This window comes from Xiphophorus hellerii, chromosome 1 (assembly GCF_003331165.1).
Source record: "Xiphophorus hellerii strain 12219 chromosome 1, Xiphophorus_hellerii-4.1, whole genome shotgun sequence".
NCBI classification, from domain to species: domain Eukaryota; kingdom Metazoa; phylum Chordata; class Actinopteri; order Cyprinodontiformes; family Poeciliidae; genus Xiphophorus; species Xiphophorus hellerii.
This window is the reverse complement of record NC_045672.1, coordinates 1,781,021-1,835,492: the sequence shown is the minus strand read 5'-3', so window position 1 is coordinate 1,835,492 and position 54,472 is coordinate 1,781,021. Positions and strand designations below refer to the sequence as shown.

The 54,472-nt window shown below is 38.6% G+C and overlaps 1 protein-coding gene across 2 annotated transcripts; it reads left to right on the top strand.

Annotated features, from left to right (window-relative positions):
* Positions 1 to 2,994: 2,994 nt before the first annotated feature.
* vstm2la (V-set and transmembrane domain containing 2 like a) lies at positions 2,995 to 54,086 on the top strand. Of its 2 annotated transcripts, none has more exons than XM_032568515.1 (4): positions 2,995 to 3,348; positions 47,922 to 48,091; positions 50,168 to 50,212; positions 52,233 to 54,086. In XM_032568515.1, the coding sequence occupies exons 1-4, from the start codon at positions 3,231 to 3,233 to the stop codon at positions 52,668 to 52,670; spliced, it is 771 nt and encodes a 256-aa protein (XP_032424406.1). In that variant the 5' UTR covers positions 2,995 to 3,230; the 3' UTR covers positions 52,671 to 54,086. The 2 variants fall into 2 exon arrangements, with proteins under 2 accessions (XP_032424406.1, XP_032424414.1); XM_032568523.1 differs by lacking the exon at positions 2,995 to 3,348 and adding an exon at positions 39,502 to 39,921.
* The last annotated feature ends 386 nt before the right edge of the window (positions 54,087 to 54,472 follow it).

Below are 54,472 nucleotides of genomic sequence, written 5' to 3'. Positions count from 1 at the left end.
CAGTTAAACATGCAGAGAGCGACAGCTTGCAGTTGGAACCAGCGACATTTGGACGACGCCTCGCTTGGAGTTCGACTGACTGCAACATGCTGTCAACATGGAGGAAATGTTTACCTGTTTGTTGAAACCTCCTGGTAGGCAGAAAGCTCTGAACTGCTTCTGATAATTCACCAGGCGTGGATGGAGAGATGGGTCTGCCTGCAGATTTCAGTATTGATCCAATTCCTCTTTGCTTTTTTTGCTTTTTTCTTTTCAACCTCATCATCAATAAAGTGGTGAATCAGAGTGATTGGATGATGTCAGGCTGCCTCCACTTCCCATCGTTCAGCCACAGATTGATCTTTCCTCTGTCTGTACAAAAGCCCTCCATAACCAGAGTCTTTACAGGTTGTTTTAATTAGACAAAGACTCAAGAAGAGTTTGCATATTGTTATCTCAATGCTTTCGCTTTCATTAATCTACACTTGCCTCTTAGCTGTGCAAAGGTTTCCTTCCACATTGATCCTGTTCATTTGCAGCATGAAACAACTACTGAGGGCTTTTTCTGTTATATTTTACACCCGTCATGAGAATTGGGAATGGATCTCATACCGCTGGAAAGTCTGTTTATTCTTTCCTTAAATTGTCCAGATTTGGTTTGGTGCCAAACATCTGCAACCGCTGGTGATCCAGACTAGCTAGCTGATTTACAGGTGTGTGTGTGTGTGTGTGTGTGTGTGCGTGTGCATGTGTGTGTAAACAGGATGTGCCAGACTGGCTGTTGCACCACTGAGACCTAAATGCTAAATTAATAAACTGTGAATATGTCTTGCCTCTTCAATCTTGCATCGTCTGTCAGTAAAGACACGAATCAATATTCAATAGCAGGATATGCAAACCTTATGCTCTGCTGCTCAACACATACAGTAGATGTGTTTTGTAACAAATATGGCATTTAAAGGGAAATAATCTGGAACAGTATAAGGCGTATTGCCAAACAAATGTAATAATTTCCTTTTTACACAAATAATGTTTCTTTCTTATTTGGCCAAGACAGAAAATATATTTGTATTCAATATTTCATTGTGTAGTAATACTGGTTGTGACAGAAGTTGTTTCTTAAATTACATCCTTTGTTTCTCAGTCACCTGGTCTGATTTTCAGCACCATGGACAGAGAAACATCCTGCTGAGTTTACAATTCAGCTCATTTATTTCACTCAGAAAGCTACTTCAAGAACTTAAAGAAGGTCACATTTTATTTCCAATAATGTACAACCCTAGCTTGATACAGCTTAGTTGAGTGTAATAGTGATATTCTTATTGAGTAATACTCAGTTTATTGTATTAAGTTATATTACTACACATACAGACTCAATAGAATTAGCAGAATATACATAAAGTAAACGTAGTAAAAAGCAGTTGATGCAATCCACCGTCCTTAGTAAGCACAGGGCGACAGTAGAGAGTGAAAACTCCCTTCTAGCAGGAGGAAATTTCCAGTTTACATCTTTACTGCTGAAGGCAGCGGGGATGTTCCACTGGGGTTCTGCTACTTTAGCTTAGCTTTGTTTTGGTGCAGACCTAGCTTCTTCTCTGTATTGTAGCTAACATAGTTAATTTCTCATGACTGTTAAAAAAAAATGCTGTTTATAAGTGAACTTTTCACACTGTCACAGCATTCTACTATTACTTTTAAAGCTGCAGTGTAACTTTTAGAAAACTGTTTTTTAATTTTTAGTTAAAACTGTCACCATGTCTTGACAGTAAAGTATGTGACAGATAATCTGAGAAGAAAACAGCTCCTCTGCCTCCTCGTGTGTGGAGAGTCTTAGCGCTGTCAATCATGCTTGTGTAGGCAGCTTACAACCTCCCCTTGTTCTGCACCAGGCTACAGCTTCTTTCCAATGTCAGTGAGCAGGCTAGTTAGCACAGCCACTGATGACGACTGATAAACAGTTTTTCTTTAAGCGTAAATTGTTTCTCAGACGCAGCCATTAGCACAATCAGCATCAGCGTGAACATGAGATTGATTGACAGCGCTAAGACCCTCCTCCTTGCTCTTACTGCCAGGAGGAGGGTTGTTTCTGACTGCATTTCTATGAATTGTAATATTAGCACTGGGAGGAGGTGCTCCATCTTTTCATATTATTTGTCTCGTAGCAAAATGTCACAACATGGTGACAGTTTTAACAAATATAAAAAAATTACATTTTTGTCATAAAAGTTAGATACTGCAAGCTATCTTTTTTAGCCTGCAGTATCTAACTTCCAGGGGGTCTTTTATGGGCTCTAGTGTCCCTTATATTATAGTAGGCTGACAGGAAACGGGGAAGACATGCGACAAATGTCGTCGGGTCCAGGAGTCGAACCCGCGACGGCCGCGTCGAGGACTCAAGGCCTCGCGCTAACTGCTACGCCACCACGGCACGTCCCACTGCAGGCTATCTTTAACAGCAATAAAATAAGCAAGTCTGTTTGTCAACAAACAAATGTATATTTGTCTTTTGGCAACTCTGACCACTCCCAGTTAAGACTTGTAAGGCGGACTTCAATATGGCTGCTCCTGGCATCAAATGACACATGTGAGAGTGACAGTGCGACATGTAGCTCCTGCATCACTAAGCTGAACAAAATAAAAATGGTTTTGGAATAATGCTAATGGATTAATGCCTGAAATGATGTTTGTTAGAGGTACTTACGAACAATGTTTATGGGCTTCACCATGTTGAAACCGCGATTTCCCCGACTATGTTAACTACCACGCCGGTCTGACGTCAAATACTCTCCGAATTACGAGGTACCTGGAACGCAATATTAACTACTTTTTATTAATCAAAACATAATAAAGTAATAATGTGGAACCCTTTCTGTCTCATAAAAGCGCATTCCTAAAATAAAAGATTAAGTTTCAAGCTAAAGAAAGACAGGGGGTTTTAATATCCCTGCTCTCATAATTGATATTCCCCGCTGCAAGCTGCGGCACTTCCCGTAGAGGGAGCGGTCTCCCTCCGCCGCATGTAGAGCCGACAGGACAGAGGCAGTGAGTCAGTTTACTCGGGCAGCTGGCAGAGAACATCACGCAGACTTTTTTCTTTTCTCTTCATTCCCCCAGCACTGCTCAGAAGGAACCGCTCACTTGGAATTAAAAAGATAAATAAACTAAACATAAAAGAAAAAGAAAATCTTCTCCAAGCACTCTACCCAATGTGAAGAGAAAAGAGGCTGAAAAGAAGAGAAAATAGCGGAGAAATGGGAGCGTTCAGGCTGCTGCTGGGGAGTTTACATTACCTGGGACTCTATCTGCAACTTAGTGTCTCCACAAGACAGGCTGGACACCGAGACCTGGAGAACCGCATCTCTGGGAACGGTATGTGTTACATCTCTCTTTTCCTGTGAGGGCAGAGAAGAGGCTGGCACAGGTACTGCCATCTGCTCACCGGCGGAGGCAGACAAAGAGCACAAGCTTCAAAGGTTGCTGCTGCTTACATGCAACTGATGCAAATTAGTGTTTTCCTGTCTCTGTTACTGAAACTAAAAGGAAAATTTTTATATTATACATACAGGAAGTAAGTTTTTATTAATTTTTAATTTTTTTACGGAGGGACTGCAGCAACCTGTAAGTCCCAGCGGATTTCACCCTTCTGAGGTTTGTTCTTGTTGTCCATCCTGATGCAGTTGGCATGGACATGATTTTGTTTTCACCTTCCTGTCCTATCAGCGGCTGATGGAGTGATAATATAATATTCTGTATTAGTGCTTCCACAGAAATCTGTATCCTGTTCCAATCCGCCTCCTTCTCCCCAGCCAGGAGCTTTTCCTAAATGGCCTCTGGTGTTTGTTCTTGGACACAGCGGAGAGGCAGGCAGAGTAAATGTACAAACCCTGTGGCTTCTCTTTGCTTCAGGGTGGCAATGAGGGCAAGTTTCAAACTGACAAAAATTTTAAAAAGGAGATAAGTTTTAGTGTGTAAGTAACAGGAGGGGAGTGAATTTGTGGAATAGGATGAGGATGATGGGAAAAAAACAGTCTTAAAACGAATTATGGAGCAGAGTGTGATACATGGTGATGTATGACTGGGAGCTTTAAGTTGGTTTATATGATTAACTGTAAAAATTATATTGTATATAATGAAAATCATACCCACCAGATGTTATTTTTTCATGTCATTCAAAGAACTTCAAACAGCAGAGGAAGAGATCTGCTGGAACAGCAGGAAGTTGATTTTATTTATTTTTAGGAAAGATTGAAAGTGGAATAAGAGCTCAATAAACTCAAACATTTCAAATCTCCAGTATGAATGTTTCTGCAGAACAATCTTAAGTTTCCTAAAGATGTTTGACTCTACACACACAGCTGCAGTAAACTGTCGTCCTGCTGTTGCTGACCTTTGCTAACACTAGCCTGTTTTCATTTTGATGAGATACGGTAATTGGATAATTCCAGTTTTGTAAATTATTTCAGTTCTGTGTGCAGATAAAGTTAACAGAAAAAATAAACGTAGCGCTTTGCTTTGACGTCATACAATCTGCTGACTGGTGTTTGAGCTGCTTTCTGAAGCCCTAGAATTGCAAACATGTTTCACTACAAGATCCATCTGGTAAAAACATTAAACTAATAAACGAATAGGCCACATGTATCATCTGCTATTGAATTTTAAAGTCTATATTTGTTGCTTGTTGTTCCACGATAAAATACTGTAATTACTTTATTATCCAGCACTACCTGAGCCCACCATTTGTTGTATTAATTTATTATTTTACACTGTACAGCATTCTGCTCAGGTTTATAGTGACTTTTAGTGCTTTATAAATACAGTGTATAGTATCGGCTGTTGGGGCGGCAGCATCAGAACCAGGGATGAAGAAGGCTGGTTCTGTTCTTTATTGATGCAAAGAAGGATTCTTCATAAAATCAATAAAGTTATGGCTGACCCTCTACATGAGACTGTTTTGTAAAACTGTCTTCAGTCAGAAGCTTCTTTAGATTTGCTGCAATACAGACTGCTACAGGAGATCTTTCCTGCCAAAAGTCATCACCATCTACAATAACTCTGAAGAATCTGAATTAAGGACTTAGAACAACATTTAAAGTCTTTTTTTTTATTTGAACTTAATTAAATGTATTATTAATACATTCAGACTATTTCCCAACACTGTTTCCCTTCCTAAAACCAGCTGGGCTCATAAAGTGAACAAGTAAGCTAGTATGTTTCCCAGTTTACTCAGCTGGAGAGGAAATGATCCAGTTGGCCTAAACTGGGAGCCGAAGTGATCTTACAGTTGTCTTCTATTGGACGTCCTGCCTTCGTTCTGATGTTTCCTGTCTGTTCGTCAGGCTTTTCAGCTTATTGCAGCAGACATTAAAAGACTTTGAACATCATTGTTTTCTCCATAAATCTGATGGTCACTGTGTACATTTCAGTGATAGTCTCACAGAACAAAGTGTGGCCGAATCCTTGATGATCCCAGCATTGTTTACATCTTTCCTTCCCAGTGATGAATCGTTTCTTGATTTCTCTTTCTTTCACTTTTAAAAAATGGAGTATTCATAATGCTGCTTGTACGTGGATCCATATGAATAATATCTCGCAGCATGTCGTTGCATCTGTGACATAAAGGATTTGCGTGTGTGGTGGGGTTTTTTTCCTTCAAGCTGAATGATGTGTTTGTCTGTGTGAGGAGATATTTTAGAACCGTGTGGGGGTTTTGTATGGAAATGAGCTTGTGCGTCTACACTTGTTTTTGTATTGTCCTCGGGGCAGAAAGCAAGAAAAGAGGAGGGCAACAAGAGATTTTAAACTCAAGTGCTTTACCAGATTCATGTAGTGTAATTCCCAATTCTTAATTAAAACAGTAAATGGCCTTGTGCTGCATTAATTAACAAAGAATGGAGCATATTAGTGTTGGAAAATCGGATTTTCTGATGGATTCTACTTAAATAACTCGCAGAGCGGAGATGATAAGACAGATGCTCAAGAAATCATGTAACACCTTTATTATTTGCAGAAGAATTGTTCTATTTTTCTTTCTGTTATGAAAAAACCCAACCTGTGGGTGATCTCACTCTGACTCACATCGCCCTCATGAATTTAAGGGCTTTCCTGAGAAATGGGGAAGCTCTCGTCTGCTTTTCTAAAGCTGTGTTACAATTCTGGCCCATCTTGCTTGTTTCCAAGTCCCTGAGGGTCATAATTAATCTTCCTCTTTCTTCACTGTCACTCCACCAGCTGGAGCAGAAATCAGCAAAGGACAAACAAAAAGAAAAGAAGTAAGATAAAAAGGAATATCAATTAGAAATTCTTGGTGTGAGTTTCCAATCTACATCTGCTCTGGCGCTGTTTTACTCATTGATACTTTTCAATTAACTCCTAATTAAGAGCAAGTGAGGCGATTATTCCAGCCAATCAATTGCTTTAAGTATTCAGTGAAGGGTAAATGAGCCATTTTACCAGCAGAAGGCCCAAAGTTTGTAAGAAAAAAACTAAAAACTACAACTACGTCCACTATTATTGGACATTCCTGGTAAAGAACAGAAAAATGTTGAGAAAAATTCAACCTTAAATTTACTTAGTTATTCCATAAAAAACATTAAGAAATCATTGTTTTAAACAGGACCACCTGTGCCAAAAATAAGGGGCAAAACTGGAACATATTTGACATTTTTGCATTGGTTTCAACATTTTTATCTGTCCATGATTTCCTGTTTTTCCCAAAGCATAAGTATGTAATACAAGGCCTGTTTCTATTCTTCAAAAAAGGACAGACCGGGGGCATGATATTCAATTAGGAAATATGCTTGTTGTTCTCCATGACTCAGAAAATGGTTACAATAAAGTATTTCCCCCCAGTTTTCAGTCAAACCATAACATTTAATTCGGATTGTCTCCAGTGGTCAGAGTCTCACTCTGAGACTTTTTTTAAACCCAGTCTCAGAGTGAAACATCTGGGGAGTGTTTCCTGTGCGGGTGTTAACAACTCCACAGATGTGAAAGCGAACATGGCAGCATATTTAGGTTTGTTCTGCGCTGCGCAGGCAGGTAACAGAAACAATGACGGATTGCACTGTGCTGCCTTGTGCTACTTAACATGTTCAGTTTAACACGTCTGTTACAGAATGTATGTTACATTAGCATTTGGTTCAATGGAGCCGAGGTCCTGTTTTCTAAATGAGGTGGAAGTTAAAAGTCAAAATCATATGCACATTTCATACTAAAATTACAGCGCTATCCAGTGGCCTGGCATGACAACTACAGCTGGCTTAGGGTGTCTTCTAAACATGGAGCTTTTCTCCAACTGACATCTAAAAACACCATCAGTTTCCAGACAGCAGTCTTGTGAAAAAGTAGCCTTGACCTGCAGAGATCTGCACTCAGAATGTTATAGCCAATCAAATCCCAACATGCAGAATTAGTGAGATGGTGATGGTGATAAACACGTCTGCAAAGGTCACTGCTGAATACGCAGCAAAAGTAGTTGTAATTTTAAGGAACTTTTATGAGCCACCATATTTATCTAACACTGTGGGCAGTGAGGATGTTTTGTGAAACATAAACATTAAAAAAGTTATTTAAATGCATGTCAGTAGACTGCAGTTCCAGCAGTGATGAGTTATCTATCTTTGCTTTGGAACGACTTCCAATCTGAAAACATAATAATTAAAGAGAATAAATAGATTATGATTTATTTCTGCATGGAGTTTGCATATTCTCCATGTGGATGTGTTGGACTTTGTCTTTCCTTCCACAATCCAAAATCCTGACTGTTGGTTAATTGTGCTCTCCTCCAATGTTGAATATCCAGGACAACACCATGATTAGCAGGTGTTGGGTAGACTTAACAAATCTGAAAAACAAAAACTCACATAATGTTCATAGCAGTTTTCTTAAACACTTTTGTACTTTTGTACACATCTTATTGAAGGTAATGTTAATCGATTTCTATCACAGATTACTCAATCATACGTTTGTATGTTGAAAAAAGACATTACTGGCAAATAAACCGAAGCCTGACTTTTATATCTTCGCCCTCTTTTGACCCCCATCGCCAGAAAAACCAGCAGCGCCCCTGCTCCTGGATTGGATTGGATTTGAACCATTTTTTCTAATTTACTCATTCAGCGAATCCTTACTGGCTGCCTCAGTCGCTTTAAAGGCTTCAAGCATGGCTGCTCCTTCACACTGTAGCGCTATTTGAGAGGGATTGAGTAGATGGATGTCTGAGTTTAAATCTGGCACAGATACAGCTACAGTCTGCTGTGGTTAAGCTCATTCTAAGCCCCATCTCTATCTACTTAAAAACTGGTGTGCAATCTGGAGAAGGCAGGGGACGACAATTAAACGGAACCACGAGGCAGTGGGATCGTCCTCCTATTAGACTATTAAATATTTAACAATGGCCAACGCAGCATTGCTGTCAGACTGGCAGATGAAGCAGCTTGTGGAGTTTACTCGTGTCTTCTGCTGAATTAAACACCAAATGTGGCCGTCTGCTGCTCTTCTCCTCCCACTCGCTTACAGTTCATCGTGTGTGATGGTGGGCGATGTGCTGACATGACAGTGGGCTTCTGTACATTATCACATCAATGCTTCCACCAGGAACAACAGCCATGGAAAACTCAAAAAGGAACACCGTCCGAAACATATTTGATGATGAACAATGATCCAAACAGCATAAGGACATTTTTACAATCAAATCAATCAGATTTATTTATGAAGCAGCATAAAAACAACAGCAATGTATATAGAAAGCAAAGGATTACAGTTGCAGAAATGAACAGAAACAAACACAAAGATTAAAAGTGGGGCTGGATACCAATAAAATGACTTAGTTTAGTAAGAAAGTCAAAGTAGAAATGTGACTTTAAACGAGATTTAAACAGTTAGAAGGCTGCCTGATTTGTAGAGGCAAACTATTCCAGTGTTGGAGCTGCAACTAAAACTCTTTCTCCTCTTGAGTTCCAGCAAATCTTGGCTACTGTAAAAAGTCCCACTAGTTTGGTGACCTCAGTGAAAAATAAACTCCGGCTGCACCGCACCATCTCTCTTCATCACTGTAGATGTAAATACTCATGCTCATCCGGGTGACATCCAACATGGAAGAGCACAGCCATGTTCTTTGATTAAGCTAAACAAAATTACATTAAAATTAACATATGGGCGTGCCGTGGTGGCGTAGGGGTTAGCGCGACCCATATTTGGAGGCCTTGAGTCCTCGGCTCGGCCGTCGCGGGTTCGACTCCTGGACCCGGCGATATTTGCTGCACGTGTTCCCCCCTCTCCTTCTCCGTTTCCTGTCAGCCTACTATCATATAAGGGACACTAGAGCCCACAAAAGACCCCCTGGAGGGGTAAAAAAAAAAAAATAATAATAATTAACATATTACAGTTCCAGAATTACAGCAGCTACAGCCTTCTTTCACATGAATACTTTATTTTTATCAACACTTTCACCACTGATAGATTGTGAAGTACAGTACATGTATTTTCATCCACCCTAGGCTAAGTTAATCAGTGGCTGTTGGTAGCTTTTATTGTGTTTAGCATACCACTGCAAAAAATACACAAATTATATTACATACAGTTTTTAGCTATTTTCTTAAATTAGACTGATTTGTTCAGAAGCTTGTATTTGAAGAGTCTTTGTGATACAGAATTGAAGTAGCTTATTAGCGCATCAGTATGTTGATTTATGATAAGATTTCTAAGAAAGCACCAGTTCTACTGAATAGAAAATATGACTGTGTGGGATTCTATGTAGTAAATCTAAAAGAGCAAATGCCTGAAGCTATGAGGCTGATGTGTTCAATGTTAACCCACATTAGCATGTAGCACTTAAGCTAGAATCAAACTCAGTATTTCTCTGCCTTGTGACGCTACAGTTCAGGGTAAAAAGGTGATTCAGTTCAATTCAAAAATACTTTTATCCCAAAAGGAAATGAATTCCTATCATCCAAGTATCTGAAGATGTGGATTCATTTATTTTATCTTAAGATGAATTTAGACATTTTAGGATGAATGTCTAAAGTAACATCTGTTGTTTTACTTATAACCAAGGAAGGGTTGTTACTTGTAGTTTTGATTAACACAGTTTTCAAACATGAAAGATTTTAACGTATTTTAGCAATTCCATTTTGCCTTTAAAAAGTGCGTTTACTGCATTAAACATTCATTAGTGATTTATTAGGGCAATAACCGTTAGTTGAGTTTGAATAAATGAAGTGAGACAACATGTGTGTTTTGCTTGATTATTGGCCAGCTTCTTATTTTCCACTGGCAAAGAAGTAGCTGCAAAAAAAGTTTCCCCTAATATTATTGTTCACTTTTTAATTCCATTCCTCATAAGAAAATTATCACCGTGTTTGATTACTTGTGGGAAAACTCATTATTTGCCCAAAGAAGAATATAGTTTAAAGTTTTATTCAACCCCCTGAGGTGTTTGTGATAAAAATCTTGTTGCATCCACAATTAGAAGCCGATAGCAATTCCACAGCCACACATTACAAAGTCAATAAAACCGCATTTTCCAAATGGTCTTTCCAATTTGAGCTCCAGTCTAAATGTCTTTCAGTGATTTACTCCACCTGTCCCTCTCTGACTGACTCTTGGCGTCCGTAAATAGAGGAAGAAGGTGACTGTCAGAGCAGACAGGAAGGATGCATTGGGAGAGAGGGACAGGATGACAGGTTTAGAGCTTGTTGGCGCTCAGCGGTAGGTAGAGCCGATGTATTTAGGTCCTGACCTCAGTATATACTCCTCACTGAGAAGACAAGTGCTGGAGGGCAGCTTGTGATAAACGGCGCGAGGGAAGGAAATTATTAAAGTAGCTGCTTCTTTCCTTCTCCATACATAGCCTGATTGTTTCTGGACTTAAGAGTCAAGCTTTTCCATGTCTGCTGCTTTTTGTTTGCATATGCTTCTTTCGATAAGAGTGTACTTAAACCTGGAGTTCTCTGCATCTCAGATTTGAGAGAAATCAAGCAACATTTTTGTTACTATTCTTACATTCTAAGTATTGCAATATACTGTTTTCATTCATGCATATTTTAACAGGATTGTTTCTAATAGGGATGCACCGATCCACTTTTTTCACTTCCAATATCAATACCGATATCTGAAGTTAAATATCGGCCGATACAGAAAATCAGCTGAACTCACTTATAATGTTTCTTAGCGTAGTCAAAAAACAACACACGTTTAATTTGTTGTCAATGCAATTAGGAGCAGAACAGCCGATGTAAAATAAATAGTAAAGAAGCTGAAACTAACAAAACAATAGGTTGACTATGTGTGGTTCAAAAAATATAATGAGGAATTTTAAATATAATATAAAATAAATAATAAAGAGCACAAAGCATCGAACTAGACTGAATAGATCTGGCCTTATGGATTGAGAACACTGTCACCGATATCTGATCCAGAATTGTTTTCAAGATTATCAGATATTAGTATCAGATCTGTACGTCTCTATTTTCTCAGTAAAGAAAGCAGAAAATTATATTCTGTTAGTTGAACATGATAAAAGTGTTCTTTAATTAAGACTCTCTGCTACTATTCTATATCTTATATCTTTTTTATGAGCCAATATATATGAAGCAGTTTAGATTTATATTTATATGAAGCAGTACATTTTACATTATCTGGCTCAGATGAATATATTCTATTTTTATATTATAGAAGTACAATATTCTATGTTATCTTGTAAATTTGCCCTTACTCTATAATCTCACTTCTTTTTATTTTTAATTAGATTTTACATTATGTGAATCGGCATGCTTTTTTCTGTCATTTTGCTGCTGATACCTGAATTTTTGCACTAAAGGATATTTCTGCATAATAAAAATTATGTTGGTAAAATTGAGAACAATATATTGGTTATTACCAGTATAACTGACTCGTAGTGAATGCTTGGATCTACTCAATCATTAATCAAAGTCAGAAGTCTTTCACTGTTAATTTAAGGCTTGGAAGCATAAAAATGTGTAATCAGCAAACCTGAAGGCGCCTGAACATCTGAAGTCCTATAAACTGGTTTCTATAAATGGCTGCTCTTCTAACTTCACTAATAAGATTGGAAAGAAAAAGACTTTTCTTGAAAGAGAAATACAAACATCCTACAAATGTGATTCTACAATCTAAGACATCCAGTGTGTTTTATTCCCCTGGGATTCACATAAATAGATAAAATGATCCTGACTCACTAAACACTGCACTGTCATTTTAATGTTGCACCAACCGTACATGCCAAGACTACAGATTCACTTTCTGCTCTCTAAAACTCAACACTCATCATCTACAATTTGTTGTTTTGTTTTTTTTTTATTATTTTTATTAAAATGTGGAAATGCAACAGCAGTCTTTCACCACTCTGACACTAATAGCGTGCAACATTATATCTATCTGGCTGATTTGCTTGTAAATCACTTGGATTTTCTTGGAAATATGAGTAATTTAGTCTCTTGCAAAACTGTCTTGGTACAAGTAATTATTTAAGCTGTTTGTGCCAGCCAGGAGTGTCCAGCCTTTAAGAGCTGCATGTTTTAATGTGTAAGGGTTCAGCTGAAGCCTGATAGTGAAACGTATCTTTGATTGAGGCAAACATTTGGGACACTGATAGCTTTGTGACAGACAAGTCAAAATAATGCATCATTGTGAAGTAGAGAGGAATCTGACATATGGTTTTCAGTTTTCTTACAAATAAAAATCTGAAAAAAATCTTTCTCTATTTGCAAAATACTATATGGAGTTTGTGGAGAGTTATCCTTTCTCTGTTAGGTTCTTGATGTATGAGGTTGAAGACGAGTCAGTGAGTTGAACTCATGAATTCCATTTATTAATACTAAAATACATCTGATCCATTTGTTCATGCTATCCTTATGTTCTAACAGAGCAAAATGGCATCAAACAACAGTTTGTAATTCCCTTTGTTAGCCTCTATCTAAGCTACACTCTAAAGATGGGGTTCCCTAGTGTGTCATTTCCTTTAGCGTTAGTTTTGCCCGCATGTTCTATGTTTGTGCATGTATACATGAGCATGCTAAAAGAGATAGAGGAAAACACATAATTATTTATTCTCAACAAGTAAAGAAAGGATTGTACCAGCAGGTACACAGAAGCTAGTTAGCAGTACGGCACTGAAATTACCCAATTTTCTTTGGAGTCTTGAGTAAACTTTACGGATTAAAGTAGCTTTCTTGAAACAAAAGCTACACTGAAATGAAAGTTACGACGTATATCATTATTGAATGTGTTACATTTCACACGGAAAAACAAGGATCATATCATCACCTTACTAAAATTTTATCCATTCTCTAATATTTGGCCGTGACACATGTAATGCACCAGTTCGACACTAAGAAGCTCACTAAGTTTTCCTAGCCTAGCCAAACAACATTAACATTAACAAGGCTGTTAATGTTAATTTAATTTTTGGAGGCGTGGCCAACACGGACTGAACTCCGTTCACTTCCTGTGCTGCCATCACTAAAACAACAGGTAGACTACAATTCTAAAACAGCTCAGCTATTCATCGTCATCGTTCAGAATTTCTGCTTTAGCTTGCTGATTGGCTCTGTTAAAAATTTACCAGAACTGCATAGGAAGGCAATGGCCAGGATAAATATGCATATAAAGACATACAGTATAAAGAATGCATTTCCTTCATCTCTGATTGTCCTTCCATCCCTGTTTTTGCAGCCTGTTGGGACATTATATGAGAAGACAATTCACTCTGACTATAAGAAACAACGGCGACCATTTATCAGTCTGCACCTGTACAGAAACATGGCAGCAGGTCGCGTGTTGTACTCATTGCTTGACAATGTGGACTCAGACCTTTTGTATCCTCCATCATTCTTAGCTCTTCCTCCATCTCTCGCCTGTCACCTAATAAAACTGAACCTGTCAGAAAGCCTTTTCAGAACTGGCACAAACAAGCTGCAGGGTCAGCTGGCAGTCAAGGACTCTTCCTCTGTCTTTCTGCACAAGTGCCGTCTGTTGCTTTCGTCCTTCACTTTTTTTTGTTTCAAAGCACTCCAGTGTCGCGCCGGGGTTGGTGTACGTGGATGTGTGTTTTTGTGGGGGAGTTGGACACACGTTAAAGGGAAAAAAATGATTGCTGGTAGCTTTCAGCATATTGGTGCAAAGCTGCACTTTCTCTTAAGTGTCCTTCAAGAGCTGAAACCCATCTCTGGAATTCATCATCAGACTTGGGGATGCGTATGTGCATGGGTAGGCGGGGGTGTGCATGTGTGTGTGAGAGAGAGAGTGCGAAGTGATGCAGGCAGCTTTGTGGCAGAGGATCCAAACTCTTTGTATTCTGTTAGTAAAGTCTATCCTTGCATGGGTGCGCGTTGAGAGTGGTGTGTATGCATGCTTTAAGAAGATAGAAAACAGGATACAGTGTTCCCTCTGTAACACTCAGCCTGATGATTTTGGGGGAAGTGTTTGGCCATGAACACTTGAATGTTGCTTATCTTCTATTAGACACTTACAGCCAATGTTGCCATCAAAGTGGAAGGGCACTCTCGCAAACAGTCACAGACTCAGAAAGAAAGAGAGACACCACACGCTTCTCAGGGGAGACTCTTGGCAGGAATCATCTGTTGGCACCCTCACTGAGGGTGGAAGGAGGAGGAGGTGGAAAGAGATGGGTAAAGAGGGGAATGTGATGCATTCATGGTCCACGATCAGTCACTTCCAGCCTCAAGAGCTCTTCAGCTTCCAGTAGGCTGCTGTATTATTTTGTGAAGTTCCATTGTTCCCCTGAAAGTAGGCATGGGTAGTGTTGCATCTGGAGTGAAAAATAAGATACAGTTTAATGTGGTACATCCTGGACCGGTCGCCATGTTGTAACCAAGAGACCAACCACCATGCACTCACCAACTCACTCTTAACAGGGATTAGTTAACCAATTAAGACCAATTAACCCATCATGCATGTTTTTGGAGACTGGGAGGAAGTATCTAAAGAAACATTAGGCTTGTTTAGGGAGAACATTTAAACTCCATGCAGAAAGCTGTCAGGTTGGGATTCAAACCCAAGAAGTTCCTGGGTACCAGTCCATTTTTCACTCCCATAATGGTTGTATTTTAAATGTTTATTATTTGATTTTTAATCCAATAATATAATGAGATTGAGAGAGAAGTCTGAAACATTATGCTAAAATTCAATCAACGTCTGATAAAACACAACACAGGAAGTTGTTTTTAAAGCCAGTGGTGAAGACTAACCCTGCAGTTCCCCTCCAAAACAGTTGGTGACAACAGTGAAATATGCTTAGACAGTGTATATTTATAAATATAGTCGTAGATTTATTCACTTCAAGAAAACATTTTTGTTTTTTGTGAATTATTTGAAATGTAAGGGTATTCACATTTCAAATAAATGGCTCTGGCACCAATCAGTTGTTGGTCTCCCCTAAGTTAGAAACAGTCCCAGTTTGGCCGGCCCAATGGAAATTCTCTTGCCACTTTACGTTACCTGAACGAAAACATAAAGCAAACACCAAAACATGTAGCTGTAGTTATTAAAAAAGGTTCTTGGCCAATAACCTTTTTATACTGTTTTGCTCCTTGTAAAATAAATGTGGGCAGCCATACAAGCTAATGTTAGCTACTTAATTAGCCAGATTAGTTGTCTTGCTAACGACTTGCAATAGGTTTGCGATAAACTTTAATATTGACAATTACACAGTAAGCTAACAGCTACAATATCCTCCGTAATGTACATAATAGCTTTGAACATGGTAATTTGCTGTTTCTCTGCCTTTTTGGTGAAAACATACCAGTTTAGCTGTGGGGTCCATAACTTAGTCTGTAGCCTGTAGCCTAGCAACAGAGCTGGATAAATTCTGATTGGATGAAAATTGGATTACTGGAACTTCTCCTCTCTACCCAGCATTTTGTTTTAGTGCCTTTATTTATTTTGAAAATACTCAAATAAAAATGTAAGACATACATACAAAGCTTTTGTGTTCATTATTATTAATCAATTTCAAATAATTTGACCATTTGCCCCTGCTTTACAGCCTTGCTACATGAAGTAGATGTTAAGTCATTCTAACATAGCTACACTCCTCGATGACCTCATGCTATCAAAGATGTAAAGCTCATTGTTCTTAAAGAAGTGGCCTTCATCTCAGTTCTTTGAAATCAAAACTTCACGCAATCAGCAGGCATCACAACTTCAGGCATAAGAGAGAAAATGACTCTGCAGATTGCTTTAATGTGTTTGTTTCCTGCTACTCCTTTCATAAGGCACATATCAGAAAAGCATTTACATTTTGATGATTTTCCTCAGAGCTGTTTTAAGTGAAGCTCAGAAAGGTTACATTGTGTATTCAACTCCTAGTTTGTCAGGCTTTTGGTATGTATGCTGTTTCCTCCCAACCCTTCCCTTCAATTTTATTGATGTCATTGGCCTAGTCAAAGTCAAGACCGCAGCATGATTGAAATGCTCTGATGGGGCCTGGGGGAAACTGCATTGCTCAATATTAAAACTCAACAAGCTGAAGCAATGCTGCAAAGAAGATTTTGGTTTTTCAGGATTCCATTTGTTTAAGAACAGGAGTGTTTTATTTTAATGCTTTTTGCTAAACCACATTGTTGAAAAGTCTTCTATGTCTTTAAACCTTCACAAAACAGAACTGATCATCCCCTCTATGTGACGGTGACTCAAACACAACAAAGCAGCTAACATTTTCCGGTAACACTTTATTTGAAGAGGTATGCATAAAGCAGACATGACATTGTCATAAACATGACATAACAGCTGTTATGAACATGAATGAGTCTTCCTGAATGTTTATGACTGTTATCATGAAGTGTCATTTGGCAAATAATGACACTTTTAATGCAAAGTTGTTTTAAAAGTTGCATTAAAAGTCCACTAAAATTGCCAACCTTGAATTATTTGGTAAATAATTACACTTTCAATGCAAAGTTGGAACTTTTAACGGACTTTTAAAGCAACTTTGCATTACAAATTTTCCGAATGACACTTAATGACAAAAGTCATAGACATTCATAAAGACTCCTTCATGTTCATGACAGGTCATATTTATGATGGTGTCATGTCAGTCTTGCTACTAAATGAAGGGGGTCATATGTCTTTACTGTGTGTCAAAATTACTAGTCAATAAGTGTTATAGGTGAAATTATTGTAACTGTCATAACCAATAGCTGTGTTTCTATTACAAATGTGAACAAAACGTTTTGATATTCTGTTGTTGTTGAAAAAGCACAATTTTGCAATAGCAGTGTTTCCATTTTTTAATACAATTAAAATTTAATACAATTAAAATCACACACGAATCAGTTTGTTCACACAGTAGGGCATTAAAATCACACCACAATCCTCCAACCTCTTCCTCTACTTCCTCTTTTTCTCCAGTAGAAACATGCAGCTGTTCATCATGTGACTCGTGTGATGCGAAGAAAACGTTTCCATTGCAGTTTTATTAAATGTACTATTTTCTATACGGCTGAAAAACCATCTCATGCTGGCGCAGAACGTTTTTATTGATAAAAGTGAGTTTTTTCAAAATTGCAGCGTTTTACATCATATCATGATGTTATCCCTCAACAAAAAACATACTTAAAGTGTTGCTCTGACTCTTTAATGCATGTTTGAGAAATCTTTTATTCTCCATGGCAACCATTCATTGAAAAATGCCTGGGTGGACCTAGCTCCTTCAAAGACGAAGCTCGTCTGAGCTGCAGTTTCTAAGCTTCAGAGCTTCTGCCTCTCAGAACAGCTCCTCCCCCACTCAGCTCCTTCAGACTGGTCAGCAGCAATTAGCAAACACCTGGTGGAACTGCTGAGCTCATTATAGGAACTGCAGCTCAGAGTAAAGCTGGGGAAAATGTTGAAGGGTTAATAGAGGAGCCATGTTGTGATGACTTCCTGAAGGCGGAGCTTCAGAAAGAGCAGGAGTTTCTAAAGAGACAGAGAACCAATTTCAAGTCATTAAATTAGGAAGTAATTTAATGACTTGTAGTAAAAAAATTAAATCATATTTGATAATATTTTGATGACTGAAAGTGATTTTATTACTTCATTATGCTATGACATGGCACTATCTACCAGGACAATAATGGCATTTAAGCAAACTTATTTTTGTAATTGTAATTTGCTCTATTGTATGTTCAAAGGAAATGAGGCCGTTGTTGTTTTATCAGCTGTTAGAATGATTGTTGCATTCCTGCTTCAATCTTTAGTAATTAGATCTTGTAGCATGTATTTGTGTAAATATGATGGAACTCTGGTATTTTCATGTAAATAATATACTGTTAAAATCTTAGAAACTTATGGATGTGTATAAGTTTTATTGAACACTGGTGGTTTTAACCCTTTATTTGAACATTTTCTAACAATTAGCTCCACTACAGTGCTTTTAAGTTATTGTGTTAACTGAGTTATTTAAATAAATGCGTTAAATTGGATTGATATTTCTATCCTCGTAAAAAAAAATCTGTCACATCTGGACGTGTGGAAAGGCGCACCGTTTGAAGCTCTTCATTTAATAATGTGCACATAATCCAAAGAGTCAACATGAAACAAAACAAAGAGTGGAGAAAAAAAAGCCCTTTCTCTGCCTCTGCACACACAAGCACACGCCCGCACACACACACACATCCGTACATAGCAACAGCGTGCTCAATAATGTGTGCTGCCTCTGGCCGTTTTCAGACAGGGTTATCCATTACAGCATTTCTGCAGTGACCAGGCCTAATTACAGCGTGGAGGAGAGCCTTTCTCCTGCACAGTGGACCTGTGTGCACTTGTGTCCGACTGGAGCTTATGAATGACTTTACAGCTGGTGGTTGGTTTTATAATTACCAAAGTATGAGCCAAATGAGCCAGCATACATAGCTTTAAGTGTTTTTTTTTCTAGATTGCTCACACACACCCACACACACACACACACACACATTAGTACAGACAGAGACTCTTGAGTTCAATCATTCTCCTTCCCTCTTTTAGCCAGCTGCCAGAGATTCGCATATTCTGTCTTTCATGTCCAACTAATAGGCTCTTGGCCGTCTTTGAGGCCCTGCATGGTATTTACAAAAGGCCGCTGCGTTGGACAGCTTGATACCTGTGGGCAGGGTAAAATGGAGCGTACAAAGGCACACACTGATGGTGTTAGGCTGGAAAAGCAGCATGGAGGTAAAGCTGGTTCCTTAGTGGGATTTCTAATGGTTGCTTAGATGTCAGGTGACTTTTGCCACCTTGACAGATTTCCAGTGTCATCTAGTTTTATTTTTCACTTTTTGCAAACACTGACCCTGATAAAAACTTCACTACATTTGCTTTGTTGAGTCAATAGCTTGCTAGCCAATTAGCATTAATTATCAATGCAGTCCCCATTGTTGGAGTCAGGAATGTGTTGTACAACCCACATTAATTTAACATGTACTGCAGGTTATGAAATAGAAGTGAATGATGAGTTATTATTATATAATTTATAACAGTATATTACGGCCATTTTAGATAGAAAAAAATAAACAAGAGAAGATTTTGGTGGTTGGTTTTATAATTACCAAAATATGAGCCAAATGAGCCAGCATACATAGCTTTAAGTGTTTTTTTTTTTTCTGGATTGCTCACACTCACCCACACACACACACATTAGTACAGACAGAGACTCTTGAGTCCAATCATTCCACCAAACCACCAAATTTTGATATTAATCTTAGAAATTTTCTAGAAAAAACTTGTTTCAAAAAGGTTTCAAAAGTCAAACATTTTTAGATGAATGAGTTTTTTATCAAACATTTTGCTTTTGGAGCTCAGAAGTTTTCTTGTTTTGTTTTTTTTCTAGAAAGCTTCTGAGATTTTATCTAAAAAATTTCGTATTTGGCAGAAATTTCCAACTTCTTTTATGCGGTCATATCTAAACTCTACTATGGATACAATTTGAACTGGTTTAAATGGTTACCATGATTCAACAACAGGTATTGCTGTATAGCTTTAAAATACTAATAAAAGTATATTCAGTCACCAGCCTAAATGAACATTTTCCAGAGAGAAACTGCCATTAGCAGAAGTTAGCTTCTAGCTTTATCTAATCAGCCTTCAGAATGTCCTGAAAAACTGTGATTAAACACTTCATACATGATTGAACAAATGGTGCAAAATTTCTGGCTCTTTTTCACATACAGCTAGCTTAGTTTTGATATATTTGCCCTTTATGAATAATATCATTGATCAAATAAATATTCTTTGATGATTTGAAACATTTATGTGTGACCAAAAATAAATCAAACCCAGAAAAATGTCTAAGTGTAAATACCTTTCATAGCACCACTCTGATATTTTCATACGGTGGATTCACAGAACCATAAAAGAAAAAAAGGATCCTAAAGCTGAGAAGTGTTGGGAGATTTTGTAGCTCCGAGGCGTACTTAGCTGTCCCTCAGGTGAACTTCCACCTGCTTCTGGCCATGTAGCTCTGAGGGGTGACGCCCGGCCAGAGAGGACTTGGTGTTGGAGCTCCATTGCCCTGAACATGACACACTATCACTGATGAGCGCATGGTGCATAACCAGTCCAGTTGACACCAGAGGGAAGCTTTAGCCATGAAACTGCTTAGTGCTGCAGCTATAACCTTCGATAGGGGATTACCGATGAGAATATGTTGCATATCCGCTTTTGACTGGAGGGACGGCTGTGGCCGCAGCCAACGAGTGTCAGCGCTCCGTTTAGACTCTGACGTTCCTCTTCTCCTCTCCCAAGACTTTCCCTTCGCCTGCTGTGGATGTCATTTGCTTTACATCCACTATATCTTTGTTAAACATCTTAAGGATATCAAAATGCTTTATGACAGTTATGACAGTTTCTTTTGCAAACTGCTATTACAATAAATGGTGTTAATATTATCTGAAAATCAGATCAAGAGAATCGGATTAGTTACACTGCTTTAATTTGCTGTAAAATATCTCCTCCATCCAATATCATTGTGTTGTGATCGCTGACTGATATTTAATTATTCAGTGTGTCTATTAACAATCCAGTATCACCTTTCCACACATAGTATACTGTCGCATGCACAATTTCATCACCAGCTAGAATTCATAAATTATTTATTGAAATTTGACTGCATGATCATTATTCGTATACCACACATATGTGCCACTGCTTCACAGTTTACCTTGGTGTCTAAATGACCAACAACACTAATTAATCCTCCTTTTATATTCGTTTCTGAGGTACAGCAATAATGTTTGTGGGTCAATTTGACCAGGGGAGTGTTAAACAGTATTGTCAGAAACCAAAAAATTTCTCCAAAACATTTTTGTATATGATTATTAACTCCAATACTAACCATTTCAATCAATATTTGTGCAATGATGTTTTTTTATTTCCACAAATAAAGGATCAATAATAACAACTTACCCATTTACTCATGTGGACATAAAAAATGGAATTTACATTTTTTTTATGTCCACTGAAAAAAAACCTAGAAACAAAAAAACAATAATTTCATTGAAATTGATTCTTTGTAAACATTTTTATATTACATTTAGATTTTTTTTGTCAATGGGTGATCTTTATAATTGAACTTGAGACACGTATACTGTTCAGGGTCAAATTGACCCTCTGATTAAAATCAAGACAAATGAGTCATGCAGAGAGTATTTTTGTTTTCCTCCACTTCTGCTGAGTGTAAACTCAGTGTGGGTGGAGTTTACCACGGGAACAGAAAAGGTTCTCGTCAAAAGTTGAATGAACAGCTGCTTTCTCGCAGTTTCCTAGTGAAGTAAAGAGAATAGTGAGAAAGTGGGCTTGTGTGCGTGCACATGTGCATGTACAGTATGTGTAGTATGTTGTCTGTGTGTGGCGAGGGGTGAAATATGGTTCATAGCTGCAAGGAGACATATAGAATTGGACGTTTTCTTTATCTTTTTTAACCTTCAACTTGACTGCCGGGTCAAATTGAACAGTATCTATGTAATATGTAGACGCGGGGGGGTTGCAAATGTGTAAAATGAATCAATTTTAAATTTATATGTAGAGTGCACCTATTAAGACAAATATAAAAAGTGTCATACAAAAAATACTTCCAACTATTTTTTAAAAATGTTTAAACTTTAAAACAGGTCAATTTGACCAACAACATAACAGGAGGGTTAAGCTCCTGTTATCCAATTCCAACTCTTTGTCTGCGCTCATGAAAATTTATCAACCTCTGCCTAGTGAAGTCTGGAAGTGGTGCCAGACCAACTTCTGATGAATTTTTAATTATTTGACCACACCCAAAGCATTGAACCTTTATTCCTGGTCAGTCAAATATCATCACCTTTCTAAATTAAATTTGTCATTTTTTGACAAAAAAATCAATCACCCTTTCTTTTTCACCAAAAGATGAAAAATCATTTTTGGCAAAAGATGACTTAAGAAAAGGAATAAAGCAAAATGTTAACGTCACAGCAAAAGTACCCTGTCTTGACGCAGTAAAGCACTGTGAATTGAAAGAACCTCAAACATGCGCAAAGTACATGTTTGAGGTATGGGAACATCAGAAAGACAAAATGCTTTTTATTTCCTCTGTGGAAGACACATGCAAACTTCTACATGGCTAAATGGGAAACGGTAGACAAAAGTTGCATGTGCATGTGATTGGCAATTAATGACATGCCAAATGTACTGTAAATACTTTGACTGGCCCTATGCTCTTCTAGATTTACAGGTGATCCGGAATCCTGAGTCCTCTCATGTTCTGTCCTTTCCTCAGCTGCCCATGTTTACTATGAGGTTTAGGTCTGGGGACTGAGGAAAGTTGGCGTTTTTTCTGATGAACCATTCCTGTTCAAGGTCTAGTTGAAAGACAACTCATTTCAAGAGTACCGCTAGAGTCCATATGATTATGTTTTCAGAATGTCCTGCTACTTTAAAGAGTTAATGAAGCTCTATAACTTTGGAAGAGCAACAGGCCCAGAGCCTCACACATCCTCCACCATACCGAACAGGTGATGTTCTGCAGCCAACCTTTGAGAAATGAGTGTTATTTTGTTACAGATTTATTTCTTGACATGTTTTCTTAATCCTTTAACAATGTTTTTACCAACGCTACACTGAGTAGTGGTTCCTATAATGAGCTCAGAAGTTCCACCAGGTGTTTGCTAATTGCTGCTGGCTAGTCTGAAGGAGCTGAGTGGGTGAGGGCTGATCTGTGAGGCAGAAGTTTGGAGGCATAGAAACTGCAGCTCAGAGGAGGAGCTGCATCTCAAAGGCGGAGCTAGGTCCACCCAGGCCTTTTGCGCTGCTGAATGGTTGCCATGGAGATAAAAGGATTTCTCAAACATGCATGAAAGAATCAAAGCAAAACTCCTGGTGTGTTTTTGATGAGTGAATAACATTATAACATAAAGTAAAGCTCAAAGAAAGTAGATTTTATAAAAAAAACTGCCCCTTTAAGGGTTACAGTAAACATGGAGGACTCTGTATTAATTTCTGAGGTGGAAGCCATCAGAATTGTCCAGGTGTGTCACAGTGTCAGAACAATCACTGTCTCATTAGGTTAAAAAGACACGTTTAAAGGGCTCGTTTGAAAATGCCACTCTTCCCGAGTTAAATGTTATCGCGCTTGTAACTCTGAGCTTCCGATAAGCCGCCGCGTCTCTCCGTTGTCCTGAGCTCATTAGCCAGACCCAAACTGTAGTCTCAGGAAGACAAACGCCACAAATGAAATCTGCTCCAAACCCCCGTCGTTGCAAATAGATTACAACAGAGGAGTTGTATTCCCACCGTCAGCTGTGATTAGCGCCGCTGAGACGCCATTCAGTCTGTTTTTAGAGGGAGAGGTTGCTGCGCGACAGCTCGCGTCTCCGAGGAGGCTTGATGTGTCGTGTTCCTATTAGATGTGACACTTTTCCGCGGCTGTTATTCTTTTTTTAATCTGCTGTGTGAAAGTCACGCTCTCGCTTTGTTTATTTTATTTGTCTTCTCCTCGTCTTTTTGGGGTTGGGTGTCACACTTCTCACACCCTCCTCTTTTCTCTCTTCCTCTTCTCTCCGTTTTTCTTTCTGTACATGTTAATGTGCTGGAAGTGTCACCGATGTGCCAAGACATTTTGGAAGATAAAGCACTGATGCAGCAAAGCAGGCATCTGCCTCTCATGAAATTTTTTTTTTTTTTTTTTTTTTAACTATCTGATTAATGATATTTAATTTAAAATTTTGGACAGGTGCTGGAAAGTAGGTTATAGTAATATTTCACTAATATATCTTTTGGGAATGTGGGGAAAGTTACATTTGTATTATTAATGGATGGTTTGTGCAAACTTAGCAAAATATTAATTTTAAATCAATGCTCTGAAATACTAACATTTCACTCTGTATTATTTATGCTTAGCTTTGCTATCAGGGCGCAGTAATAAACTGTGAAGCTGAAAGACGGTGGGGACCCTCCGTGTTCACAGCCATCGGCCACAAATCCTCTGTCTGTCCGCCTACTTCAACACATCACATTGACTTTTCTATAACACACAAAACACTGGGAACGTTTCTCTTTTTTTATCTTCACCAGAACTACTTGACAATCAAATCTCCGACAAGATGTTAGTGTGATTCAGATGTAGGTCGGTTTCTCCACCTTCCAGTTCACACAGACAAAACCAGTTGGCCAGAACAAACATCATGTAGTTGGATCTGGTCCAGGGCAGTGAACAGCGCTGGCAGGAGTCCAGTCCTGGTGCTGGAGGCATTTTCACACTCCTGATATGAGAGCTCCAACTGTGCATGTTGTGTTGGACCCTTTAAAAAACAGGCCAGCTAAACTGAGGAAAGCTACTAAACAGGAGGTACGACTTGGAGGTTGACCGCTGTGGGTCTTCAGTGTCGGATGGAAGGACTCAGCATTTTGCTCTCTTTTTGGGTTTGACACAAACTGCTGTGAAGTACAGACTGCAGATGTCTCTTCCTCCTTCAGTGCATTTCGGTGTGGTTGATGATCATGTGACTCATGTGATCCCAAAAAGTGTTTCCATTACAGTTCTGAGAAATACATCTACCTGAATACGGCTGAAGAACCGACTCATCCCAACACTAAAACTTTTTATCAAAGAACCAGGGGCAGAGCTTCAGGGGGAGCTGGCAGGGCAGTGGCCCCCGGCCTAGGCCTAGAGGGGCCCGGATGGGAGACAGAAAAGTATTTCTCCTCTATCACGCTGGAGAAGGCAGGCCCTCACCTGATGAACACTGTGTATATGAGGGTTATGCAGATCGCCCAGTCAGGGTTGACGCATGGTTCCTAAAAACTTTACAAGACTTTAGTGATGTAATTATAGGTTAATATATTTCATTGTGTTGATGTAATAATCAGGGCATTTAGCCTGACAACAGATTCAGTCTGTTTGGAGATTTTTTTTGTCCGAACTGTTAATACTTTATGACCTCAACAAACTGTTTTTGTTCTTAGCTTCTATAAATATTGTAACATAATAAGCAACTGTTTAACTGTAGTTTATTCTTGGACTGTTTTCAAAATCATACAGATTTACAGGGCAAATTAAAAAAAGGTGCCAGGCCATTTACAGACTATAACAGTAGAAGAAAATTAAATGTAGCTGGGATTTTATTCGGTGAGGGGCTGATATTCACCATAATGATCTCATAATAATCATAATATCTGTTTTCTCCAGCTGTAATGAGCTTAATGTAAAAATCCACTCTCTGGTCTTACATTGTGTTGGAGCTTTTTTTGTACAGGATACAAAGAACTGGCCTAATCAAAGCTTAAGAGTTTGATGTGAGATTTATCTGTGCGTTTGTTTACATGAATGTTACACCAAATAAATTTCACATATATAAATAGAGGTAAGGATGAGCTGCAGGTACATCACTCTGGTATTATCTATTAAATGTTTTATCTTGGCTGTAGTTTTGTTTTATGTTGTTTGGATGTTAAAAATCACTAGAAGATTATTTTTCTTTAAAGTAGATGAACAAGTCATGTTCAAGTTATGAACAAGTGAATGTAAGAGCAGTTTCAGATTCACAGTGGAAGAATAACTGAACCTCCCAACAAGTCACATAAAAATCACAAACTTCTATGTATTTTATTGGAATTATACACTGCCTGGCCAAAAAAAAAGTCACCACCTGTATTTAACTAAGCAAATAGGTACAAGCCTCCTATTGGATAAGTACTGCATAGGCGATTATCTTTCAGCTGGCAACAAGTTATTTAACCCCAGCTGATGCACTGAGTAACTCCTCATTTCATAAACAACCGTGGCAAAAGACACATCCTGTGGTCGTGGAAAAGACGTTAGTCTGTTTAAGAAGGGTCAAATCATTGGCATGCATCAAGCAGAGAAAACATCTAAGGAGATTGCAGAAACTACTAGAATTGGGTTAAGAACTGTCCAACGCATCATTAAAAACTGGAAGGATGGTGGGGAACCATCGTCTTCCAGTAAGAAATGTGGTCGGAAAAAAATCCTGAATGATGGTGATCGGCGATTACTTAAACTTTTGGTCAAATCAAATCGAAGAAAAACAACAGCAGAACTCAGGAGTATGTTTAATTGTGAACGCAAAAGCATTTCCACACGCACAATGCGAAGGGAACTCAAGGGGTTGGGATTGAACAGCTGTGTAGCCGTAAGAAAACCTCTAATCAGTAAGGCTAACCAGAAAAAAAGGCTTCAGTTTGCTAGGGAGCATAAAGATTGGACTCTGGAGGAACGGAAGAGGGTCATGTGGTCTGATGAGTCCAGATTTACCCTGTTCCAGAGTGATGGGCGCATCAGGGTAAGAAGAAAGGCAGGTGAAGTGATGCACCCATCATGCCTAGTGCCTACTGTACAAGCCTGTGGGGGCAGTGCTATGATCTGGGGTTGCTGCAGTTGGTCAGGTCTAGGTTCAGCAACATTGTGTGCCCAAAGAATGAGGTCAGCTGACTACCTGAATATACTGAATGACCAGGTTATTCCATCAATGGATTTTGTCTTCCCAAATGGAACGGGCTTATTCCAAGATGACAATGCCAGGATTCATCGGGCTCACATTGTGAAAGAGTGGTTCAGGGAGCATGAGACATCTTTTTCACACATGGATTGGCCACCACAGAGTCCAGACCTTAACCCCATTGAAAATCTTTGGAATGTGCTGGAGAAGGCTTTGCGCAGTGGTCAGACTCTCCCATCATCAATACAAGATCTTGGTGAAAGATTAATGCAACACTGGATGGAAATAAATCTTGTGACACTGCAGAAGCTTATTGAAACAATGCCACAGCGAATGCGGACTGTAATCAAAGCTAAAGGCGGTCCAACAAAATATTAGAGAGTGTGACCATTTTTTGGTGGCGACTTTTTTTTTGGCCAGGCAGTGTAGTAAGTAATTTAACACAAACCCATATGCTATGGAGTACAGAGTAAAAGTTAAAATTGAATAAAAATTTACTTCTTGAGACTCAGCTAGGCCTCAGTCAGACTGGATGCTAGTTCCATTGGCAGATTATTACTTATAAAATATTTTATAAGTGACATAATCAGCCAGTGGAACTGGAACTTCTTCATCATTTATTAATTCATTAAGAAGTTCTTGACTTCTTAAAACAGACCATTTATTCATGAAAAGTTACAGTTAGTTATGTCGTATTTCTAAGATATTTACTCTGAAATTTGAACTAAAAATACTTGGTAAGATTTTGTGTTTTTGCATTGCGGACCTTTTTAATATTTGGATGATTGAACATGTCATAGAGAACTTTTTAAAGATGGATTAATAACAACTATGCTTTAAACTTCTGCAGAACTTTTTCCCTGACCGTCAGTTTTCTGTAAACACATTTATATCTTTACGATTGATTTGAGAGTCAGAAATCCGTGTGCTGAATCTACCAAGCAATGAATTTTTCTTTTAATTGTTAAACCACTTTTATTTCCTTGAAATCTTTTTGTCACGAATTGCGGGTGAGGGAGGTGGTGAGGCAGACGCTGTAGACCCAGGTAAGATGAATAATGAATTTTAATAATGATGAACACAGTCCAGCAACGGGCAGCACGGCCGAGCGGAAGCCAGGGCTCGACGCCGGTAGCAACCGTTAACACGACTGGACGACACAAATGACAGAACGCACATTAGACGAGGACCCGACAAAGAACAGACACACAGGTGAGACTAAATACACAGGAGGCAATCAGGGAACGAGAAACACCTGGGAGCAATCAAGGGGAAGACAGGACAACACGGAGACTCAGAGACACCGAAAACTCGAAATTAACACACAGAAAACACAGAACACGACACTTTTACATTTTTGGTCCGTCTTCTGGAGACTTTGTTTCCCTGAGAAAAACCAATATTACCACTGGGAGCTACGTCCCGCTTATTTTATCACCTGTTAGATAATAAAATAAATAACTCTCACAAACAAATTCTCTGAGTTAGATTGTATTGTTTTATAATAATCTTCCTAATCCACAGTTTGTCACAGAGAAGATGGGTAAATCATTTTCATCGTATTCAAGGCAACAGTAGAGCAATCAGGCGTGATTAATTACTAGCAAAGCTGCTGATTATTGCAGGTCCAAACAAACCAGTGAAGAAGTTATTGTTGCTAAACAGTGAAGTTAGTGAAGGACTTAGTTGCTGCAGACAGTTTATCTGGATTATATACGTCAGTAGCAAGGCAGTCCAAACTACACCATAAAAACATAACCAGCAATCAATTATGAAACAACCAATAAACATTTTGTCAAATGTCATTATCAAAATCATCAAAAAAATGCACATCAATATAAACCAATATGTTCATCAATATTCCACTTACTGCTCAACAAAGACAACTCTTTGTTTTGATTTAAACAAAGGGATGTTTAAATCAAACACCCCTTTGGGGTTTTGATTTAAAGGATCTCAGTGTTTCAGCATCTTTGCAGTTTTCTAAGTTTGTTCCAGATTTGTGGTTCATTTCAAACAGTAATTTGCATATTTAATGCTTAAAAAGGGCAGTGTCAGGTGTTTTCCAGGTACATAGAATCATTTTATAGCATAATCATGTAACTATGTTACCTTTAAGTGTTATAACAATATTATATCAAATATGACTTAAAAGAAATTTGACTTTGTGATTTAAAACCTTGAAATTGGACCTCTGTCTCTTTAAGAAACGCCTGGTCTTTCTGAAACTCTTTAATTCAGGAAGTCATCCCAGTCATCCTCTATTAACCCTTCAACAACAATTTTACCAGCGTTTCACTGAGCTCCTATAAACTCATTAACTAATTTATCCTCGCTAGTCTGAAGGAGCCGATTGGTGGGCGTGGCAGGGGGAGGAGCTGCTGGAAGCCTGGAAACTGCAGCTCAGAGGAGAAACTGCGCTTCAAAGGTGGGGCTAGATCCACCCAAACATTTTCCACAGCTCAATGGTTGCCATGGAGATTGAAGGATTTATCAAACACAATGAAAGGATCAAAGCAAAACTCTAGGTGTGTTTTTGATGAGGAAATAACATTTTAACGTAAAGTAAAGCTCCAAAAGTTATTTTAACATAACTTTTAAAAGACTTTTAAAAGCCACCGAGCAAGTTCAGCAAAATGACGTAAACGTATCTTGATACCTACTTCTCCTAAGAGGAGCTGGTAGATCTCATGCCTCCATCTTGTCCCCTGAATGCTGCTCATGTCTCTGTGTTTGATTACATTCATTCTGTGATGAGGCTAAGCGGCAGTCTGTCCCGTAATCTCTGTCATTCATCAACGTCAGCCTTAATAGAAGCAGAGAAGAAACGGGGAGTGAGGAGCCCCATGGACAAACCTCCTGTGGGTTTATATCTCAGGGTGTGTGTGTGTGTGTGGATGCGTGCGGGGGTGCGCGTGCATGTGTGTGTGAGCAATAAAAGCTCCTCAGACTGTAGGCTGAGGATAAGTGTGTACAGGAATATATATTTGGTTTTGGGTTAAGATTGTGCGGACAGGTGTGTGGGGATGTGTGTGAGTGTGTGTTTGTGCTTCCTATAAGCTGGTTCGCTCATTTATCCATGCTGTCAGCGGGCCCCATGAGAGCCTCGCTCGCACAACAGCAACCTGCGGGGAAGAGAGGGATGAGGAGGAGAGGAATAGGAGGAGGTGTGATGTGAGCGGAAGAGAATCTCCATTCCCTGCCAGACTCTGAGGCTCGGTTCCAGCTGTCCAGCTGTCTACCTCCACCCTCCATCTCCACCCCCTCTTCTCCCTGTTGCTGCCTTTATGCCTTCAGTGTCGAACACAAAGACTCCCAAGCTTTGGATTCTAACAGTGCAGCCAAAATAGGGGGCATTTGGCTGCAGCTCTGTGTAAGGTGGGAAAAAAGTGCCTTTGGTCACACTGAGCAGAGCATCTGTCATTTTGTGTGTCAAAAGAAGTTTCTCTTTTCCTCCAGATCGATTCTAAATGTTTACATGAATAGATGCCGGGAATCCATGCAGCTCTAAAGAGCTTCCATACGATCCTCTGAGGCAACTGAACGACAAAAAATAGTGCTTAAGTGAGGAGCTGTGTCAAATGTATTTGGGTTCAAACGATTAATCGCGATAAATCGATTATTGAAATAACTATCAGCTAGATATTTATATACTGTAGTATCAAAAAAGTCAATTTACTGAAGAACATAGAGCAGTAATTATATATAAATACATTTTGCATTTAAAATAAAAAACCTTTGTCTGTAAACATTTTCTTCCCAGAAATACTAAAATGACAAAAGTTTTAACTTCACCTGGTTAAAAACTCCTTTCAAGAACCTGATTTAACATTTTAGTTAAAACAAGAAGTAAACAGATTAACTCTCGCCTCTGTATTTCTATTATCCTTTGCTACAGATGATCAAGCGTAAAATGTTTTTTTTTAAAGTTATTTCAAAAAAGGAATTGAATAATTTGTTTACATGTATTTTTTATTGCATTTCTAATATTGTACAAAAGGTTTAAGTTACATGAAACATCTGCAGAATGTGCCAATTTCTCTATCTGATTAATCCATTAATCATCAGAATGATCGATAGCATAATTGAATCCTAAAATAATGAACAGGAGCTCTAAAAGCATACATAGCTTTTATGTTTTCTCACAACTAAAACTAACTCTGAAAAGTGTGTAGTGCAATTGTGTCTCTCAAGTGGTCAACATGCAGCTCCGGGAGGAGAAAGGCTGCCATACTCCAAGCATTGCTCCAGTCAATTTAACAATGCTTATTAGTCGACCAAACAACAAAGACCCAGAAAATTTGACGTTATGCTGCCAGCACTTAGCAACAATGCATAGGTGGAAGTGAGAGCGCTGCCCACTACAAATAATGATACGGCCGGAACTCGGTGTGCTAAATAATAAAACCTAATTTAACGAAGCTACGGGGCAGATAAATTTTCCTCAAGGTATTTTAACAATCGAGGTACCTGATTTGAATGGGTTTTGTGCAATGTGAATGGTTTTTGAATGGTCTAGTCAACGTCTACATCCACTGAGGAAGCCGTAAAAACGCTTGAAAATCACTATTCTTCCAATCTGATGGAGTTTGGTCTTTTTTGAAAAGATGTTTTGGTAAAATTTCAATCTTAGACATATAAAACTATATTGGACAAATCCTGAAAAACTTACAGCTCTAATTATATTTATTCAGGTTTTGTCTATTTTCTACCTGTTAACTTTTATGCACCATTTTCTGTTGGTGCATTATTTTATTGGCAGTAAATCCCAATAAAATACAGAAATGTTTGTGGCTGTAGTGTAAAAAAAGAACAAATGTGGTACTTTTGTAAAGTCCTTTATTAATAATACATAAAAATAAAACAGTGCGCAGCATGAGTAGGACTCTTCTCGTTTTGTCTGGTTATATCTGTGCTGGAATATATTTTATTTTATTCATATGCAATAATACACAGTTATATTTTTGCTTCAAATGGTCGCCAGTGCGACGAATCTACAGGTGGTTTCGTCTTCCTCAGTCCAGCAGGTTGGAGCTGCTGTTCGGTCCTGCATACAGAAACACGCCGGCGTTCTGCCAGCCTGGCACCGCTCAGCTGTCTGTTCTAGCTTTTTCTAACCAGACTTTGATGGATGTGCGGGCAGCGGTCTCGACGAAGGCTCTGTAGAACCGGATAAGCAGCTCTGCAGGCTCCTGACATTCTCTGCTGTAACTTTAAGAGGATCGGGTCAGTCAACTCGGGTCGCCCACGTCAGGACGGGAAAGGTTGGAGGTTCTGGACGCCCAGCATCTATGCTTCTTAAGAAGTACTGACAGTTACAGCGACCTCTGCTGGACTTTTCCTCTAGTGCAAATATGTGAGCAAATGAAACCGAAAACGTACCGGGATTGAAACGATTAATCAGAATAATTCTAATTAATTGTTTACTGAAATAATCGTCAACTCAGCAACAGTCAAAAAGAGAAAAAAAACATTTGAAGAAAGAACAACACTCATTAAGCCAAATATATACATATTTACATTTAAGATAAAGAAAAAGACTTATTTGTCTGTAAATATGTTTTACCCAAAACTCCTCAGGTGGCAAAGATTTATCTTCACCTGGTTCAAATTCTACATGAAGAAATAATCTCATATTAGGCAGGAGGTTCTGCCTAATATGAGTCCAGTTATTAATTTGTTTATCCAAAATGAATGGACAGATTGACCATACTCTATCAGTGTGAAGTATGACAGAAAGAGCTGAACTTTCCACAGGTTGATTTTACACGTTTGTGTTTTTTAGTTGCATCCTTTGCTGCAAATGATCAAGTGTTCACTAAAGGAAAGTTGCATGTTAAGTAATAAAATGTTTATTTTCTTATTTAAAATAAACTTGAATTATTTACGTGCATTATTTACTGTATTTCTAACATTGCATGAAAAAGGCTTAAGTGGTGTAAAACCGATTATTTCATCCAATTAATTGATTAATCGCCAGAATAATTAATGACTGAGTTGCTGCACTGCACTCTGTTGGAAAACTAAACTTCAGCAACATTAATGTTGCAGAAACATCAAAGCAGTCAGAAAAGCTCAGCACTGAAGCATGGCTGATGAAGCTGCTCTTCAGGGAACAAAAAAAGGATAAAACTTTAATTTGTCTTTGTAAATGCATTCTATCTTCTCTTTCATTTTCTCCTGGCAGCTTCTCGCTCTGTAATTTGCCCAATTTAAACTCCTGAATTTACTCTTCCTTTGTTCATTATTTAATCTTGTCATATGTTTGCCTGTGTTTGTCTGCTTGTTGAAGATTAGCACATGTTTGCTGAACCAGCTGTCTGGAGGCCAACAGGCAGGAAGTGATTTCCTGTTGTAACTTACAGCGTGGAAAAGACGCCGGAATGTCCAGGCACTGGAACAAACCGAATGCAATCTGTAGTTTAGTACAAGTTTTGCACTTTTTGTTAATTAAAATGTTGCATTCTGGTCATGCTGTGGTGGCGCAGGGCTTAAGCACAACCCGAATAAGGAGGCCTGCGACGTGGTTGTCACAGGTTTGATTCCCGGCCTGTTGACCTTTGCCCCTTGTCTTCCCCCTTCTCTCATATGTTGTTGTTTCACTTTCCTGTCAATTCACTATCAAATAAAGACCACTAGAGCCAATAAAACCTTTTAAATGTTGTATTCCAATTAAAACATGGAAGTGTTTCTGTTTCGTCCGTACGTGGGGCCCACCAGGGGACTCCTACCTTCACTTTAAACCTGAGGCCAGTTTTATCTGATGCAGCTGTCAGCTCCTATCGGCCCGTTGTGTCTGCGCTGCGGCAGATACTCCTGGGTCCTTTAGAGAGGCTGGCAAGATTAGATACAGGGAGCTGATATCTGCAGTCTCTTTCCCAGCTTCTCTTTCCCGCTGTGTGACCCAGGAGGATCAGCTGGTGGAGGCGGCAGCTTTTTGAAGAGGGAGAAGAGCGATGCCCCATGTTGTGCTTCCTGCAGGACCAGCTTTTCATTTTGCCGCCACTCTCTTTGCTGTTTTCCTTTTATTCTTTGAAGCAGCGCTGCATAGCACGCTAAAAACCAAAAGAGGACTCTGCTTTGCTTCGCAGTATGAACACATTTTCTTTTCTGACCCACAAAAAGGAAAAGGATTGCGTTGCTGCTTAGCATTCTGTGCCGGCTCCTGAAACATGCTGTTCCTCGGTACAGTGACTTTCTCCAGGCGTCTATAGATTCACCTTGGAGACGACTCTATTGATCGTTTTTGTCTCTGGGGTGAGCTGCGTCTCATCGCGGTGACTGATCACTCCACAACCGGTTTTAATTGTTGTGTTTTTGTCCACTGTAAAAGTGGAAGCAGGAAAATGAAGGCTTCAGGGAGAAGCTGGTGGAAAGATGAAACTGCTGAGTATAGAGCAGCTGAGACAAAGAAAGCAAGAACCAAGTCAACATGCAGCAGAGAGGAGAGCAGTGTGCATGTTTAATCAGAACAGGCCAGGCAGCAACAACGTGTCAATGTATTTTAATGACATTTTAATCAAATATTTTAACATTCGTCACCTAGGGAACGAGCAACCTGGCTGACGTCTTTGTTAATTTCCTGCCAATAATGAATTGCACTGAGCCGACAAAAAGCCCATTGCACCAAAAGGAAGAATTCTGTCAGTGTGTGTGAACTTGTGGTGGATTGTTTTGATAAGCTGAGCTGAGGATCAACTTCAGCTTCCATCTGCTGGATCACCAGAGCAGATTGTGGTGAGTGGCCCTGAATTACAGTAAAGACGGACAGAAAGGACCACAGTTACAATAAATCATTACCTAATATTTTACTGAAATATTTCAAAAACTAGGAAACAAATTAGTTAAATGGCTTTCTTTTGTATTTATTTTTTAAAATTGGTATTAAAAAAATAAAAATGAACAAAAGAGCAGATCGAACAAGCTCATAAGCCTTTGTTCGATCTGCTTCTTTTTTTTATGACTATAGAAAAGTCGACAAAGTAAACTGTGGTTTTGTACAGTTAGGCCAATCTCAATTAATCAATTAATTGCATGATAAATTAAAACGAGTTCAATTTCCATTTGCATTATTTATCGTTTTCTCTTTTTTTCTCTCTCTACCAAACAATGGATGATAAAAGTTTTCATTCTGCTGATTTGGTCTCAACTACATCTGTTTTTTCTTTTTTGTTTTTTATTTTTTTGGAGAGCAATTTTGTTTATAGAGACCTTATGCTTAATTTTATTTGTTCTTTCTGTTGTTTTGTTTATTTATTTTGGATATTTAAAATGTCTTCTAGTTATAGTGTTTAATATTCATTATAATTTAAGGTATATTGTTTTTTGAGAATGTGTTCTTGCATTAATATGCCATTTGTGAAAATGGTCTCAAAACAGCAATATTATTATTTATCACAATAATTCCTGGGATAATTTATCATCCAGCAAAATGTGTTATTGTGTCAGGTCTACTGCCAATGTGGAAGATATTCACTGTGATAGGATATTAATCTGCTCTGGTCTGTAGGTTCGCTGACTGTATGGTAACCACAGCACAGAAAACATGAAACATTCTGGGTGTTTAAATCTGGATTACTATAAGAATAAACTTGGCTCTCTGCCCATGATATTCTGGATATTTTTCTTGACAAAGACAGATATTTTTCCCTAACCAGTGTTTCTGCCTCGGTGCTGCTGTTGGTTCAGAATCTGTTGTAATGTCCTGACAACCTGTCAGGTAAGATGTGCTCAGGTTTGTTTCTACAGACACATGAAGCCACACGCTTCAACAAACTCACATCTTCCTTCTCCTTGCATTGTTTCCATGTATTTTGTCAAAGTGCTAGGCTAACGTTAGCCTGTGTACTTATGGATTTGAAATGACTTGATCATTTGGCTTGTTAGATATTTCAGTGTTTCCTGTGTGTGGAGCTTGCAGATTTAAACTTGTTCTGCTTGGTAAACTGGCTGGTTTCCCCTAGAGGATCAGTCACAACCAGCAAATCATAATACTTCACCACTTTTTAAGACTACAACTGGTGTTTAAGTGCTGTCAACAATATCTTCCATTAACACATAATTATTCATATTTTAAATTTCCTGTCAACTTTTAATATTTTGAACACATTTTGTGCTGTTGGTGGGCAGCTGTAGCTCCTCCCACCAGGGAAACCCCAGCAAACTTACATTTTACACTTCTTTGAACATTATAAAAATGTCAGCTTCACTCTGCTCAGCTTTAGATAGACAGCAGGGAAAATTTGAGCACAGCTCAGGTCGCATGACAACAACACCAACGCTGTGATTTTAAATACTTGATTGGTTGGAATAAATCAGATTCATTAGATCCTCAAAATAATATTAAATAGTAGGTTCATGGCTCAGGTAGGTCAACATCAACTCAGAGACAAAATAACAACAGCTGTTGGAAGTTAATCATAGATATCGATCATTTAAAGAACCGATCACTATGATTGGGTCAGAACATCCCTCAACGTTCTGAACTAGCTGCATAATAATAATAATAATAATAATAATAATAATAATAATAATAATAATAATAATAATAATGCTTTTCCCATTTGTTTGACTTTTTGTTTTTATAATCAGCCAAAATTATCCAATCTTGTTTTTTGTCCTTTGGGATCCACACACCAGTTACTTTTAATGTTATTGATATTAGGGAAAAATAGGAACAAATGTAAGTTAAAAAATAGACCTACAAGGTTTTGCGCTCCTTTTTTTTATTTTATTTTGTTTCGGGATCTTGGATGACTTTACCTGACGACCAGCACTTGTTGCTATGGGAGATGAACACATTGTTCTTTATCCCTCTGAGGAAACACATAAATGTTATAGTTTGAAGAAAAATCTCTGTTGAGGCTCCTCGCTTTACAAAACGCTCTGCTCCGCATCAGAAATCGTAGTTTCACATTCCTGCTGGTTAGTTAGAAACTCTGCTGAATCAGTGAGCGGTTCAGGATGTGACAGGAACTGCAGCAGGCGGCTCATAAACACGGAGGCATTCACACACGGCTGTTTAAACCTGCATGTCATCCATCTCTGTTTTCTGCCTAGTTAGCTCGGCTCCTGCTACACTGACCACTCACACCCTGCGAGCCGTTTTCATCCTAAAAACCATCAGACACCTCACAACGATGAGTCCTCTTCAAATGGCTGCTGCATGCCGGAGCGCTGCATGTTCTACATGAATGTTGGAGATAAAAGGAGGATTTGGCACTCTAGGCATTTTTCTAATATTACATTCTCAGTGTATTGTACCCCAAAGGGAAGGACCACAGTTTTATGGTGTGACAATGTTGTAGAACAATTCAAACTTAACACAAAAAGATATCACCAAACTGCAGTTATTTAAAAACAAAGAAAAGGCAGTTATTCCTACTGCGGCTCTATCAGGGTAGATTAACTTAGTGTTTTTCATTCCGGGTCTGATTTCCAATTTTTTTTCTCTTCCACTTTTTTTTCTAAAATTAAAAAATAATAAATTACAAGGGACAGAAAATATATTCAAAAATTTCAATCATCCCTCCTGTGAGTTGTACGACTGAGGATTTCTACTACCAGACTACAAGAATTTTGGTTTAATTACGAGATTATTGTCATAATATAGGCAGAATAAAGACACAGTTGTACCAGAACAAAATCTTAAAGTCACAATAAAAAAGTGGTTTTAATGAGAAAAAAGATTTGATAGTTATCTCAATCTGACATGAGGTTCTTTTTCTTTATCGTTTCATAGTCAGCTACTGATAATAATTTGATATGTGGAAAAGTTTTTCCTTATCTGTAAACTTTATACTAAAGTATAACTTCACAAGATGCCTAACATTCCTCATTCATTTCTCAAAATCCAGATATTCCAAAAATTAAATCCTCAAAAACCAAACGTGATTAATCGATAAAATCAATTTATCACCCAGTTCTAGGTTAGAGTGCAGTTTTCTAAATATCTCTAATTTTAATGAGTTTGGACACCAAATATGTCCAAAGTTGTTTCTTCATATTTTAATCCAGGAGGTGAAAACACTGATCACCTGAATGGATAGCAGTTTTATTTCTGCCAGCTCAGTGGCTGAGCTTAGCAGCAGGTAGGGGAGGGGCAGAACTTTATCATGCTGCTGAATGGGAAAACAATGTTTTTCACAGCGTTATGAAAAGAATCCGACCTGCTAACTAACTTGTTTTCCTTATTCCAAGCAGCAGACATTGTGAATTCCAACTGCCTCTTTCTACTCTGCATTCATTTCTGATTTCTCATTAGCAAGTCTTAAAAAAATTTTTCCATGGAGACCAAACAGTCCTGTGGATTGTGCTGACTCAGGCCGGTTTTATCTTTTGCTTGGCTCAAAGCTTCCGGCAGGTTGTGTGTGGCTGACGGCAGCTGTTTACCGCTGATCTGTTCAAGCTCATTATCAGAGCATGAAGCTTGTTACGAAGCCATCTGAGAGACTCGTTACTCACTAATTATTCTTCTGGAGATGATCCGCAAATTTGGACAGAAATTAAAGGTGTGACACCCACAAGAACAGGAAGCTGATTGGGGCGGAGGTCACTGTGGGAGCCTTGAGGGGTCACATTTCAGACCACATCTTCAGATTTAAGATTTCTCTAATGACATTTCAAAGGTTTTATATTCATTTAATAAAAACTGTTCTTAATCTGTGAAGTCAGGACTCATGATAACTAATTTAGCTGGATGATAAATTGTCCCAGAAGTTATTGTGATAAACGATAATACTGTTGTTTTGAGAGCATTTTAAACTTATATGATGGTCATGGCATAATAATGCAAGATCACCTTCTATTTAACACTGTGAATGTTAAATAGAATGTGAATGTGAAATTTAAATATCCAAACTAAATTAACAAAAGAACAAACAAAATGATTTGTAAAGTCTCTGTGAACCAAATTGTGCTGGTTGAGTCCAAAACACCAAACTGAAGACTTTTATCATCCACTTTATGGAAGAAAAAGAGAAAAGAAAAAAAACAATAAATCATGCAAATGGAAATGATTGAACTCATTTAAATTTATTGTGTTATTAATTGATTTATTGATTATTGTGACAGGCCTCATCATCATCATCATCATCATCATCTACCAGATCTGTGTTTGTGTAAACTGTGGGGAAATCGTTTTATCTCTCAGTGTCGTATCAAAATGCAGACATGCCATAAAACAAAATAAGCCAGTGATAAAATAAAATTTATGAAAAAGGGTGAAACTTTTTTAGGGTGACAAAACAATCTGCCCCAGAGTAGAAATCCAGTAAGTCAAACCAAGGTCAAATCAGGCAAAGCTGAGACAGATGCCAAAGTTCATGAATGTACAACATGAACTAAATAAATAACACATACAAAAGCTAAATAAATAACACATACAACGTAGTTTGAAGAGTTGGAGGACTACATTTCATCTGAAGTGCTGAAATCAGCACATGTTTTTTTGATGCCTCTTCCTCTGCTGTTTGTAAAAAAAAAAATGGATCAAAACATTTTGATTGAGATTTTAGTTGGGAAGGGATTTTTTTTTTCCAGAACATAAAATGAGATCATTTGGATTCAGTTATTAACAGAGTAAATATTCAGCTTTCTACTCTAAATATAAGTTGCTAATAGGACATAATCCTTAGATTAAATCCCCGGCTGCTCTTCTAACTTCTACTAGGATAAGAAATGCATCAAGTGGTTTAATCTCAAACTACCGTTTTTCTGTAAGGCCATTGTTATTCCTCTGATTGCTACTCCCACCTTTTTTCTGTTTTTTTTTTTGATGTAGCAATAGTTGCTAAGTGATGATGTAGTAATAATTTATTGTGTGGAGCTGGCGACTCTGACGTGTGGAAGCAGAAAAAGAGGACTTGTCCTTGGTGTTCTGCTTGAACCCCACGGCTCTGGAAGCCATGTTCTCATTTAACCTTTTCTATCTGAATAGAAGGAAAAACATAGTTTGACCTGCGCTGTGGGAAGGCCGGCCAGCAGCTGGGATCTGGGCCAAAACAGCAGCAGCTTCAGCTTAAATAGAAAGGTAAACATACACCTGTTCACCTGCGAGCATATCTCAATATCAGCTTTATTATAGAGTACTAAAACATGAATATTAAACATGTAAACATTATAATCTAGAGCATTAGAGGAGAACTTTTCATGTAATCTAGCTGCAGAATCTTTGAAGATTATTGGAGGAAAATGATGGGAATATTTTACATAATGAAAAAGACACTCAAGAAAAGACACAAAACTGGAATAATTACACTGTAACCACAGCAACCAAAGGCAGCTTCATATTCTAAGCTGGATGAACCTGAGGCGCCATATCAGCAAACACAAAGTCACCAATTCACAGTAAAAGCTATAATAGAAGTTAACTGGAGTCAAAAATCAGCTGATTTTTAAAATATTTTTTCAGTTTCACAGATTCACTGTCTTCAGGGTTTCAGGGACTGACTCTTCTTCAGTGACCAGCTGTGGTGACAAGGTCATAGTGTCCTTGGAAAAGCTCTCCTTTTCTAAGGGAGCTACCTGCTCACCTTCTTTAGCTTTGATTAAAACATCTTTCATTTCAATATCTTCAACAGAAAAATGTAGATCTAATCTAGGTTCTGCCTCAGGAAATGTTTTCCAAAATCTTTTTTGTGTACTTACACCAAGCTGCCTGATCACCTAGTTTTTCTGGCAGAGAACTTCCATTGTTTTCCAAATTGTCCATGAAAAATGTCAGATCCACCGAAGCACCTGGCTCAGGGAAAGTTTTCCATAATATCTTTACATCCTTATTCTTAAATGGTCATTTGTTCCCTGGTTGACCCACTGTCTCCTGTGTTTTGGAGATGGATTCATTCTCAGTGACCAGTTGTGGAGCAGAGATCGCACCTTCCATGGTACAAGTTCCTTTTTCTAAGAAAGCTGCCTCATCATCTTGTTTTCCTGGCACAGAACTATCACGCTTTTCAACAACTTCAGTGGAAGATTCTGCACTCATGCAAATTGATGTTGCTTGGAAATTTTCTTCTGGGGTCTTGACATCCTTACACTGAATTGGTTCTGTCTTCTCAGGTTGATGCACAGCCTCCAGTGTTTTAGAGGTGGATTCTTTTTCGGTCGCCAGTAAAATGTTTTTTTGAGAAATCTTTTGGGCCTAGCTCATACACCCAATTTCCAAATGATAGAATTTCCTTCTGTTTGTTGTCATTCTCCCATATTACTGGTGTTTTCTTGACACGCTTATGCGTAAATGGCTGTTTCTTCCCTGTCACGGTTTCCCGAGGTTTAGAAGTGGATTCTTTTTCGGTCACCAGTGAAGCATCTCACTTGTCAGTATTATCGTTAGAAATCAAATTGGTTGGTGTGGGGTGTATGTTGCTCCTGCCGTGAGGCTGGACACCACACAGAAACCGATCAAACCCATTATACTTTGGATTTTTTATCGGCTCAGGTTTTGAAAATCGGCCAACAATTCTAAGATTGTACCGTGTGAACCACATTTAATATCACAAAATTTCAAATACCTCTAAATCTTGAATTCTCAAATAAACTGAAAAGGAGGTGTCATGAATGTAGAAGAGGAGCACAGAGAAGGAGGAAATTTCAATCATTCCTTTCATTATTCTGAATGGGTAGAATGAGATTTTTAGCAAACAAATTGAATGAACTTCAAGTGCTAACATTAGCCCTTAAGAGAAGGGATTTTAGAAAACAGTACCAGAATATTAGAATTACAGAGTTATAAGAACTCATGGCAAAGTGCTGATAGTCATGATCACATTTGAACATGCCTATTGGACAGGTGTCTCTCATTCAGCAAATACAACAGAGATTCATTTTTAATGGCCGGTCACTTTGACCTATTGTCATAATTATCAGAGTCGGCTCCAAATGTCCTGATTAGGGATACTACAGAGCAAACTTGTAGATAACTAAACACATCCTGTTTATCTTTATCTGGAAATATGGAAACATGCTAAGCCTATAAACTGAGAGCAAAAGCAAACAATCTGCAACAATTATTTAACTACCGTAGTTAGAATTAATGTGTTTGGGAAACTCAAGAGGAAATTGGCAAGAAAGCCAAATTTGTGTGTGTGCATGTGCAGGGGTGAACATGTGTGTGTGGTTGCATCAGTGTCGTTCACCTCGGTTTCAGGTGTAGTTTGTAAGAACATCAAAGCCAGTGGAAAATCTAACACTACAGGCAATTAAAAAGGATTGTTTAGTGAAAAATTTAAAGCTCCTATTTAAAGCATAGCATGGTGCACTGCTTAGTTCCTCTTGTTTTCCATTGTTAGGAATATTTGTTGCACTTTTGTAGCAAAACCAGTTAATAATTGGTCTTCAAAAAATAGCTCCATGGATATGTTGAGTTGTTTTATCTTTTTATGATTCTCTAAATGAATTCAGCAGAACGCATGCACTTATTCTCATCAGCTGTCATATAATCATATTATATGTTGGCAGGGATTTAGTGTATAAATCCACTGACCTTGTAGTGGGAGACCAGAGTCTGATAGGAGCCTGAAGGATCCGTTCTGATTGAAGTGGAAAAGTCATGAAAACCCTGAAAACATAAAATTTATACAAACTCTTCTGATTCTGTATTATTACTCATTCCATACTATTCATTTTACCATGTAAAAAAACATTGACAGAATATGATACGTTCTGGACCTGGCCACCGACCTCCACTCCATGTACCGTTGTACTAATTTCAATGCTTCTGGAAAAAAAATAAATACCCACAGCTGAAGTCCAGGTATCTGTTTTAATTTAGCAAACTTCAGCTGAACACATTTTGTATGTTTTGATTGTATGAACTAACATGCATTTGATCACTCCTAGCACTACTCTGTTTTTGTTGTTGTTACAAATAGCTAGAAATATTTTAGCATATTCTACTTGGTTTCCCATTGCCAAGTAGTTTATCTCCAGTCCTTCATCATAACAGACTCATCAGACCATCTTTGCTGTGAGTTTAAGTCGGTGGTTTCAGGTTCTCTTTCGATAGAAACTCTTCGCCTGATTCAGTTTTTTCCCATAAAAACAGACCAACAGCTAGATGATTACTGTCCTCTCTTTCAGGTATGATTGATTTATTTTCTTTAGCCTGTTGTGTCCCTTTTACTCTAAAAACTAGAATGTTAATGCCTGTAACTTGGTGTCAGTTCATTGCTGGACTGAAATCTGTCGGATTATTGTGCTACAGTAACAAAAACTTGATGTCTATCGTCTTCAATTGTGCTTATTGGATCTTCTGTTTCAAACAGTTTGCTGCCATTTTGTTTGAAGTAACTAAGTAATTAGTTACTTTGTCTAATTACTAAAGTCTTATTCCTCCATTTCAAGGAAAAAGACTAATTTCCTGACTAATTGAAACCAACTTTATTTCTACTGTGTTCTATAAAATCCACAAAACCTTCAGGTTGGTCCAGCAATAGAAAATTATTTCAGTGTTTTCATTATCCCTGCAGTCGTATAAACTTCCCAGTTAGACCTTTTTAAGCTGCATAGAAAACTTCCTCTCTCCTTTTTTTGAGACGATAGTATTCTTTAAAGTTAGATCTCTTTCTACTCTGTGTGTGTAGATAATTAGGGATGGGGAGTAAAATGAAAGTTCAAGTATGCTGAAGTAAGACTACGCCACTTATCATGGCTGTAATTACCATATTGAGTTTATAATAGAAATAAAGGATCAGGTTGCCCCTTCAGCTATCTGCTGGCTCACACATTGTCCTCCGCCTCCTCTCCTCCACACACACACACACCCCACACATGCCCGCACACACAGAGCCTAATTTAATCCTTTTTTCATTGTTAGTATCTCACGTAACACACGAAGCCTTGCTCTCTTTAATACATGGTCATTACTTCAGTTTTTTCTCTTCTTCTGTCCTCTCTGAGGTTGTAACTGAGTCGAACATCTATCTGGCTTTAGAGCCTTCCACTGGTTACTTTGGGATGGTGATAATGCTTCAGAGCGACCAATGACTGCAGCCGTTTCATAGCTTCAGCTTCGACTCTGTGACTGTTAGATTTGGGCGTTAATAGGAGACACTGAGGGCAGATAGAGCAGAGTGAAAAAGAAACGCAGGGATTTGCAGAGAAGCCATGGATAATTCAATTAAACAGATTAATAATGTCTTGTACTGTACACTCCTCAAACAGAGCTCATCTATTCTACTGTTAGAATAAATGTGAGGAACAGTACTGAGTGCAAAACTGAGTTTTTCTTTCAACAAATGGCCAATTTTGGTCTCTGTGTGCTTCAGCCAACGATTAATTGATCACAAAATTAGTTGATGATTATTTCAATAATTGATTAATCATGATTCATTTCAGCATCCCAGGTCTTACAGCTGTAAGTGATACAGCTGTAAGTGTATCACTGTACAAAATCAATTGTACATCAATCGATTTTTCATCATTTTTAATTGTAAAAACGTTTTAACAGCATAGCTTTTTTTCTTCCAGTTCACAATTATACACTACTTTTTGTTCATTTATCCCCAAATACCAATAAAATACATTGAATTTTGATACTATGATGTGAAAAAAGTCCAAGTGGTTTTCACACTTTGGCAAAACAAAGTAAGTCATGATAGATAGACTCATGATGACCAACAAAATGTTACCTGTTGATTGTGTTGCGTTCCTTGCAGTTCTGTGGAGAAAAATAATATCATTGTTTGGTAGCATTTCAGAGGTTCTGCGTCTCACCCAGCAGTTTCTATGTCTCAGCTTTGAATATACCAGATATTACCAAAGGGGCTGGAGGCATTGTTTCTGGCTCTGTAATGTCAAATCAATAGCTGGTGTGTTTCAGGTGTCACAAATGAAAAATACAAGCAGATTTGATCAATGTACAGGGGGGGATGACTGTAGGCTTGTACTGTTCTTGTAATACAAGACAGATCCATAATGCAGGTTCACAGGGTGACATTAGTCCATGAATCAAGAGGAAAATCAGCACTCTGTTGGCACAGGATTGACGCATTACAATGACTGAGAATCAAAGGGTCAAAGGTTAAGAAACCGTCAAAACTGCCAAGAATGTCACGTTGGAGTTGTTTAATAATTAAAAACACAGTTGGTGTGTCGCTCTTCTCTCCAAACGGATCAGGAGACGACAGAATAGAAACATGATGTCATAAAGAGGATAACCATCTGATAAGAATGAAACATTTTGACAGCTAACTGGGCGATAAACGAGACAAAGCTTTCCATCAGTACAGGTTGAGTTTAATGTGTTCAGTGTAAATGTTAGGCGGGGATGTGTGTGCCTGAATAGAAAGGTATTTTATTTGGTCATAAATAAAATATTTATGACCAAATAGTATTGGTATTGGTATTTTATTTTTTATGACCAAATAAATATTTTATTTGGTCATAAATAAAAAAAATGTTTATTTTTTTTTTATGGATGCTTCCATTTTTAAAGCTTCCATTTAAAAAGCTTCAAAGACTGAATAAGTGTAATAAGTCTTATTCAGTTTTATTAGATTGAATAAGACCCTGCTATCAGGGTCTTATTCAAAACCCTGGTACCAGTGCAGGGTTTTGAATAAGACTGACTATAAAATGCACTGGATGAGATCAGATTTTGCACTGATTACAGTTTTCTGGCTGATCACCAATATTTAAAAAGCTGATTCTGTTTTTAATGCAGATACCAATTTTTTTTGTCTAAAATGTTGCTAAGTATAGCAACAAAGTTGCTAAGCTGGTAACAGTGGTTTGATTATTATTGCTCACACAAGTAAAAGGGGTCAGTGGCTGATTTTCAGACCTTTGCAGACGTGGATTTGATTGGTAGGTAAGATTTGTTTCTCATCTGTCGGTTGATTTCAGGTCAGCCAAAATTAAGGAAATCAAATCCGATTTATCGACTATTCAGTGCACCCCATTAGATATATATAATATACTTTTTTATCATAAAAATATCAGATTATAGTCTCTACTTGGTACATATCGCAACATGATGAATAAATGATCTGAGGATGGTAACCATACCTGTTACCATCTAACAAGCTTGGTTACCACTGGAGACAGGTAAACTAACGCGTCCAATGACCTTCACAGATTTATTTTTAGTTCAACTATTAGATCGGATCCATCACTATATATAAGCTATTATCGTTGCGGATGTTCAATCCAGTTCATCTATAAATGCACATTTAAGAACATATAAACTGGACCAAAGTACTGAGATGCAGGTTGAGTCAATCAATAAATAAAATTGATTGGAAAAAATAAAAGCTATTAAAAATTCATCAAAGAAAGTGAAATTCCAATTCAATAAAAAAATTCTAACTAATTCATTTATCAACACAAATAAAATCAAATACCAATGAAGTTATATGGGTAGTCATTACTGATTTTTGTTTTTCTCTTTTTTGACAGCAGACACACTTCCACCAAACTAACATGATCTCTTCTTTTATTTATCATAGATTACAACATTTTTATTGCTTTGACATCATCTCAAGAGTTTAATAGATACTTTAGTGGATCTTTGACATTTTACGCATTTTCAAAGGGAGAAACTGACAGCACCCAGAATGGCTCCTTGAGGAACTCCACATGTGCAGTTGAAGAATGTCAATTACCTGAAATTAAAATCCTTTTTCTGTCTGCTGTGACCCAAAAGAACTTTTTTCCATGGTTTCTTAAAAATGTGAAAGGAAATGTTTTGATCTGGTCTCAGTTGTAAAAGTTTATTCCTGACTCAGCAGTTTAAAAGAAGCCCATTGGAAACTTTTACAGCTCTGGAGTATTCTGAAATCACAGAGAGAAAATGTTACATGTACTTTGTAGTTGGCCTTTGCGTTTTAAAAGCTGGCGCTCGCTTTTGTTCTTTTACTTTTAAGATGGTAAGACAGCGGGTAACCTTTTGCTTTAAACCTTGCTTAATGAGAATCCCTACAGCTCAGGGACAATTAGCAATCTGCTGGTTGCATTCCTGCCAATCAGACGTGAAGTGTGGCCCAGATCCTCTGAGTGATTTGACATTTGATGCTGGACTCAGCGCCCTTTCTTCACTGCTCAGGGTGAGGAACCGCTAGAGTCTGAAAGGGTGGCCTGGAAACCTTCATTCGAGTCATTCACCGTTTTATTTCTAAAATTTTTGTGACATTTCATCTAAAATCAGGATATCTCACATAGAAACCTTCTTTGTGATCATATTTCATTTTACATACTAAATTCATTTAGTTGTAAAATAAATGCAAATATCTTTTGCTTCTTTATAGTTCGCTTGACTGCACTCCAGTTTCCACTTTGCAAAAGAAAAATCCAAGTATCAATTATAACAATAATGTTGGTGAATGAAGGACACATTCATTTAGTTAACAATGAGTCATTAGTCTCAGGACTTTAGTGCTGTTTTAACCGCTTCACACTCTCCAAGTATCAGGTTTTATTATTTCTAGTAATTCTTTTATTTAATAATCATACATGCATCAGTGAAACATATAAGAGTCTCACTCGTATGAGGTCTGGTTTATCATGGTTAGTGTGTTTTTCATTGTGTTCTGTACAGTTGGAAATCATGAAAAATCATTTCAAAGAGCTTTACATCATAAAAATGTAATATAGTCACTAATTATGAAATAACTAATAAACATTACATTTTGTCAAATGCCATCATCAAAATCATGAACACACATCAGATATATTGATCAATATATTCCATATATATATATATGTTCCAGTTATTATGAACTAACTCAGCTGTTGTGCAGTTTTTGGGAGTTTGTTCCAGATTTGTGGTGCACAGAAGCTGGAGATCTGATTGGTCTGAAGGTTGATATGGCAACAAGAAATCTGCTTGTTCACATACCGCTGGTTGTTCAGGTTGTTCTTTTATATGAGAAGTTGGTTTTATTATAGAGTTCAATTTAGATAAAATCAATAACAAAGATATGCATTTATATTTTATTTACCTCTCCCTAACCTTGACCCACTAAGATTCTCCTTCCTCTCTGGACTGAATCCATTCATAATGACACCATCCATGTCTGCTCTCTGTGTTCCCAGCCATGTTTACTGAGGTACCCCATGACATGACTGCCCAGAGAGGCCAGGATGTGGAGATGGCCTGTTCCTTCAGAGGAGCAGGAACGCCATCCTACTCACTGGAGATCCAGTGGTGGTACATCAGGAACCACGTGGAGTGGACGGACCAGCAGCCCTGGACAACTAATGAGGTACAAGAACTCTGACTGATCTGTGCACTTCACTGCAAAAACACAACACCAAGTAATTTTGGTCTAGTTTCTAGTTCAAATAGCTAAGCATGCTTAAAATAAGACAAAACTAATTCATAAATAATTTTTCAGTAAGATATAGGAATTTGTTTAATTCCTTAATATTGAAAAAGCATGAAGTAACTACACATCAAGCTGATTATCCACTGGCTCATTATTTGACTGATAACAAGGTAAAAATGTCATAGTGTGAATGGCAGCAGCTAAAAGTCTCAATTTTCACCACATTATGGATCCATGTTTCACTCTTTAAGTTTTAAATGTATTATAGTAAAGTACCAGTCAAAACCTTATTCCACAGTGAGCTTTGTTTTTTTTTTTGTTTTTTTTTGTGGTACCTTTCAGTCACAGAGTCAAACGTTTATGGATTGCTTATCTGAAAAGTATGCAGTAAATATAAAAATCCATCCATCCATCCATCTTCTTCCGCTTATCCGGGGTCGGGTTGCGGGGGTAGCAGCTTCAGAAGGGAGGCCCAGACTTCCCTCTCCCCGGCCACTTCTTCCAGCTCTTCCGGGGGAATCCCAAGGCGTTCCCAGGCCAGCCGAGAGACATAGTCCCTCCAGCGTGTCCTGGGTCTTCCCCGGGGCCTCCTCCCGGTGGGACGTGCCCGGAACACCTCACCAGGGAGGCGTCCAGGAGGCATCCTGACCAGATGCCCGAGCCACCTCAACTGGCTCCTCTCGATGTGAAGGAGCAGGGGCTCTACTCTGAGTCCCTCCCGGATGACTGAGCTTCTCACCCTATCTCTAAGGGAGAGCCCAGCCACCCTACGGAGAAAACCCATTTCGGCCGCTTGTATCCGCGATCTCGTTCTTTCGGTCATGACCCAAAGCTCATGACCATAGATGAGGGTGGGAACGTAGATCGACCGGTAAATCGAGAGCTTCGCTTTTTGGCTCAGCTCTCTCTTCACCACGACGGACCGGCACAGCGCCCGCTTAACGGCAGACGCTGCGCCAATCCGCCTGTCGACCTCCCGCTCCCTTCTTCCCCCATTCGTGAACAAGATCCCGAGATACTTGAACTCCTCCACTTGGGGCAGGACACCCCCCCGACCCGGAGAAGGCACTCTACCCTTTTCCGGCTCAAGACCATGGCCTCGGATTTGGAGGCACTGATCCCCATCCCGGCCGCTTCACACTCGGCTGTGAACCGCTCCAGCGAGAGCTGCTGATCACGACCTGATGAAGCCAGAAGGACCACATCGTCTGCAAAAAGCAGAGATGAGATCCTAAGGCCACCAAATCGGATCCCCTCAACACCTTGGCTGTGCCTAGAAATTCTGTCCATGAAAGTGATGAACAGAATCGGTGACAAAGGGCAGCCCTGGCGGAGTCCAACTCTCACCGGAAACGAGCCCGACTTACTGCCGGCAATGCGGACCAGACTCTGACACCGGTCATACAGGGACCTGACAGCCCGTATCAAAGGGCCCGGTACCCCATACTCCCGGAGAACCCCCCACAGGGCTCCCCGAGGGACACGGTCGAACGCCTTCTAAATATAGAAATAATTTCTATAAAAAAAACTGCACAAAGTCACAGATTTTTGTTGGGCATTACCTCTGTCCTGTTGGGTTGCTTAACTCCAGGTTTAAATGCAAACACTCAAAACAAAAGAAAGTGTGTGTTACATTTTAAAAGCCCGCTGAGTTTCAAACCAGGACAATAAAACTAATCTTTAATAAATATAATCACAGGAAATTGAATAAACAGCTCAGCACAGCAGCTTCACAAACATAAGCGCAGCATATTCTGACAGGCTCAGGCACACAATCTGTTGACTAAAGATTATTTCAGCTCAGGGTAATGTTATGATGAAGGGCTTATCAGTGGAGTCTCCATATGTTTGGAAAAATGATAGATTTATGAAACTAACCACATAATTGTCCAATTAAACAGGAGGTTCACTCCTTCAGTTGCTAATATTGACATCAAATGTCTGTAATCAGACTGAAACTGTTTCATATATTTTAAACCTGTTGATTCTCTGACATTCTTCTGTTTTTCCAAGGTGTCTCCTGAGGAGGAAACGCTGAAGGATGCTACAAAGATCAGTGTGAGTCAGAGCGCTTCCTAGTGTCATGGTGTCTTTGTGTTACACAGTGTGTGTTATCACAGTTTTTCAGTTCCATGTGGCTCACAATGCGGCCGATGCTCCAGATCACACACTGACACTCAATCCTGATGTGTGTGTAGAATCACCGTATCACCAGAGTGTCGGCATCGCTGCTGCTCAACGGCGGCTCTGAGGCGTCCAGATTCTAAGAACCCTCCTTACCTTAATGGGCACAATGATGCGTCCCAATGACAAACTGACAGGGAGACGCCACAAAGGACGAAAAAGTCCAGAGTGCCTCATTATGTCGAAAAAATGTTGAAAACCTGGAAATTACTTTAACAGATTGATTTAATATACAGCAAATTATATTTAGATAATATTAATTTACTTTATGATGACAAAACTCAAGTTAAAGATGCAAACATTTAACTGATTTCCAATAAATTGTCAATTGATGGTTTATTAGATTAACATTAATTTGAATCAATTAACTAATAACGTCCACTTAGCCCTTTTTTTAGTTCTGTATTTTGGCTGCTGCTGGTCATCCTCAGTTGATACAGAAATGAAGATGGCGGGGTCATACCAGAACAGGAAAGAGAAGCGGTCCAAACAGAGTCTGGTTTGGGATGCAAGTGCTCCTTAAATTTAAATGAAAATAGGATATTTAAACTGAAACTGTTTCATATATTTTAATATCTTATTTATCTATTCAGCAACCAGAAATGTTTATGTAACATTATATTTTATAAATATGTCCACGTTTATTAATACAAGATAACAATTTTCAGGTTACTCAGTATTTAATATAGCCCACACAATATAAGGTTAGGATTTAATGCTTTTTCAAAATTCAGCATATAAAAAACTTAACCCGTGTATGTTATGGAACGACAGACGTCCCTTTTCATGTGAACGAAAACTCTGGTTCTTAAGAAAATGGCTACTTATCAAGTAATCATTAGTTTTTCAATAAGATTGATTAACTTTAAATGAACTCTTTTATCAATAACCTGCATCCCCAAATTTTGATTGGATTTAAAATCAGAGCTTCAGAAGTAAAAAAAATATTCTGATATAATTTTCAGAAGAATTCACAACCATAAACATGAATCCTCTCTCCTTCCCCAGGCAGACAAGCTGCAGCGCGGCTGTAATGGAAGCACCAGCCTCTGTATGTGTGTGTGTGTGTGTGGGTGTGTGTGCGTGTGTTGTGTAGATGGAGTCGAACACTGCAGGCCACGTCGCTGTGAAAGCATTCGTTATGAGTTCTTGTTCAATGTACAGTATAAGACAGATCCATATAAGTAAAGACACAAACATGTTCACAAACACGCGGACTGCCGTTGAACACACACACACCCACCCACGCCTACAGGCAGCGTAAGGAGAACAGAGGTATGTGATAAATGGGAGTCATATTTATGTCCTAATGATGTCCCACAGACTCATCCTCTCTGAGTCAGCAGCAGCTCCGCTCCGTTTCTCTGGGAGTGATGAACTCAGGAAAAAGACGCTGTGGAGTATTTTCACTATATGTGGAGGTTTTCAGCCCCAAAGCCATCCTGAAGCTTTTATGTTGAACCGTCTTTGTTTTACCTTCTGATCTTACATAAATATATTCTATAAAGAATGAAGACAAAAGATGTGAAACACAGGCTAACATCCATGAGAAAGATCTGGTGAGTGATCACTATCCAACATAACTTATCAGAGGAAGGAAAGTTTCTGTTTCTGTTTTTGGGGTAAAGCTTTGGAGTGGTCTGAATGTCCAAATATGAAACGGTCAAATCACAACATGAAAACATGGTTGTTAATAGATATTAGACTAAAATTATTATTTTTATTATCAAATTATTACATGTAAAAAAAAAAAATTCTCTGTCTTCTCCCAGTGCTAACATTATGAAATAACAATGCTACTACTAATGAAGAGAAACTTAAAATAATGAAGTAATAATATTAGCAATAATAAATTGAACAGCATCATGATAAACTCTTCATCTGTCGTTGCCAGGTTGTGAAGGTCGTGGGCAGCAACATCTCCCACAAGCTCCGCCTCTCCCGGGTCAAAGCGTCTGACGAAGGCACCTATGAATGCCGCGTGATCGACTTCAGCGACGAGGCCGGCGCCCGCCGCCACCGCGTCAGAGCCTACCTGCAGGTGGTGCCAGAGAGCGCCGCTGCCGCCGGCCCCGAGCGCGACGCCAACTTCGAGGCCGGGGACGACACTAAGGCGGGGGCAGCGTTCGCTGATGTAGAGCTGCACGGCGGTGGCCATCATCAGAACCATGGGCCCCACCTGGAGCACGGCAAGCGGCCCCAGGCGGTCCCCCATCACGGCCACAACCACGGCGGGGGCGGGCCGCAACACAACGCCGCTAGGGAGCTTAAGAGGAGCGGCGCGGACAATAACCACAGTGACTGCTCCAACGAGCCGAGCTGCGCTCTGTAAAGCCAGAGGTCACAGAACCAGATGTTTGGTCACAGAAAGCAGCTTCCCTCTCACACAGAGCAGGCCTGAAGAAGCCCAGAATCCATAGAAACGTCTAATATGGCTTGTAAAGAGCGCAGGGGGTGAACTGTGAGGGGGGAGTGGTTTTTATTTATGTTGATGCTGTGCAGAAGTCTAGATGAACTGGTTCCTGTGTGTAAACTGCCTGTAAAGCAGGGGGGTGGGGGGAGTAGATCTAGGCAGCTTTACTGTTTCTGATATCAGCATCCACAACTAGATAACCTACTAAAAAAAGAAAAGACTTTAGTCTGTCTATTAACCAGTAAATAATATGTTGCTTGTACGCCAGATCCTGTAAATGACATGATCACACCTTCCACTGCCTTATTGTCGCTCCATTCGCCCAGACAAACAGGAAGTGGAATATTTTCTCACTGGTTCAATTCCAAGTGCTTTTATTCACACAGTCCTCTAAAGTCCAACATAAAAAACCTGCTGATTTCTTTCTGGTCTCAGCTTCAGCTCTTGAGTTATTTTACTGTGTTTGTGTTCATGGATGTTGATGATGTAGATGCTGCGCACACTCAATAGTAATGAACTAGTAATGAACTTTCTGTCTGATCCAGGACAGATCCTGAATAGTTCACAGAGAATGGGGAGATTTCAATAAATAATATTAATAATAAAACATTACACATGGTATTTTACAGTTCAGAAAGTAGAAATTTTCCTCCCCACCTTCTGCTGCAGGGCCAAACAAATTAAACTGTTTCATGTTTTTTTTAAAGTCAGGAGAGGATTACACCTTAGACACTAAATTAATCAATTTAAATATGCCTCTACTTGTTGACTGTAAATATAAAACCAGACTGTGATCTCACTTTAATGTATAACCCTGCAAAAGGTATCTCTTGAAATTATATTTGTCACATTGTAACCACAAATTTCAGTGCATTTTATTTTATTTGGTATTTTATATCAAACACAAAGTGCAAAACAAATGCTACATAAATAATGTAGCATTACATTATTTTTTGAGGGGGAAATCTGAAAAGTGTTCATTTTCAAAGGAAATGTACTATACAAAGACAAAATCTTATGAAGTATTTTTAATCTAGTTTATATTATTTCTTTCATCTTATCTGCAGTTTTGCACTACTTTGCGTTGGTTTATCACATACAATTCCTGTAAAACATGAAGTTTGTGGCTAAAACCAGAAACTGTCTCCTTACTGGGAAACTGTAAGGCTTTTGCACGGCGGCACAGTTTTATGGGGTAAATAATTTCTCTCCCAGCTTGGTTCTCTCACCCAGTGCTCATTGATAATATTTAAAAAAGCCTCAATCCTCTACAAGCCACTGTGTACATAAAACTGTATATTACAAAAAACAAGTAAGTGCATGTTTAGTAATTTTCTTTAAAAAATCTTTTTCAATCAACATACACAAAGGCATTTTTGTTACGTATGAGTTTTATTTATTTATTTATTTATTTATTTATTTATTTATTTATTTATTTATTTATTTATGTATTTTTTGTAAAGGACTCTGTCTGGTTTTATTCCTTTATTCCTTTGAAGTCTTGTCAGTTTGACATTTTTAAAAGCCATCCTTGTTGCGTTCCTGCTCTCCTAAAGTGCTGTACAGACAGAAGAATGAGTTTTTCTTCATAGCTGCTCAGAAAGGGGTTTTCCTCCCTGACAAATCTTAGTACTCTCACCGTTTCTGAAGCTTCTGGATGTGGAGCACTGGCAAGCACAGACCGCTGCAACTCTGGTGTAGTCTCAGAAAAACAATGCTTA

What these genes read in the sequence shown, in the direction of transcription:
- vstm2la (XM_032568515.1), top strand. Translation starts at nt 3,231, where the DNA reads ATGGGAGCGTTCAGGCTGCTGCTGGGGAGTTTACATTACCTGGGACTC. An exon ending in AGCCCTGGACAACTAATGAG is followed by an intron (nt 48,092 to 50,167) that starts GTACAAGAACTC and finishes TGTTTTTCCAAG; the next exon opens with GTGTCTCCTGAGGAGGAAAC. An exon ending in AGGATGCTACAAAGATCAGT is followed by an intron (nt 50,213 to 52,232) that starts GTGAGTCAGAGC and finishes TGTCGTTGCCAG; the next exon opens with GTTGTGAAGGTCGTGGGCAG.